The 71,460-nt window shown below is 36.5% G+C and overlaps 8 protein-coding genes and 1 non-coding gene across 13 annotated transcripts; 4 read left to right on the top strand and 5 right to left on the bottom strand.

The window, feature by feature from the left end:
* Positions 1–1,457: 1,457 nt before the first annotated feature.
* Positions 1,458–4,622, top strand: LOC131001243 (zinc finger protein CONSTANS-LIKE 10-like). 2 transcript variants are annotated; one of them, XM_057927572.1, is made up of 6 exons: positions 1,458–1,550; positions 1,672–1,791; positions 2,659–3,222; positions 3,287–3,472; positions 3,779–3,949; positions 4,344–4,622. In XM_057927572.1, the coding sequence occupies exons 2-6, from the start codon at positions 1,750–1,752 to the stop codon at positions 4,443–4,445; spliced, it is 1,065 nt and encodes a 354-aa protein (XP_057783555.1). In that variant the 5' UTR covers positions 1,458–1,550; positions 1,672–1,749; the 3' UTR covers positions 4,446–4,622. The 2 variants fall into 2 exon arrangements, with proteins under 2 accessions (XP_057783555.1, XP_057783556.1); XM_057927573.1 differs by lacking the exons at positions 1,458–1,550; positions 1,672–1,791 and adding an exon at positions 2,410–2,566.
* A 19,961-nt stretch (positions 4,623–24,583) lies between these two features.
* On the bottom strand, positions 24,584–28,760 carry LOC131001242 (uncharacterized). Its single transcript, XM_057927571.1, has 2 exons — positions 28,627–28,760; positions 24,584–26,186 (listed from the first exon to the last, which is right to left on the bottom strand). The coding sequence occupies exon 2, from the start codon at positions 25,726–25,728 to the stop codon at positions 24,724–24,726; it is 1,005 nt and encodes a 334-aa protein (XP_057783554.1). The 5' UTR covers positions 25,729–26,186; positions 28,627–28,760; the 3' UTR covers positions 24,584–24,723.
* A 28-nt stretch (positions 28,761–28,788) lies between these two features.
* LOC131001240 (uncharacterized) lies at positions 28,789–32,775 on the top strand. 4 transcript variants are annotated; one of them, XM_057927568.1, is made up of 3 exons: positions 28,789–29,362; positions 30,442–32,219; positions 32,387–32,775. In XM_057927568.1, exons 2-3 carry the CDS (start codon positions 30,573–30,575, stop codon positions 32,549–32,551), a joined length of 1,812 nt encoding a protein of 603 aa, XP_057783551.1. In that variant the 5' UTR covers positions 28,789–29,362; positions 30,442–30,572; the 3' UTR covers positions 32,552–32,775. The 4 variants fall into 4 exon arrangements, with proteins under 4 accessions (XP_057783551.1, XP_057783550.1, XP_057783553.1 ...); XM_057927567.1 differs by having other exon boundaries at positions 30,413–32,219; XM_057927570.1 differs by having other exon boundaries at positions 28,789–29,530.
* Positions 32,776–37,500: 4,725 nt separating this feature from the next.
* Positions 37,501–41,628, bottom strand: LOC130998104 (uncharacterized). The gene has a single exon (XM_057923539.1). The coding sequence runs from the start codon at positions 41,626–41,628 to the stop codon at positions 37,501–37,503; it is 4,128 nt and encodes a 1,375-aa protein (XP_057779522.1).
* A 2,601-nt stretch (positions 41,629–44,229) lies between these two features.
* Positions 44,230–46,795, top strand: LOC131001239 (uncharacterized). Its single transcript, XM_057927566.1, has 2 exons — positions 44,230–45,033; positions 45,113–46,795. Exons 1-2 carry the CDS (start codon positions 44,230–44,232, stop codon positions 45,695–45,697), a joined length of 1,389 nt encoding a protein of 462 aa, XP_057783549.1. The 3' UTR covers positions 45,698–46,795.
* Positions 46,796–48,459: 1,664 nt separating this feature from the next.
* On the bottom strand, positions 48,460–49,393 carry LOC130998103 (uncharacterized). The gene is made up of 2 exons (XM_057923538.1): positions 49,280–49,393; positions 48,460–49,140 (listed from the first exon to the last, which is right to left on the bottom strand). The coding sequence occupies exons 1-2, from the start codon at positions 49,391–49,393 to the stop codon at positions 48,460–48,462; spliced, it is 795 nt and encodes a 264-aa protein (XP_057779521.1).
* Positions 49,394–49,705: 312 nt separating this feature from the next.
* Positions 49,706–49,779, top strand: TRNAI-AAU (transfer RNA isoleucine (anticodon AAU)). The gene has a single exon. It is a non-coding gene; the product is annotated as a tRNA-Ile (tRNA).
* Positions 49,780–51,071: 1,292 nt separating this feature from the next.
* Positions 51,072–51,710, bottom strand: LOC130998102 (uncharacterized). The gene has a single exon (XM_057923537.1). It carries the CDS (start codon positions 51,708–51,710, stop codon positions 51,072–51,074), a length of 639 nt encoding a protein of 212 aa, XP_057779520.1.
* A 2,222-nt stretch (positions 51,711–53,932) lies between these two features.
* Positions 53,933–54,963, bottom strand: LOC131001238 (transcription factor MYB10-like). Its single transcript, XM_057927565.1, has 3 exons — positions 54,703–54,963; positions 54,482–54,611; positions 53,933–54,391 (listed from the first exon to the last, which is right to left on the bottom strand). The coding sequence occupies exons 1-3, from the start codon at positions 54,830–54,832 to the stop codon at positions 54,001–54,003; spliced, it is 651 nt and encodes a 216-aa protein (XP_057783548.1). The 5' UTR covers positions 54,833–54,963; the 3' UTR covers positions 53,933–54,000.
* Between the last annotated feature and the right edge of the window lie 16,497 nt (positions 54,964–71,460).

Here is a 71,460-nt window from a genome sequence, read left to right as displayed (position 1 = left end):
TTTTAAATAGTTAAATATTTCTAAATTCTAACCCTATGCTTTCATCTTGGTTGATTATAATTAATGGCTTGTTAATTAGGACCTTAATTCAATTGTAATTTTGATTTTTTTTTTATATTACGCTTCTTCTTCTTTTTTTTCACATTCGGATCAGATCGGATTAGGCATCTGAATGCGCTCACCCCTACACTTTTAATTTTCGTGAACAAGCTGTAGTTTTGCATTTTACATCATGCACTTTTATGTTTAGTATTATGCATCCTAAAAACACGTAAATAATTTTAAAAATATGAAAAATTTCTCAACAATCAAATATTTAAAGGAACAATTATACAATTTCGCCCTAAGAACGAGTTAAAAACTTCTAATAAGGCAGAAAATTCCCGGTCATTAGTTTTTTAAGACGTGTGGATGAGATTATGATCCATCTACAAACCATATTTATCATATAGTAAATAAAAATACTATGAATTCGCTATGAAATATTATAAATTCGTTGTGAAAATTGATGAATTCGTCACTTAGATTCAAACTTTAAACTATATATGATTTCATTCAATAGATCCACTATAAATATTTACTTCATATGTCCCAACTTTTAGTATCCAATTGAGATTTGAGAGTGCACACATATTTTAATTAATAAAGTGGTTGAGTATATTAATTGTGAGAGGAATAATTAAGGGCCCCACTTTTTATATGAGTATTAAAATAATTAAAGTGCAGTAAGAGTCTCATCTATTTTTTCTAAAAATAGAAATAGATATAAAAATATGGGACATCTAATAGAAATATGGATACTAAAAGTTAGGGCGGATGAAGTATTTAATTAAAGGTTAAAAATATTTTCTATTTTATATTATATGCTATAAATAAATTCATTTGAATCACTCCATATCATATAATTATACATTTCTAAGGGGACGTTTGCTTAGACGGATTGAAACTTTGGAATATTCAAGACCCTTGATTATTTCTATCATTTAAGCTAATTTTACTTAATTCATATCTCAATGAAATGATGAAATTGAAAAAATCATACTCCTAAGAAAAAAAATACTCAATTATTCATTATCGTAAACATTCCCGTGTAACAATGGAGCGCATAAAATTATGGTGAAGTCATAAATTCTAATCTTACGCCTTAAGTTGCTCAAAGCTCACCCACTCCCGTATATATAATTAATTATGTTATAAATTTTAATTTGTCATTTGTCACCAAATATAGAATTAATAATAATTTATTGTAGTAATAAACTCACATTTAGCTAGTGGCCTATAGAGCTGGTAAATTGTTTTGGTATTTTACATTTAATAGATACGATATGAAATGGAATACTGTGGCAATAGATAAACGCCACGCCACGGCAGAGCATATTGTACGAAAATAAAAGTGGTTAAAACTGTCAATTATGTGGGTGTGGCCCACCAAAAACCTCGGTTTGACCTTCGACGTACGGACATCCTCAACGCTATATAACAAACTCTTATTTCTGGATGTTGTAAGATAACAACGTAATCTACAACCACCACACCCCATGCTTAATTCTGTGAGTTTCGTTTAATTTCTCTCTCTCTCCCTCTCTCTATGTTTTCTCACTCTTAATTATCCTCTTCAAAAAAGGGAACATTATCCGTGAAAGTGACGGGAGAGAGTTTGTGTATATGTAGGAGAAGCGCTACCTGCTGCTGCTCTCTCTATAAAAACATTAATTACTGCTTCTAATTATCCTCAGTCTCACACAAACAATGATGCAAAGCATGGCTCCTCCTCAAGACCACCATCCTGCTGTAATTCCCTCAACCCTCTTTTTCTTTCTATCGATTCATCATCACGACCATAAACTTAAGCGTTTATGTTAGCTTAGGCATGCATATGAATCCAAATCGTACGTGGATGTTAAAAAAAAGGTATAACAAATTGGGAAAGTATCTTCTTCTTTTTTTTAATAATTTATTTATGAGAGATATATATCGTCATCGATGATGTGTGGCCACGGCTTCTTTTCCCAGTAAGTTGGTAATGGTAATTCCTGGTTATGGTTCTTCTCAAAACCATACACAATGGAATATTTAGCCTTTTCAGCTTATACAATAAGTTACCTAATCTTGATTCCTTTATTCAGCTACGCTGAATAAGGAACTTTATTTGATAGGAGCACTTCACATGGTAGCCTAGCATAGCATGTCATTATGGTTCTAAGTTCCCAAAGTTTGCCCAAAAATGGACATTAGTCTTATCTCTGCAATATCAAAATTGCCACATATTTCCTAGTTTAGTATTAGTGGCATTCACATTTCATTCCCACACCCCACATGGAGCACAAATGCACCCACCTTTTTTCTATCTTCTGCAAAAATATCTATATCAGATCACCAACAAGTTCCATCTTGTGTGCCTTCATTTGATGCCATCTAGGTACATAGACTAAACAAATTTCGTCAACAATATAATCTTGCATTTTTTTCAATTTACAAATATTCTATTTAAAAACTCGCTCGCGCGCCTCCTCTTGATTATCTATTAATCCTTCTCCAAAGTATCATTGTGTTACCAATCATGACTGTATGCATGCTTGATCCATCAAAATTCTCTGAAATTAATTTTGTTAAACATGCATGTTTATGTTTCAACTGTTTTAATCTTTTATTTTGCAGGATGAAATTACGAGCCCACTGGGAGCTCAGATTTTCGAGTTTTGCGAGTCGGAATTTTTCCCGGAAGCGCTTCAAAATTCAGAGGTTGGTTCGAGTTCAAATTGCTGCTATGAAGAGCATACTTCGTATCCAACGACTCTCTCCAACATATATAAGGGTGCAGTAGAGAATCCGGCGAGAAACAGCAAGCTGCAGGGCATGGTGTTGGAAGATGACATATCGGCGTCGATCGATTTCACTCTCTCTCACGATCAACAATACACCACCAATCAGGAGGCCTTCCCCAACCCCATGGAGCAGAACCAGTTATTAGGCGAGGTGGCGGCGGAGGGATCGCTCTACGCGCCGCATCTCTACAACCCGGAGGAGTACAATATCCGGCTGAGGAGCGCGGATCCCATGATCGCCTCCTACCTCTCGTCCACGGCGCCGTTTCCGTTGGACAGTCCGTGGCTGGTGCTTGGCGGTGTGGATCAGGAGATGGAATCTCAGGGAGATAACGGCGGCTTTTTATTCCCGGATTCGCTCGCAAGGGCTTTGAATTGCTCCACCGCCGATCTTCAGGTATATATGTTATTCATGTTAATTTATGTGTGCATGTCATAATTAATTTATTAAATGGTTGAAGACACTTAGCACTAGTGAGAGTCAACATATGGTCAACGGTAGTCCTAGTACTACTCTGGCATCTGAGATTTCAAGCTTGGAAGATCCCACGTTTAAAGTGGGCAAAATCTCGGCTGAAGAAAGGAAGCGGAAGATCCATCGATACCTCAAGAAAAGGAATGAAAGGAATTTTAGCAAGAAAATCAAGGTCCTCTCTCTCTCTCTCTTGCATGTCACTACTTTATATTTTCTGTGTCTGTAATCCTCACACGTAGAAAACGCATAGAAATATGAAAGAATTACATCAAGATTGGAAAGAAAAAAGGAACAGATCCTATTTTTTCAAAAAGAGAAATTGGTCAAACAGGAACAGATGCAGATAAGAGATGGATGTTTGTGGATTTAGATTACGACGTATTCAATTTTCAAACCAGGTTGATATTATTAGTGATGTTTTTGAAGCCAAATTAAAGTAAAATCTTCATTAACTTAAGATCGTACATGTAAAATGCAGTATGCTTGCCGGAAAACGCTGGCAGACAGCCGGCCGAGGGTGAGGGGAAGATTCGCAAAAAACGACGAACTCGGAGAGCTTGCAAGAAATTCCGGCAACAACCAAGACGACGACGTAGATGAAGATGTTAACCAGATGTTACGAAACTCCATGCCTGATCACCACCACAAGGTAAGCCCATGAAAACTACTCCCTCCGTCCCCTACCCAAGATGCAACATTTTCCTTTTTGGGCCGTCCCAACCAAGATGCTACATTCTTTATTTGGCAAAAACTAACACTAATTAAATATTTTTTTATTACATTCTCTCTCCTACTTTATCACTTTTTTATTTTCTCTTTCTTACTTTATCACTAATTAACTATTTTCTTATTACATTCTCTCTCCTACTTTATCACTTTATTACTTCTTCTCTCCTACTTTATCACTCCTTAATATATATAACTCCTTAAATCTTGTGCCCAAAAGCAATGTTGCGTCTTAAGTGGGACGGAGGGAGTATATATATTTTTTTTTATGCTAAATTTTCTTTTATCAATATTAATTCAAATCTCTAATTTTTCAGGCTGTGAAAGAAGAAGATGGTATCGACCCCTCAGAGTTATTTTCACACATTAGTGAAGTGAATTCCTTCAAATGCAACTACCCCATCCAATCTTGGATCTAATTTCACTGATTTTGTACCAGATCGATCATTAATTAATCATCCTTAACTAGTACAGCTTAACAAATATTTGTATTTTATGTTTACCTTTGTACGCGTATGTGTGCTCATAGTTATACACGCTGTAGTTCTTGAATGACATTTTAATTTTTGTATATATACTATAAATTAATTTGAGTACTTGTCATGCATGGTTAAAGATTTTGATCAGACATATTATATAGTTTTCTCATTTGCACTATATTGAAGCATCTTCAGTCGGGAGGCATTCGGTTGAGTTGATAACTACATGTTTTAGAGTACGTAATTAAGCTTCCAATTACAACACACACAAATATTAATTCGTCGATCTACTTATCTATTGAAATCTTTGGCAATCCCTATATGCAACAACGTGCAATTTCTCAAGAACTTGATGTTCAAGACTTCAGAAAGAGTATTGAAATATTAGAGAACTTGAATTTTGAGGATTTATACGCAAACATTTGGAATTTTATTATCTCGTTAAATATTCCTCTAGTGTGCGTACGTGCATTTGCATTCTAGTTGTCTTTTTACAATAAGATTTTAAAGCTCCTTGTTAATTAGAGGCAGGAAAATTCAAAATTCAAATGTCAAAAGTTTTCTAGATGATTTCCTAGAAATGTATAAATAACAAATTAAATCTTTTGTGAAAGTTTTTACTCCCGCATAATAGAGTATTATTACTATAATATACCATGACTTTAATTTTTACTATAATACTATGAAAGTTTATTACTATAATACTATGAATTATATTTAATTTTTATTTCAAAAAAATAATTTACCCTAAATTGATGGAATAAACCCTAGTTAATAATCACAAAATTAAATTAAAGCATATAAAGTTGGAATTGAATAAAAAATATATAAGAAAATAAATAAAAATTAAAATGGAACACAATGTGGGACATAAAATGTGGTACACTGAATCTCCTTCCGATTTTGAGTGCCTGCAAAACTAACTCATCACATTCTAAAAAATTATAGGATAGAATTATTTTAATGAAGAAAACAAAACAAAATATAAATTAGAAAATATTTATATAGTTAAATTAACTCTAACATTTAGTCTACGAGCATGTACAATGTGGTTCGCTGGGCAGGCGCAAGCTGCAATGCGATGCCACGAGGAGTGGGGGGCTCGGGATGGGCCTCGTGGAATAGCGCACCGGACGCGGGAGGAGAGAGAGATGACCGCGTGCTCTCACGCCCAATTAAAAATAAATAAAAAATCTGAACTTGCAGAATTAACGGCTCTTTAGATGTATTTTCATTTATTTTATTAATAAAAGAGTCGTTTGGCTCAAACAGTCATCTAAAAAATTCTATAATTTTTTTATTTCTAATTTTCTCCTATAAATACCTCATTCATCCTCATTTATTTTACACCACATTTCACTCATTTCTCTGCATCTTCTCATCTTCAAAAAAATGTCTTATTCTTTTAACTAATCTTCCTCCGATTCAAATGCAGATGAGGTTTCGATCGTCCAAGTTCTGAACGTTCATCCCAGCCTTCATTTCACGCAACTTGTCAATGACCTTATGGAAATAGCGAGTCATGTCATGCCCGGTAGCCCTCCGAAAAAAAAGAGGGAAGAAGAAAGCATACATTCATCGCGATCATGAAGTTGGTGGTGAATAAATTTATTAGGATTACATCGCCCCCGATCCTGTATTTGGTGAAGTATTTTTTCGGCAATGTTTTCGTATGCGCCGATCCTTGTTCTTGCGCATTGTTAGTTCGGTAGAGTCGGATTATTACTTTCAACAACACGAAGACGCTATTGGGATAACCGGCTTCACAAAGATACAAAAATGTACGATTTCAATTCGACAACTTGCAAATGGCGGTGTCGTAGATCAATACGATGAGTATTTGCGTATTGTTGTATCGACGTCCCTGTTGTGCTTGAAGAAATTTTGTTAAGCAATTGTTCGCATCTTCGGTGCAGACCGACTACCTTCGACTGATGCACGAGGCGAAGCATGAGTTCCTCGGAATGCTAGGGAGTAGGGAGCCTCAATTGCGTGGTAAGGAGCTTACACCTGAAGTGATCACGCGGAACTGATGATCATTGATTGGGCGTATTTATACGCATTTATTTGGGGGATTTTGGTGTGGTTTCTATGTTTAATTCGTGTTAAATATCGTCTTTGGATATGAATTATGGTCTTATATAAATGTTTATGGTATTTGATAGGTTTTGGAGAAAAGTATTGATTTAGAGAAGAGTTTTGAAGTCGTGAAGCTGTGTGAAGAGGAAGTTGTGCACGTCTGCCGTGCGGTGTGCCCATTCTGCCTGGGCGTGAATTGATTGCATGGATTGAAGACTAAAGTGCCGAAAAGAAAGACATGCTGAGCCACCATGTTTGATTTGGACTGATTTTAAGTTAGTTAATTAGCTAGTAGTCCACTAGTTTGTTTTTGTGGACTTTATATTATTTTTTTTAGTTGCCTATTTAGACTAGGTTAGTAGGTTTTGATTTTTCCTTAGTTATATATATATTAGCTAGAGATCAATTTGAGGGAGACTTTTGTTTTTGGAGCTCATATCATACATATTCCAGACGGCAACTTTGAAGCAAAATTGTGGAAGCAAATTTGGAGTTCTCAATTCAAGTTTTATTCCTTCATCTTTCCTTTGCAATTAATTATTTATTTTGTTTGATTTATTTTTATTATGAGTTCTAGCTAAATTTCTATATTCCGGCATTGATTAGGGAAGCACTAGCGAAATTATTCTGTGAGATCTAATTGTTCTTATACTTTATTTTTATGCTTGCATCTGCGATTCTTCATGTTTAATGATATTAATTGTTTTAATCCATTAGATAGTTGCAAATATTTATTGGGTTAGAATTAATTATATAGCCAATTGAACCGGCCATCCGTAATTGTGGTTTAGGTTTGATTAGTGGTAAATTGACACATCAGGGTCAAGGGAAAAACAGTCTTAATTCAATAATCCTGCGTCAGAGTTTATTGGTTTTGAATCGGGTTTCTCTAGATATTAATGCTATCGGCTCATTAAACCTATAGAGCGTCTCTTACGGTTGTCAGTCGATTAGGGTAGTAATTAGTGAAGCGTCTTCCTGGTTACCGAATAATTAAGGAGAAATAAGATCACGTCAGAAGCGTCTTCGGTGATTATAACTGGTTTGTTTGCATGATTTAAAGTTATTTTTGCATCGATGATCGGAATAATTGAGCTAGGGTGGACTTAATTGATTGCTGGAATTCTTTTATTAATTGTTGGAATTTTTATTCATATTTTAGTTAATTGGAAAAATTGGTTTATTCGGATTTTATTTATTTAATTTTAAGTTTAGTATTTTCTATATTTTCTTGCCAAAATTTCGTGGTTACTTTGCAGACTTTAATTAGAGAAATTCTCGCCAGTCCCTTGGGAGACGATTTTGCTTACTGCTATCTGCGCAGTGTGGGCATACCGGCTGACTGCCGGATATTTTTGGTGTAAAACGACGCGCCAAATTTTGGCGCCGTTGCCGGGGATTGGTTTTAAGCAGGATTTTACTGATTTCAGTCTGTCTTTTATTTTTAGTTATTTTATTTTTAGTTTATGCCCCGTTCTTCTCGTACAGGCGCATTAGTTTTTGATCCAGAAATCGAGAAGACCGCACGAAAGTTGAAGAAGCAAGCTAAGGAGTGGAAAAAGAAATCTAATTCTGCTCCACCGAGTCTTGAGGATCAAGAAGAAATTGAAGATCAAATGGGTGACCGTAACAATAGGGATGAGGAGAACGATAGAGAGATCGTTGATCCTCGACAAGAACCACCTCAACTGATCAGAGAGTTAGGCCGTCATAGAAGCAATCGCCCTTTGTGCATTGTCCTTCCTGCCATTAATGGCAACGCTGAAATACGGCCTGGTTTCATTCAAGTGCTACCCAAATTCGGAGATTTACCTGGAGAGAGTGCACACAAGCATCTGGCTGAATTTGATCTAGTTTGCTCAACTCTACGCCCTCATGGTTTTACTGAAAATAATTTGAGGCTATTGACTTTTTCTCATACTTTGCAGGGTAGAGCGAGAGATTGGCTTTTTGATCTTCCTCCTGGTTCGATTAGAACTTGGGGAGATTTAGAAGAACAATTCTTGCGAAAATTCTTTCCTGAGTCCAGAGCTGCAAATTTGAGAATGGCCATTAGCAGCATTAAACAGAAGAAGGCGGAGAGTTTAGCCGATTATTGGGAGAGATTCCAACAGTTGTGTCGCAAGTGTCCTGATCATGGATTTTCTGACTACCAATTGCTTACTAACTATTTTTATCGTGGTATGTCTTCTTTTGATAGGAAAATTGTTGACGCTGCTTGTGGTGGAAGCTTGACCAATAAAACTTTGGACGAAGCAAAGCAACTCATCGTTGACATGGTTTCAAATGGCCAACAATATGAGGATGAGGATGATGATCGTTATAGGCCAGTGCAGAAAGTAGAAAATTCCAACATGAACGAGAGAATTGATGCTCTCACCTCTTTAGTTAGAGGACTTGCTGTCTCTAAAACTCAACACGTTCAATGTGGAATTTGCTTTGAAAATAATCATCCTACTGATGCATGTCCATCTCTGCAGGATAATAATACTGAGCAAGCGTGCATGGGATCCGCTGATGAGCAAGAGATGAACGCACAAAGACAAAGGCGAAACGACCCTTTTTCCAACACCTACAATCCAGGGTGGAGAAACCACCCAAATTTTAGGTGGAGACAGCAGGAACCAGGGATGTACGCACCAAATCCGCCGCAGGCTGGACAGTATGCCCATACCGCACGTCCTGCACCGAGTTCTGCACCCAATATGAGCGATATCATGAAGAGCCTCGCCCAGAGCAGTGAAATTGTGAAGAATTTGGTGCAAAGTCAGCAGGCATTCCAGCATGAAACCCAGGCAGCGTTGAGTAATATGGGCACACAGATCACGCAGTTAGCCACTCAGGTGAACAAGCTGCAGGCGAATCAAGGCCGACTTCCTTCTGTCACGGAGATGAATCCCAAGGAAAATGCAAGTGCTGTAACTACAAGAAGTGGGAGAATTCTAGTTGAGCCACAACCTAAGCAGCAGGACAAAGAAGAAAAGCTCGATGAAGCCAAGGACAATGCAATTAGTGAGAAGTCACCAGAATCCACCGAGCCTAGCTTTTCTAAGGTAAGTGGAAAACCTAAGGTTTCAATTCCTCAATCACTGATTGCACCACCTTTTCCTTCTAGGTTAGCTCAGAACAAGAGAATTGAAGAAGAGAAGGATATTCTGGAAATCTTCAAGAAGGTAGAAATAAACTTGCCCTTGCTTGATGCAATTAAGCAAGTTCCCAGGTACGCAAAGTTTTTAAAAGAGTTATGCTCTAAGAAAATGAAGTTTGGGAATGATGCGAGAATTCGAGTGAGTGAGAATGTTTCTGCTGTTCTTCAAAGAAAATTACCCCAAAAATGTCGAGATCCTGGTATGTTCACCATTCCATGCATTATAGGTAATAAGACTGTTGAGAGAGCCATGCTAGATTTAGGAGCATCCATAAATGTCATGCCTTATTCTGTGTATAAGGATTTGCAATTAGGACCTTTGAAAGACACTCGTGTTATCATTCAGTTAGCTGATAGGTCTACTGCATATCCCGAAGGTGTTGTTGAGGATGTCCTTGTCAAGGTCAATGATTTGATTTTTCCTGTGGATTTTTATATTGTTGATATGGATGATTCTGCTAAGCAATCCTTGATTCTTTTAGGGAGACCATTCATGAAAACTGCTAAGGCAAAAATTGATGTGGATAGTGGAATGCTTAGCCTTGAATTTGATGGAGATATTGTCACATTTAATATTTTTGAGGCTATGAAGCATGTTGAGGATCCTGAATCTGTGTTCATGATTGATGTTATTGACCCTTTGGTTGAGGAATTTGTTAAGAATTTCAGGGAGGATGAGCTTGAGCAGGTTATTTTCAGTTCCCTAACTGAAGAGAACACCAAAACTGAGGAGAATGAAGCCATTAGAGAGATCATCATGCAGCTGTACTCAACGGAGGAAATTCCAATTCGGCACCTGTCGAGCAGGATGCCCATACCGACCAGCACAGAACCGATTTTGCCCTCTGTTGTGAAGCCACCGAAGCTGGACTTGAAGGTACTGCCCCAGCATCTGAAATATGTGTTTTTAGGAGAGGATGACACGCTACCAGTGATCATCAACAATGAACTCAGTGCAGAACAAGAGGTAAGGTTGGTAAGTCTTCTTAAGATGCATAAATCTGCCATTGGATGGACTATAGCCGATATCAAAGGTATTAGTCCCTCTACTTGCATGCATAGAATCTTACTTGAGCCTAATAGTAAGCCGTTTAGGGATCCTCAAAGAAAATTGAACCCTGTCATGAAAGAAGTTGTGCTTAAAGAAATTCTTAAATTACTTGATCTAGGGATTATTTATCCGATTTCTGATAGTACATGGGTCAGTCCTGTTCATGTGGTTCCTAAGAAGTCTGGTTTTCAATTGGTTAAGAATGAGAAGAATGAGTTGATTCCCATGAGGTTGCAAACTGGTTGGCGTATGTGCATTGATTTTAGGAAGTTGAATAATGCTACTAGGAAGGATCATTTTCCATTACCTTTCATTGATGAGATGCTTGAGCGATTGGCTGGTAAGGAATTCTTTTGTTTTCTTGATGGCTACTCTGGATATTTTCAAATTTTTGTAGCTCAGGAAGATCAAGAGAAAACCACTTTCACTTGTCCTTTTGGCACTTTTGCATGGCGTCGTATGCCGTTTGGATTATGTAATGCTCCTGGTACTTTTCAGCGTTGTATGATGAGTCTATTTTCTGACATGATTGAGAGTTGCATAGAAATTTTCATGGATGATTTTACTGTGCATGGAGACTCTTTTGACCATTGTTTGACTAATCTTGAACAAGTTTTGCAGAGATGTGTCGACACTAATTTGGTGTTGAACTTTGAGAAATGTCATTTCATGGTGAGAGAGGGGATTGTTCTTGGGCATGTGATTTCTGCAAGAGGAGTAGAAGTTGATAAGGCGAAAATTGATTTGATTGTTAAGTTACCTTATCCTTCTAATGTGAAAGAGATTCGTGCTTTCTTAGGCCATGCAGGTTTTTATAGGCGCTTCATCAAGGACTTCGCAAAGACTGCTCAACCTCTCACTAGGTTGCTTCATCAAGATGTGTCTTTTGTGTTCGATGACAAGTGCAAGGAGGCCTTTGATTTGTTGAAGAGTAGACTCACTTCTGCCCCCATCATTCAGCCACCAATTTGGGGAGAGCCTTTTGAAATCATGTGCGATGCAAGCGACTACGCCGTTGGAGCAGTGCTAGGGCAGAAAGTTGGGAAAGAAAGCCATGTGATTTACTATGCTTCCAAAACTCTCAACCCGGCTCAATGCAATTACACAACCACGGAGAAGGAGCTTTTAGCCATCGTTTTTGCTTGTGAAAAATTTAGATCTTATTTGATTGGCTCTAAAGTTGTTGTTTATTCTGACCATGCAGCTCTTAAGTATTTGCTCTCTAAAAAAGAATCTAAGCCTCGCTTGATCCGTTGGATTCTGCTTTTGCAGGAATTTGACTTGGAGATTAAAGATAAAAAGGGAGCCGAGAACTTGGTAGCTGACCATTTAAGCAGACTGCAGACTGTGTCGGATGGTATGCCCATACCAGACGATTTTCCAGACGAACAGCTGCTGCACATCGACGGTAACACTCCTTGGTATGCTGATTTGGTTAATTTTCTAACTGCTGGAGTTTTTCCTAAGGGAATGGAGACAGCCCGTAAGAATAAGTTGAGGAGCCAAGCAAAATACTTCATATGGGATGATCCTTATTTGTGGAAGACCTGTGCGGATCAAGTGATAAGACGTTGCATCCCTGATGAGGAGATTCATTCCATTTTGAATTTTTGCCATGCTCATGCTTGTGGAGGTCACTTTGGTCCCAAAAGAACGGCACGTAAGATTCTCGATTGTGGTTTTTATTGGGAAACTATTTTTAAGGATTCTTACAATTTCTGCAAAAATTGTGACAAGTGCCAAAGAACAGGTAATATCTCTTCTCGCAATGAAATGCCTCAAGTCCCTATTTTGGTTTGTGAAATCTTTGACATTTGGGGAATGGATTTTATGGGGCCGTTTCCTAGTTCTTTTGGAAATTCTTACATTCTTTTAGCTGTTGATTATGTTTCGAAGTGGGTGGAAGTGAAGGCCACCCGCACTAATGACTCTAAAGTTGTTGCAGGGTTCCTTAAGGCTAATATTTTTAACAGATTTGGAGTGCCCCGTGCCATCATCAGCGATCAAGGAACCCATTTTTGCAACCGCACTTTGGAAGCACTTTTCAAGAAATATGGAGTCCACCATCGAGTTGCCACGGCATATCATCCCCAATCCAACGGTCAAGCTGAAGTTTCTAACCGAGAAATCAAGAGCATCCTTGAGAAAACAGTCAACCCGAGACGAAAGGATTGGAGTTTGAGACTGGACGATGCGGTATGGGCATACCGCACTGCATTCAAGTCACCGATTGGTATGTCTCCGTACAGGCTGATTTTTGGGAAGCAATGTCATCTACCTGTTGAGATAGAGCATAAAGCTTTTTGGGCCGTGAAGGAATTCTGTTTAGATGAGAAAGCCGTTGGCAAAGAGCGAAAATTTCAACTGCAAGAATTAGAGGAGATTCGATTGGAGGCGTATGATCATGCAAGTCGTTACAAGGAACGAACCAAATTTCTACATGACAAATACATTCGAAGGAAATCCTTTGAAGTTGGGCAAAAGGTTCTCTTGTTTAACGCACGCTTAAGGATTATGCCAGGAAAATTGAAATCTCGTTGGTTGGGCCCGTTTGAAGTTGTTAGTGTGAGTCCTCATGGAGCTGTGGAAATCCAAAGCCTCGAAACACGAAAGTGTTTTAAGGTTAATGGACAATTACTCAAGCCATACTATGCTGGAGTCGAGATGGAGTCGTTCAATGCGCTCAGCCTGACGTCTCCAACCATCGTCTAAGGATTTTGAACTTCTTTTCTGTCCAGCCAAGGACGTTAAACAAAGGCGCTCATCGGGAGGCAACCCGATTTTTCTTGCCCTTGTTTTGTTTATTTTCGTTTTTTCTCTCTTAAAAAAAATATTATTAAAAAAAAATATTAAAAAAAAAAAAAAGCTTGGGGTATGTTTTGGTCAATTTCGCAGGTTTGGGGGTTGCCCTCCAGTTTCTGAAAAGTTGGGGGCCAAGGTGCAAATTCTGGAACTAGGTTTTTTGACTAAAGTCAAAATTTCCTCAATTTGGTTTCCCCCAACACCACCCCATCCATTCCGCCGCTGCTGCAGTTTTGAACGCCCGCCCACCTCTGCGTACACCGAGTACGAGTCCTCTGCCGGCGCCTCTACCCTTTCCGGTGGCCCATTCCTCATCGCCGGAAGCTTCAGCCTCCTCATCCACCTTCTTGATTCCAGTTCAGGGAAGTTTCTTTCTTTTTGCTTTTCGTTTTTGAAGCTTTTGATTTCTTTTAGTTGTCTGCTGTTGTTTCTGTTTTGGTCTGTCATACTCTCACACAATGAGGACATTGTGTTGTCCAAGTGTGGGGGGATGTCTTTATTTTGTGTGTTTTTGCTCTGTTGATCTGTTGATTTGGTTTTCGAGTCAGTTTCGAGTCCTTTGGCAATATTATGATGGATGATGTGAAGAGTTGAGATTAGGATATTGGATTTGGTATGATAGGCTGTTGCTCTTGTGATGGAATTATGCATATGTTCGTAGGTATTCTTGTATGAGAAAAGTGTGCAAAATTTGATCAAAATACTTGAAGCCTACTAAATTGTGAGGATTGAGCCCTAATGAGCACACATGACTAGCTCTAATTGTTTCTTTGATGAGTGATTGATTCGAACTTCAATGCCGAATTTCTGGTTTGCCTTGTTGCCATAGTCAAGACTGAGTTTGAGAATTTAATGCATGAAAATGATTAAGGCATTTAGGAATAACCATTGTTTGGCCTGAACATATTATCCGAAACTTCACTATTCCCTTAGTGAGCCCGTTTGTGCCTAATTTGCTCCTTTTTGTTTGATGAAAACTCACATATATTGAGCCTTAGCCTGTTTTAGCCTGCTTTTGTCCCTTGAAAACATGTGAATGCACTAGATTATGACGAGATGAGAAGATGAGTACTCCTATAATTTTAGTGTGTTGAGAGATAGTTCATTGATTCTATGGGATATATATGCTGTTAAAAAAAAAAAAAATTGAAAACAAAAAATAAATAAAAAAAGAAAAAAAAAAGAAAAAAAAAAGAAAAATAGAGTTATATAATAAAATGCATACGTTTAGAGGATTGTGGATATGTTGAGGAGTTACTCTAGAGTTTTATTGATGGAAAATATGGTGTATTACATGTTTTCAGTTATATTTTGAGCATCTTTGATCCCTTTTTCTTGTTTTATCCCACCTGTACGTACCATAGCCCCATTACAACCAAAGTGCAAGACCTTTTGATTTGTGCATTGGTTCCATATTTTGGTGGAGATAGTGACATAACGGCAAGCTATGTTTGAAGGCATAAAGTTGTGAATTGTGTGAATCTATTCTGTCCATATTTGTCTTTTGAGAGAAATTGAGTGAACTTGGTGAGACAGGATTGAATTTGCACAATTTTGACTTGAATGAAGAACATGGCATAATTTTCTGAGCAAGAGCATAGTTAGTGGTTTGTGAATGATTGTATCTTGATCAAGACTTTGAGTATTATCTATCATATTGTTGCCAAAGCTTTGTTTTTGCTGTTTTGAGTCTTCTTTTGTTCATTCCCTGTCGTTTTGTTCTTTTTGGTGCTCGAGGGCGAGCTTTGTTTAAGTGTGGGGGGATTTGATTGGGCGTATTTATACGCATTTATTTGGGGGATTTTGGTGTGGTTTCTATGTTTAATTCGTGTTAAATATCGTCTTTGGATATGAATTATGGTCTTATATAAATGTTTATGGTATTTGATAGGTTTTGGAGAAAAGTATTGATTTAGAGAAGAGTTTTGAAGTCGTGAAGCTGTGTGAAGAGGAAGTTGTGCACGTCTGCCGTGCGGTGTGCCCATTCTGCCTGGGCGTGAATTGATTGCATGGATTGAAGACTAAAGTGCCGAAAAGAAAGACATGCTGAGCCACCATGTTTGATTTGGACTGATTTTAAGTTAGTTAATTAGCTAGTAGTCCACTAGTTTGTTTTTGTGGACTTTATATTATTTTTTTTAGTTGCCTATTTAGACTAGGTTAGTAGGTTTTGATTTTTCCTTAGTTATATATATATTAGCTAGAGATCAATTTGAGGGAGACTTTTGTTTTTGGAGCTCATATCATACATATTCCAGACGGCAACTTTGAAGCAAAATTGTGGAAGCAAATTTGGAGTTCTCAATTCAAGTTTTATTCCTTCATCTTTCCTTTGCAATTAATTATTTATTTTGTTTGATTTATTTTTATTATGAGTTCTAGCTAAATTTCTATATTCCGGCATTGATTAGGGAAGCACTAGCGAAATTATTCTGTGAGATCTAATTGTTCTTATACTTTATTTTTATGCTTGCATCTGCGATTCTTCATGTTTAATGATATTAATTGTTTTAATCCATTAGATAGTTGCAAATATTTATTGGGTTAGAATTAATTATATAGCCAATTGAACCGGCCATCCGTAATTGTGGTTTAGGTTTGATTAGTGGTAAATTGACACATCAGGGTCAAGGGAAAAACAGTCTTAATTCAATAATCCTGCGTCAGAGTTTATTGGTTTTGAATCGGGTTTCTCTAGATATTAATGCTATCGGCTCATTAAACCTATAGAGCGTCTCTTACGGTTGTCAGTCGATTAGGGTAGTAATTAGTGAAGCGTCTTCCTGGTTACCGAATAATTAAGGAGAAATAAGATCACGTCAGAAGCGTCTTCGGTGATTATAACTGGTTTGTTTGCATGATTTAAAGTTATTTTTGCATCGATGATCGGAATAATTGAGCTAGGGTGGACTTAATTGATTGCTGGAATTCTTTTATTAATTGTTGGAATTTTTATTCATATTTTAGTTAATTGGAAAAATTGGTTTATTCGGATTTTATTTATTTAATTTTAAGTTTAGTATTTTCTATATTTTCTTGCCAAAATTTCGTGGTTACTTTGCAGACTTTAATTAGAGAAATTCTCGCCAGTCCCTTGGGAGACGATTTTGCTTACTGCTATCTGCGCAGTGTGGGCATACCGGCTGACTGCCGGATATTTTTGGTGTAAAACGACGCGCCAATCATCCTCAAGGCGGTTATATCCCAAGATCTGTGGATCTGACATACCTTTTTGGGGTCCCCGCCTCAAACAATGATAATATGCTCAACTGATCGTCGTTGTTTAATGATGTTCTTCCGGAAAGTGCTCTGCCGATGCACTTTGAGGCCAATGACACTCACTTCACTATGGGCTACTACTTAACTGACAACATCTATCCAGATTGACCAGCATTCATTAAGAGTCATTCATTCCCTTCGGACGAGAAGAAGAGGATGTCCAAATTGATGCAAGAAGTTGCAAGGAAGGACATTGAATGATCTTTTGCCGTTCTTCAAGCTTGTTGCGATATTATTATAGGGTTGACTCATCTATAAAAGAATGAACAACTCAGCGATATCATGTTTCTGTGCATTATTTTGTACAATATGATAATCGAAGATGAAGGAGAATGTGCGACAGAATGGTAAGACGAGGGGAATGGCGAAGCGTTAAGTAGCACTTCTCAACCTCGTATTCATAGAGGAGATCTGCCAGAATCTCGTGTGTATTTGGCTCAATACTCCACCATTCGCGATAAACGAATGCACGTCCGCTTCCAAGATGAGTTAATCGAGCACATTTTGGGCACGATTTGGTCATATGGCACCGTAGTTCAAATAATGTAATTTTTAAATTTATTGTAATATTTTTTTCAATTATTGTAATTTTTTAAATTAATGTAAGGTTGAAATTTTATAATAAAGTAAATTTTTTTGTTAAACTTTAATATTTATTTTAATTTTACAAATTAATTTAAATTTAAAAAATAGAAAGCTCGATTTAACAGCCCCCATTGTGGAATAGGGGCTCTTTAGAAATGAAAACAGTTAAAGGACACTTGGGTGTACATGCTCTAAGTGGAAACTTAAAAAATACATTTATTTATAATACTAAAGGAATTATGTGCTTTTGTTATGAAATTTGCAAACTATTACACATAAATGCAAATCTATCTAATACTCATCAAAATAGTGACTATACAAATTTGCAAAATAATCATAAGAAAAAAATAAGAATTAATTTGCAAAACAAAACAAAAAAGTGCCAAAATTTGGTATGATGGTAAGCGCAGGAGCTTCTAATATGCACAGTGGATCTTAGATCTGATAACACTCATTTTTTTTATGGTTTTTAATGTTCACATGATGTCAATTTTATAGGAAATTGAGTGTTAGATAGTTATTTTGTGCTTATATTCCTTTATCTTGTGAAATATGATACTTGCTCGAACTTTGATGAAATTTACAGAAATATTGATGCCGAATATAGAAGAAAGGTCTAAAATAAAAGTTTTAGATCATCTTGATACGAGTTCGTGAGCGCAAACAGAACGTAAATCGAAGTTTAGACGAGTGAGATATTGCTAAAACAAGAAAGTCATGCGCAGTAGTGAATAGTGGCCGACTGGAATTTCTGAATTTTCGGGATTTTTTGGAATTTCTTAATTGTATCAGTATTTTCGAGTTCTGTACTGTATTTTTCCCATTTGTCTTTAGATAGGTCTTTTTCTTGACCTATGAGTCACATCTCTTTACTTTCTTCACCTATTTTCTCCCTCTTTTCTTATTTTTCAGTTTCATATTTAGAATTCTATAGTTTAGGTTTATTTTTCCTGCAAGACTCAAGCTGTCATTCAACATTCATTTCGGGTTTTATATAATTCAATTTTTGTTGGGAACTTAGTGAAATATCCTTGCCCTAGTTTTGATGATACCAAAATCGTTAAGGTTTCTTTGTAATAGACTAGAACTTTTCGAACTCAAGTGTTAGAGTTCTTTTTCTAGTCTAGTTGATGTTCTGAAGACTGAAGACAGAACGCCGGAGGACTGAAGACTGAAGAACTCGACTGATGTTGCGAATAAAGGCTGAGTCAAGCACTGATGTTTGACTGATTGCGTTTCTGAACTAAAGGATCAGTTACGAACTGATTCATTAATGCAGGCCACGTGGATTCAGCTGATTGATACTAAAGTCAAATATCAATTAAACATTCTTCCTCAGACTGAACCTCCAAAGTTAAAAGGAAGTCTCACACTCCCAGAGTACAGCCGCATTAAATGCAGAGATTTGAAGGAGCATCTTTTCTCTGCAGAGCATTCCTTTTTGGTGACTACATTTTCAAAGATATCCTATCTCCTGCTCCTTAGTAGCCGTTCTCACCAAACAAGGAACCTCGAAGATTGAAGCCTCAACAAAATTTGAAATACACTCCAACGGATCTATTTAAGACCACTCCTATAAATAGAGCTCGATGATCACTTCAATCTTCACCGATTCAAATACATAAGCTGAAACGCTGCCAAATTCGTTACTCAGCAAATCAAAGCCTTCCAAAGTTTAAATCGAAGAAGAGAATCACAAAGCCAAAATCAGTCCACTACTGATTACATATATTCTCTTAGAATCTTAGGCATATATTTTATATCCAAAGCCTAAGTAACTGATTACAAAGAACCTGTTCTTTGTAATCTAGTTGGCAAGTTTTCGAACCTCTTTTCAACCGACCGAATTGAGTGTTTGAGCCGAGAGGAGTTCAGACCAGTGCTCTGACTCCGTGAGATCTTAGCAGTCGCAGGGTAGACATAGGTTTTGTCTCAGCAAAGCTAAGAGTGAGAAATCCAACCCAGTGTGTTGGTACTGAAGAGATCTTTGGTTGTTTCGGTTTGCTGTGCACCTGTAAGCACAAGCCCAGAGTGTTTGTCTGTGTGATCAACTAATAAATCTTCGGATAGTCAGTAAGATTCATAATATTCCTCTATTTTACAAACCTAACTGAAGCATAACGCATATTAGTTAAAGTCTAGGACCTAACTGATAACTCTTTACTAAAGAGAGAATCAGTATCAGTCACCAACCGAAGTTTTATTGAACTCTTTTATTGTCAAAGGTTGTGTTGGTTTGTCTTAAGTTTTAAAATAGCCTATAGGTGTATTCCCCCCCCCCCATACACCTATTCGAGACCTTCCAGGACCTAACAGTTTTTATTATTGCTTTTATGTTTATTATGCTTTTGATTTATTTTGTGATGTATGACTAGTTTTTTTATCTGAACCTAGGGTTTGTAGAGTTGATTGAATATGCGTATTTAATTTATTGATATCAATTTGCCTTCCAGCTTGTGATTTATGATTCATGGTGTTTGATCTCTTGTGAATTACCTAATTAATAATTTGCATGTGTAGCTTTTTAGTTTGAGTCTTGAATGTGATAATTGTTCAGCCGATTCAGAAATGCATGATATAGTTTTGCCTTGAGACTTGAATGTGATAGGTAGGCTATAAGAAGTTATTCTTTGTTTGCTATTTGGAGTTAATTTATTCTCTTGTGACTTGAATGATATGGAGAATTTATTAATCTACTTTCATAGTTGTTCCTTAGAGAAGATTATGAATAGCTTAGTGATCTTTCATTGGGGATGGATTAAAATTGGTAGTTGAATCAATAGGTTGAATGCATGTGTTTGATTAATGATAGTACATTCTAGGGTCAGAGTCTTTTATTATTTAGGTTATTCTCTTCTTTTATTTGCTTTGTTTTGAGTTTAGTTTTATATATTTCATCCATCTTTTTTTATGTTTGCCTGAATATTGTCAGAGTTTTTATTAGGATTACTTAAAGTGATTTCGCTTATCAATCTCTATTAATACGATATTCGGTTGCTATTTATATTACGTTTACACCGTATTAGTTACGGTATTTTTATTGCTATAACAATAGTGATCAAGATCCCGTGCTTAATGAGTAGAAAACAACTAGCTAGAGTCAGTTGAATATTAGTCAAAGTTGATAACAAAAATGTTTTTATATCTTTTGGTGAAAACTTAAAAAATCCATTTTTATTAAATTTTTACAAAAAATGCTCATTCTTATAGGCATATGCATCCCATGCTTAAATTTAAGTAAATAAAATAAAATATTATTAAATGTTGATGATTTTGCTTATTTTTTATGCAATGATTGCACATATTTTACACAAACACAATTATATAATAAATGTGTAAAAAAAGATATGGTGGCTAAATTATTGTATATGGTATAGAGAAAGTGAATACATGCACAAGTTAGTTATTTGTTCAACTGTCAGTCAGTCAGTAGGATCGGTAATTGTACTCACAGTTAGAATATGCTTTTTTGGATGTTATTTAATTTAAGATTAGTTAAATTCATCTGCATCAAATCAAATGACTCATTGTCACCTACTGTTCATAACACAATACTCTGCAAAATAAACCGCAAATTCTTGTGTGCTCCATAACACTAACACTTGTACTCCCTCCGTCCCAGGCCAATAGGCCCAATTGCTTTCGGCACGGAGATTAAGGAAGTCACTTTTTGGTAGGTAAATGGTGTGGTCCACCAACAATTAATGTTTTAAGTGTTCTCTTATTTTCCTTAATCACATTTGTTCAATTAATCAAACTGAGAAATGCTTCACAGAACCCTAAATCAAAATGCTTCACAGAAACTGAGAATCGAAATCAAACTTTCGGCAACAATCAAATGCTTCACAGAAACTGAGAAATCAAACTTTCAATTAATCGAATATGCAACAATCGAAATTCAGCAACAATCAAAATGCTTCAATTAATCGAATCTGCAAATGAAGAAAACTAAATCAAGAACTGAGAAATCAAACTTTCAGAAACTTTCTACCAAATCAAAAACCCTAAATCAAGAGCTTAGAGGCGGCGGTGGAGACGGAGAACGGCGGCGGTGGGGGCTCCGAACCGTCCACCGACAAAGGAGAGGCGGCGGCGGCACAGCAGGGGCTGTAGTCTTGAGGCGGCGACGGATCTGTGTGGCCGGAGCTATGGAGAGTCAGTGGCGCCGCTCGTTGTTGAGAGAGAGAGAAGGGGGAGGGGGCGGCGGTGATGGAAATGGCGAAAGGGAAGCGAGATCTGAGGGGGATGCCGGTAGGCTCCGTCTGCTGCTGCTGTTCGCCGGTCCGCCGGATTCTAGAGGGGAGGGGAAGTCGAAGAGAGAGAGAGAGAGAGTGTCGCCGGAGCTCTGGTGTCGGCGGCGACGCTCTGGCCGTTGAAGAGGGGAGGGGAAGTCGAAGAGAGAGAGAGAGAGAAGGTGTCGCCGGAGCTCTGGTGTCGGCGGCGACGCTCTGGCCGTTGAAGAGGGGAGGGGAAGTCGAAGAGAGAGAGAGAGAGAGAGAGAGAGAGAGAGTGTGGGGAGAAATGAAATTAAAGTGAGAAATGAATATTAGAGTGAGAAATTAAAGGGTATATCTTTCCTTAATTAAAAATTAAGAAGATCCTAATTATTTCCAATTTAAGACTGAGCCTATTAGGCTGGGACGTCCCAAAATGGAAAACGAGCCTATTGGGCTGGGACGGAGGGAGTATTAAATAACACTAACACTATCTTGAAATGACACTAACACTATTTTATTTTACAAATGACACTATCATATTATAGTGTTAATGTCATTTCGCGACAGTGTTATTTATATAACATGATATTGTCATTTGTAAAATAGAATAGTGTTAGTGTTAGTGTCATTTGTAAAACAAAATAGTGTTAGTGTCATTTAATGCAATAGTGTCATTTGTAAAATAAAATAGTGTTAGTGTCATTTCAAAATAGTGTTAGTGTCATGGAGCACGGTGCTCCATGGAGCACACAAGAATGCCTCAAAATAAACAAAAGGTTGTAACTGATGTATTCCCCATACATCAACACGCACTCATTTAGGACCAACAAAAAATATATTTAAAAACAATTATTAATTTTCACTATTTTGTATGACTACTACAAAATCCACATCATTCAAATAAAGTGGACCTTTTTTTTTCATGAGACCCATAATTGTATTCAAATTAAATACATCATCATTTTTCACTGGCCTCACGTTTTTTCCTATTTAAATTAGGGATATTTGTGGCTTTGTGTACAAAATTAATTAAAAAATATTTCATTTTATGAAAGTGACTTATAAAAGATATTTTCTTTATCTCAAAAGGACTACTTTTAAGTTTTAACCTTCTTCCCATTTGAATGATACCGGCCCGTGGTAATTTATACGGATTCATTCTTAGCTGTATACGTCCTCTAGAATGCTCATCATGGCTCGGAGTCTTTATATGATGATTTATGGGAGGCGTTCACTTATGTCAGACAGTATATTGTGGTGGATTTTCTTCATATGGGTCGCGATGCAAACAGAGTAGCGTATGAGCTTGCTCAGTTTTCTTTTTCTGTTTATGATGCTGTTATTTGAAAGGTCGATTTTCCTAATTGACTTCTTTACATTGTTCTTTCGGATTCGTCGTAATAATATTCCGCCCGTTTGTTTTCCAAAAAAAAAAAAAAAAAAAACCTTCCTCCCATTTGAATATAATTGCTGGTTCAATTATATTCTAAAAAAAAAAGAATATAACTGCTGGTTCATTTTTTCCAATTGGGTAGTTGGTGTGACGGCTCCCGCAAAATTCAAATATGCCTATGTCGTTATCGATCAAAGTCCTTTTTTCCTTTTCTTTTTTTCAAATATAAAATTAAATAATTCGACCTATTAAATTTGAAACGGTTAGGTATACGAATCACGAATAATGACAAGATTGGCCACTATTAGTGACCGGTGAATGAAGTAGTATTAAATTAATCTTATATGGTAGCTGCTCAAGTTTGTTTGAAATCGTATTCAACTTTCAAATTGTATTTTAATATATGTAACCACCAAGTGAATTAAGAGAGTTTTTTATTAAAGCTTAATTATTTTATAGAGTTTATAAGCTTTAATAATTTATGAAGATGTTTTAAAAAATTATAATAATATTAATATTTTACAAGTTTATAAATGATTAAAGTATTTGAATAATTGAGATTATAAATTCGAGAGAGTTCTGTAAATTAAAAAAAGTTAAAGAAATATGAAATTGGAAGATTATACCAACAAAGATAACAAAATACAGTAAGATAATTTTTGTAAAATAATTGTTGAATTTTTTGCCCCTTTTTTTCCGACCATTTTAAATGATTACTTTTTTTAACAACAAATGACATTTTTGTTAATGACAAATAATATTTCCTAAATGACACTTTTTATAAAAATAAATGATGCTTTTAATATAGAGTAAATGATACTTCGTAAATGATATTTATATAAAATCAAATGATACTTGGTACAAAAATAAATAATATATTAAGAGAGAATCAAACCGAACTGTCTGCCGTGTACATAGTTGAGAAGAATTTGTGATAATAATGCTTCTTTTTATGACAATAAAGACAATACAATCAAGATTAATTGGTTTAATGTATTAGAAGAGAAAGTTTTTATGTGATCATCTCCTTAAATGATGTACTGATCTAGTTTAGATAATTCACAGGATCTCAAATTTTCTACAATCATTTAGTTATATATTTATATAGTTAATTGAGCCAAATTTTGGATTTTATACTTTTAGTCTTTGGACCTATTATACCTATTAAATTATGGATATTAATAATTGTTCTTAAATAAATTATTGTCACAATAAGATTGAGAGACATACATGCCCTACTATATATAAGTATTTTTTGAGAGGTGCCCTACTATATGTTACTTGTCCTTTTATGACGAGAATCTTTTTTGTCCAGTTTTAAGTATTACTTAGTATTCAAGTATGAATATGTAAAGTGATAGCTTTTTCTTATGTACCTCGATTTGACTTCGTCAAACCACTAAATTAATTTTATTTACCACTTATTGTAAAGTGATAGCTTTTTCTGACTAATTGTGAAATGAATTGATTTGGATTTTGTTTACGCCCTTCTTGAATGTCGAAAGAAATAAGTGTGCCTTTAAATAAACAACAAAAAGAGAGTTATAGATTAATTAAATTGTATTTTTATAAAAGAACGAAAAAAGGAGAAAACAAAAGCGAGAGAACTAAACGCTTGAGAGCACAGAAACGCAAACTAAGGGCCGGGCCTCGTTAAAACCCTCCTACAGAAAACCCCATGGGAAAAACCGTAAGAGGGAAAAAGAGTACCCGTCTAGAAAAGCAAAAAAGAAGAGCGGAAGAGAAAGTTTCAGGAACTCCGGCCTAACCATCGTCCCTAAACCATTCCGGCTCAGAAAAAAGGAACAAAAACAAAACAGATGACAAAGCCAGAAGGCCGGTGAGACGCCGTCGCCAACTGACCACCGAAAAAGACACACAGAAAGAGCAAAAGGCCGGTGATACGCCGTCGCCCTATGCTCTATCATCGAACCGTGAGGGGTATGACCGGTTATACTCCGTTGCCATAAACCATCCCACAGCTCTAAGACCAAAAAATTAGGGAACCGAGGAGAGTCAGCGAGGAGGTTCCAGTTGAGGCCGGTGAGATGCCGTCGCCTAAACCGAGAACGCCGAAAAATCCTCGTCCAGAAATCATGCCGGAAGGTTGTTTGATCGGTAAGATGTCGTCGCCGCCAACCTATCCTCTGCCTACCCGCCATCAACAAACAGCGAGACCCAACCGGAGAGCCCCAACGAGCATGCAAAGTAGTGCGGCCGGTTATATGCCGTCGCCGCAACACTTCTTTATGCCCTACATCTCCCCGTAAGCTCTCCAGCACCTCCACAGCATGTTGTCCAGCCCAGACGGGAGCTCTCCCAACACAGCAACGGAGAACCCCAGACACTCCGTAAGCTCTCGAGCACTTCCACAGACGCTGCCCAGCCCAGACGGCTCTCCCAAAGCAGCAACAGCAAGACCACCAAGTATTTGACAAAAAGCCCGGAATACACCCAAGGCGGAGGCCGTTTAAATGCCAAGAACAACTCTGAATTCGAACAGAACCCATGAAGTCGTGTGAGTTCAGAAAAAGGCACCATCCAACAGCCCAGCTCCTACTCCAATCTATATAGGCGAGCCCGCCTATTGTATGTCGAAAGTCCCCATCCAGAAAATCACTATTTTTGCCGTACATAGCTATGCACCGAAAGATCCCTAATGACGGCATCGTAAATCAGCGGAATACTGTGAGTCCAACGTCCCTCGGGGGTGTGTGGACTAGCCATAATGTCCGCAGGAGCATTCCCTTCTCTAAAGATATGAGTTATTCTAAAATCCATATGATCAAGGAAAGAAAGAGCTCGTCTCCACAAAAGCCTGGAACCTCCAAGGAACTTTGCTAGATTTAGTCATAAGAGCGTTAACAACGTAAGCCGAATCCGCTTCAAACCAGATCTTCAACCAGCCACAATGATGGGCAAACTCTATAGCCGTAATAATACCTAAAAGCTCCGCCTCAAACGCATACCCCGTACCTCCTTCCACATGGAAACAGCCCTTTACAAACCCTCGCCAATCTCTGAAAACTCCCCCTGCACAAATACGACCAGGCGCCCCAACCGCCGAACCATCCGTGTTTGCTTTGATCCAAGCAAACGCCGGCGGTGACCAATAAACCGAGGTGAACTAAAAAGAGAGTTATAGATAAATAGGAAGAATAAGAGACAAATGAAAAGTATAATAGCTGTTTGGCTAGTTTGAATTCTATTGCTGATCAAACTAAATTTGCGTTTGCACATCATTGTGTTTCCTGCTATTCTAGATTTTTAATTTGTCAGAATTTGTGAACGTTTCTTCAAATTAATGTTAGCTTTTTCTTCTCATAAAAAAAAAATGTTTGGCTAGTTAGTAACGAAACATATTGTGCTTGAGTTTTTTTGACTTTGGTGGAGAAAGAGCGGTGAATTTGAACCCTGAACCTCACTGGTCGTAGACAAGAGTTCATATTGTGCTTGAATTGTACTTATTTAATGGAGTAATTATTTAAAGAAAAAGCAACAACTTAATTATAGTATTTGATTTTCATGATGTTTTTGTACTTATCCTCCTTTCCTGTTTCTTTGTCATGTTCTTGCACAACTTAGCTGCTATAAGTTAGCATCCTGTCAATCAAAAAATTTAATGAAGACTTTTTAGGGACAATATCAATATTGCGCGCAGGTCTTTTATTGATATTCTTGAAAATTTAGAACATTTTTAAAATTATATAAATAGTTTAGGATTTAATTTGATAATTACCCTAAATTATTAACTGTTCACTTATTTGTATTCAAGAAATATAAAGTTGTTAAATGGATATTAATGTCGCATTCAAAATATTTAGTCCACGTAATCAAAAGGTAGGTATGAGTATATTTCAAGACAACTGGTGTAAGTTATTCTTAAACAGGAAGGAGTAATTATGAATTAAAGAACCAAGCATAAGCAAAAACCTTCAATACACGTACACACGTATAACATAACATTTTGTATGTATTCAGCAAATAAGAGCAATATTTGGCGGATACGATACGCTTTTTTCTTGTGTAAAAGGCTAACTTTATGAACTTCACTACGATCTTTGAAATGATTTTCTTAAAATGGACATTCTTACAAAAATAAAAATTAGGCCGCTAAATATTAAAAGGCTTAGTTGTCGGACTTGGCTACCTCTAAATAATTTACAGTTAATAAATTAAACTTAAATAAAAACATAATTTTTTGTGTGCGGACCGTTCATATAATTTAGTAAAACACGTGCTCTATTAGAATATGTGAGTGGCTAATAAAATATATGAATGATCTGTATCGTATGAACATCTGCATGAAAGACCTTCTCTTAGAAAAACTATAAAATAATTATAATTTATAGTTAAAATTTAATTAAACCTTATTTAAGATAATTAAAAGTTGAGTTATTAAAGTTTTTTTTTCTTGTAATAGGTTATTGGTTCAAGTTTTACCGACATCTTATAAGTTGTATTTTTATTTGTTTAATTAATCGAACTGGTTTATACTAGTTTTAGTGTAATTTCAATAGCTTGATTTCATTGTAATATATATTTAATTTTTTGATATAATATATATATCTTGTATTTAAAAGAAAAAAGAGAGATGTTTGGCAAATAGATGTTAGAATTCATTAATTGGATGCTAGACTAGATAATTTGGGTTGTAATTTCTATTGTGAACCATTAAATGCACTTCACACCACATTTTCATGCCTGAATTTGTCCTAATTCTTCAATTAAAAACAATACTAATATTTATAATAACGGTCAATTATTACTTTTTTTTTACGTGGAGGAGTTGGGGAGGGGGAGCAGTGGGGTTTGAACCCGAGACCTCACTGTTCACAGACAGGAGGTCGCACCGCTTGGTGTCCCCTTGGAGACAATAACGATCAATTATTACTTGTCACTTAAAAGTAAACATATCTGTTGTTTTTGGCCTAAATAACATTTAAATCAAATATGGTGCAAATTTGTAGGTAGCCACACTTCGATACATACAAATACACTGCACACGTCCTAATTACATTTTTAATTATTTATGTTAATTCCCTCAAAAAAAAATTATTTATGTTAATAAATTTTAATTGATGATTAATAGAACATAAGTGGAAACTGATGAATTCTAATTTATGATTAATAAATTATAAATTGAAAATTAATGAACTCTAACTGAACACAAACTCTTACCTTTTGTAGATATTTATTAGAAAAACTGCGACCACCAAACTTAATCGCCATTACAATATTAAAGTCACCACATGGCTATTCTCGACCAACAAAAATCAAGTAATCAAGTTCTGTGTACTGTTGCTGGAGTATGTGTAATTTGTATATAATAAATCAAATTAGATTATATAGATCTCACATATTCAACTTCCCTTCGCTTATTTAGAAATTTAATTGTTTCAAAATCATTCGACCATATAAATATAAATTAATTGTTTCAAAAATATAAATTAGAATTAATTTTACGTTTACGTGACATAAATTGTGGACCATATCCACCCAATTGCATTACAGAAATCACACACCAACAAATTTCCAAATACAAACATGAGTGCAATAAATATCACCTCTCATCAACTGCCGTTTTGAAAGTTTTGACGCCACAGCTGAAACTCGGCGCCTCAAAAAAATAAATGTGGATGGCCCCTGCTACTTCAGCCAGCACAATCACCATTTAAATTTCAAAAAAATGATATCGATCTCCAAATGTTTTTTTAATTGCGAAGTAGATAGACATCACATGTATTAGAAGCCAGAAAAGGGTCCACCATTTCTTTCTTTTTGGGCTCTCGTTTGTTTTTTCATGGCCGTGTCGGTTTCCGTGTTCGCGTATGCACTCACCTTTTGCTCCCTAGTGGGCGTATGACTTCTGCCCTCATCGTGCGTACCAGCTCACACCCCCCCCCCCTCTCTCTCCTATCTTTCTCTCTCTAGAAGCAGCGTATACTAAGTGTGCCATTTCCGTTTCCGAAGCATTAAAAAATTAGAGGCGTATCGGTATGTCCGCGGAGAAGGGGGTCAGAGGATTGGTTGGGCCATGAAATTTCACGAATTAGACACGTGTGGATCCCACCATACGATATTTTATCTTTTCTTTTTCTCCCAAAGACTTGCGCCGTTTGTGGACAATTACTTATTCAGTTGAAGTTTCTGTGTGATTTAATTTCAAAGCATACGTCTAGACATTTGTGTATTTGTGGAGAACTAGGAACTGTGGATTGTCGAGACAGTTATTTCTTGTTGTGGGTCGAAAAGATTTTTGGAGTGCTGGAGCTTCTTATTCTTCTTCATTGTGAAAGTTTGGTAAAGTTTCTTCCTTTACAGATTAAGTAGGAGTATTATTTATTTTTTCTGCTTTCTGGAATATTCCACTTTGTGCATAAATTTTGGTAGTTTTGTACTTTCTGGGCATTGCTTGGAAATGATAACTTGTTTCTTGATGGATTTTGCTCTTCTTGAAAAGGGATTCGGGTGAGTTTGGTCCAAGTTTGGAATGATTTTGCTTTAAAAGATTCAATTCAATTCTTTAAGTGAAGATAATAGTTTATATTTGGAGGTATGTAATTTGTCGAGTTGCTTCGCTACAAAGTTTAGGAGTATATATGGATTTATGTGCTTTTAGGATGGTGGTTCTAATTTAATTTTTTATTTTGTTATGGTTATTAGTCATATTCAAAATAGCTTGATTGGCATTTTGTTAGATTGAATGGGTTGGTATATAATTCTACTATAGCAGGTCTAATTTTTTTCATATATTTACTTCAAATATTCATGTTTCAGTCTTACCAATTTTTGAATGTCAAGAGCCTCGGTAAGTAGGATTCAGTGAAGGCTCTGTGTTGACTGATATGTGGGTATAGTTTCTTCTGTGATTTTGTTATTCAGACTAGATCAGCTGGTATTTTTATTCGATGATATGAATGAAGGATTTCTTGTAGTTGTGAATAATTATTTTATACAGTTATTGTAGTTAATGTGGTAACGGATCTCCTCCTTGTGAAGATCTTAACTGTGATCTCTCGATTCTCTCCTTTGGTAATTTCTTTTGTTTGTTCAACACCTCTGCTATAATGAGTTTGCTCATTAGGGAAGTGGAAAGTTCTTCAATTTGAGTTTGTTTACTATATTCTGATTAAGTCAAAAGTGCCCTTTTTTAGCGATTCTGTCCTTATTGAGGTAGATGATCATATGCCTGATATTTCACATGATAAGTTTTTAGTTGGGCGTTATAAATTTGCTGCCTTCCAACTTATCTTTGGAATAAACCGTTGTTTGTCCTTTAGATTTTGTGGGTTGTCCAATTTGTTTGTGGTTCCATTCTTGATTATTCCTCCTTTTCTGGATATCTCTCAGATCAGATTTTCCTATACGTCATTCTCCAGATTGCTTGGAGTAAGAATTGCATTGGAAAAACATAAGGCTAAGTTTCCTACCATAGTTGATGAACATAGCAGAAGTTGAAAGTGTCAAGGTACTCGTATTCTGCCATTAATGTATTGTGTTTCCTTGGAGTATGGAATGCCCAAGTACGAACTTGGGGAAAGACAGTGGTGAGGAAGAAAATGAAGTACTGTGTGCTATTGAATGTCTAAAATCCAATCGAGAAACTGTCGTTCCGAAAAGATGCAGAAAAAACATAGCGCCTGGGAAGACACAGATACTCAGTATTAGGAGGTCGAGAGCTAGTGCAACTTGCAGGGAGTTGTTCCTGCAGAACATTCACGCCTCACGAAATAATATCCCTAAGCATATTATCACCTTTGATGAAAAGTATGCTATTCGTTGCCTTCAGTTGATACGTAACTTCGCAGTAAGGGCAGCTGCTAGGAATTTCAGCTCAAAAGTTGATATTTTTCCTGATCATACTAGTCATTTAGCATATATCGAGGATAGAAGTTCGAGTAATATGGCGATTGAATATCCATTGGTAGGTGGAACTGAGGTCATCGTGAACTCAACTGGTGACTGGACCATTGGCACCGTCTCTGGTAGCCAGACTATGATCAACATCTTGAAGAGCCCCTTACTTCAACAATTTGGCTCCTTAGATGCCAATTTTGTGAAAACAAATTTTCTTGGCCGGAGCGAACACTTTGATTTTGCAGGCTCTGTAAAAGCAACCGATAATGTAGCTCCTAACGTAGAGAAGGAGGTAAAATTTCTTGATCATAGATATGCATCTGCACCTCTGCATAGAAGGGAAGCTTCTGTATCGAGCACAAGCTCCAGTTTCTCTGATCAGTCATCTTCTTCGGGGAGTGGTATCTCGTTCCAAGGAATGCTACAGTGTACATGGAAGGACGGATTGCCGCACCATGTTTTCACTGTGGATGACAAGAGGGAGATCTATGCAGCTGATTTATCGAAGGTTGAGCGTTCGGATGACAAAGGTCTGGATTACTTGTACACATTCCACTCGCGAAGAAATGGCAAGAAAGAGCGTGATATCCACGATCTTGAGTCGCAAAGTATTGCCAAGATGCGAGTGTCTTCTTCAATCAGATTTTCTTCCAATGATACGGAAGTTAGGGAGACTCAGTTCATTCTATCTATTGACAGTGACAACCGCACAGGGGAGATGCAAAGCTCAACTCAAGCCCACAAGAAGAACAAGAGATTGACAAAGAAAATGGTGGATGTTTTCAGGCCGAGTCAATCGTACAAGCAGAGATCCTCTTCTAAGGCAGGCGCCATTCTTGAAGACACTCCATTGGAACCATCTGAAGATGTTCATGATAGTTTCCTCGACGTTGGTGATAGGTGTGCAGAATATAAATACTCACCGAATCTTGAGTTGGCTGCCATTGTTGTGAAAGATATCTACCAGCACCCTAAAGAGGCTGAGGCTGGAGGATGGGGATTGAAGTTTCTTAAAAAACCGGGAAACAAAGAATCTCTGGATGCCACGACACGTCCCAAACACTCTAGAAACACGGGCGAATGCTCAACAAGCATGGACATATTGATCCCTGCAGGTATTCATGGTGGACCAAGAACAAGAGTGGGTGGCCCTTCGAGCATTATTGAGAGGTGGAAATCCGGTGGCCACTGCGACTGTGGGGGCTGGGATGTTGGTTGTCCACTAACAATTTTCAACACTGGATCGGGAAGCACAGATTGCTCATCCCAGGAGTGCAAGTCGTTTGATCTCTTTATGCAGGTTCGCGTACATTCCCTTCTCTCTGCTGTTATCCCAAGCCATGTCAAGAATTTCTACTTAGCACATCCTTTCATTATATGTTTTGTGCTTTTACAGCTTCATACATGTTTCCATTTACTTAGTAAAGCATCAAGGTGATAACAGTTTAGCCATCTGCAAATTGACAGGGTTCAAAACAAAATATACCAATCATGAAAATGGTGAATATTCACAAGGGGTTGTATTATATCCATTTCCAGTCAAGTCTGTCGACTTTGCAGTCCTTCGCAATTGCTGCTGCGTTGATTCATCCGCGTAGTCCTGTTATTCGATCCAAAGTGTATAGGGCTTGAGGCGAGCTGATGAGGAATTAGTGTGTATAAAAACTGCTACCATTAGCAAGTAAAACGTTACAGCATACGTACATGTTACGATAGTTGTTTTGATTTGAGGTGTTGCAGAGTTAGATTATTATTGCACTTGTAACCACATATTTTATGGTGTCAGGCTCAGGGTTTTTAATCCCCTATAGTCTGCATATGAATATCATATATAGTAATATAGTTATTCAAACCTCTATCTCAGCGTTACAGCTATCGGTTCATGTACCAATACTTCTCTCTCTCTCAGATACATGGATTCTTAATATAAATAAATTATACTCTATGCTTTATACAACTCCCTCTTCAACAAATATAAAACGTTACAGCCCATTCTTCGCACTCCTTCAGTATCCTTTATACTTTTATTTATACTAGTGTATTACCCGTCGAAATTCGACGGGTACATATTTTCTTGTAATTTATATATTTTATGTTATTTTTATGATAATTATATAAAAATAATTTTTTATGTAAATTATTTATATAATTAATTAAATTAAATTAAATTAAATTAGTAATACATTTTAAATTATATTAATGTCAACAACTTTTAGCAATTAAATTATTAATTTTGTTGAGATCATAAAAATACCCATTAGTTTTCATATGAAATTTTATAAAAAGTTGACGCGTAAGAAAAAAAAAAGAGTAGAAATACATATAAATTTGACATAGGTATCATATAATTCCGAACTTCTAAAAGCATAACTAATTATGAAAATAATCTCGCCTGATATTTAAAAGATCATAACTGATTTATCGAACATCGTATCATTTGGAGTTTTAAGACCAACCAAGTTGTGGGCATCAGCTCGTCGCAAACTTGACAGATCACCTCTAACTTCTGAGCATCATCTTGTCTGAAACTTGAAAGAGAATCATCTCGTCTAAAACTTGAAAGAGGGTCATCTCGTCTGGAGTTTTGAGCATCATCTCATCTAGAGTTTGAGAGAGCATCATCAAATATGAAATTATATTCAACCATGACTCCAATTGTCAACTATCTAACAAACATAACTCTAACAATTTAGATATTTTATTTATATATGTAATTTTATTAGTTCAAACTCTAGAGAGAAAGGAAAGAGAAGAGTTCTTAAAGCAGTAAAAGAGAGAGCGTGTGCTTTATTTCATCATCGTAGGTATTTATAGGCATTACAGTCGGGGTAAAGTATTAAATTCGTCTGGTCATCTATTCCGCATGCTCGTCATTAAACTAATTAAGGCTATTATTAGATTATAACTTGTCAGGTCGTTGTCCCCTAATTACAGAGCTGGATTCTGTCCTCATCATCCCGCTCTGTCTAGTAGCTCTGGATTTCCTTCCTTGGGGCAGACCTCTACTCTTTGGCTCCGCTCTGCTAAGTAACTCCGCCTTCTGGCGAATTGTCTCTAGCGTGTGGCTCCGCGCTCTGGCTCCAATAGCTTAGCTCTGACTCTGGATCTGGCGATTTGGCTCTGGCTCTGACTCTAATGACTTAGCTCTGACTCTGGATCTGGCGACTTGGCTCTGGCTCTGACTTTAATGACTTAGCTCTGGAATCTCTGCTCTGACATCTCTGCTCTGGCAACTTGGCTCTGGCCCTCTGCTCTGGTTAGCTCTGGCTCTGTCAGCTCTGCTCTGGCAACTCTGCTCTGGTTAGCACTGGCTCTGGCATCTCTACTTTGGCTAGCTCTGCTCTGGTATCTCTGCTCTAGCAACGTGGCTCTGACCCTCTGCTTTGGAAGCTCTGCTCTGGAAGCTCTGCTATGACAACTCTGCTCTTTAAGCTTTACTCTAGCAACTCAAAATGGTATTATATGGACCCAATCAACTGTAATTTACATATTCCGTCGAAAGGCTTATAACATATCTTTCACAAGTCAGATACAAATTTTATTCAAATACGAAGCACTAAAATTACACAGCAAAACGTTTGCTTTGCTCCCTAAACACAGCAAAAAAAGAACAAAAGTACTTTGTGTTGGCTGAAAAAAACACGATGAAGCGTAAATCATTATTAACTAAGGAATTTATAGCTAAAAATCTAGGTATGCAATTATAGAATTTAACTAAGGAATTATCGACTTTAGAGAGAGAAAATGATTGAGAGAAGAGAGAGACAGTGAAGGGGGAGACGACGCCGACCGGATTCAGGGACGATGGCGATGGGGTGAGGAAGAGGCAGGCGTGAGGAAGAGGGAGGCGTGACTTTTGTTTTAAAAGTGAGAATGAGAATATATAGATTGGATTCTCAAATGCCACGTTGGAGATTGAGATTGAAAAGAAAGAATTTGAGGCCTGCCACGTAGGCTAAGGTCTAATCGTATTATAGAATTTATTATTATTATTATTATTATTATTATTATTATTATTATTATTATTATAATGGACGAACAGAAACAAATAAAGTTTGCAGAAATGAAAAATATATTTTTCTTCCCTATATAAATAAAATGTATGAATTTATTTTATAAAAAATAAAAATAAAATTTTAATTATTTTGATAGACATAAAATAAGATTTTGTTTTAAATTAATCAGTTTATAGAATTTGTGTCTTATTATGCAAACATGTAAATCAATGACCGGACCCGTTTATAATTTACATATATGTGCATGTCTCAATTCAAACTTAATTTAAAATTAATTTTATTGTAAATTATTAAGAATATAAATATTATATATATATATATATATATATATATACACACACAATATAATATATTGCAACATATACATATAATATGTACGCTATTGAGAAATATAAAATTAATAACAAATATACATCTAATCACTAACATTCAATTAATATAATTTATCGTATATAGATTATAATTTTTTTCTTATCAGACATATAAATCTAATTTTTATCTAGAAAAAATAAATAATAAAATTTATTAATTTAGATTATATGTAATGTTAATATTATTATATATATACATTTATTATTAGTTATATTTATTATGATTAATGAATCTTTATATAGAATGTAATAGTTAATTAATTAATAAATGATGAAGATTATATATGGAAAATTTTGAAATGGTGAGATTTTAGATATGCCACATAGGCTAAGGCTTAATCCTATTATATAATAGATTATTATTATTATTATTATTATTATTATTATTATTATTATTATTATTATTATTATTATTATTATTATTATTATTATTATTATTATTATTATTATTATTATTATTATTATTATTATTATTATTATTATTATAATGGAGGAACAGAAACAAATAAAGTTTGCAGAAATGAAAAATATATTTTTCTTCCCTATATAAATAAAATGTATGGATTTATTTTATAAAAAATAAAAATAAAATTTTAATTATTTTGATAGACATAAAATAAGATTTTGTTTTAAATTAATCAGTTTATAGAATTTGTGCCTTATTATGCAAACATGTAAATCAATGACCGGACCCGTTTATAATTTACATATATGTGCATGTCTCAATTCAAACTTAATTTAAAATTAATTTTATTGAAAATTATTAAGAATATAAATATTATATATATATATATATACACACACACAATATAATATATTGCAACATATACATATAATATGTACGCTATTGAGAAATATAAAATTAATAACAAATATACATCTAATCACTAACATTCAATTAAAATAATTTATCGTATATAGATTATAATTTTTTTCTTATCAGACATATAAATCTAATTTTTATCTAGAAAAAATAAATAATAAAATTTATTAATTTAGATTATATGTAATGTTAATATTATTATATATATACATTTATTATTAGTTATATTTATTATGATTAATGAATCTTTATATAGAATGTAATAGTTAATTAATTATTAAAATGCGATTTTATTAAAGAGGAAAAGAAAAACCTAAAAAGAACCCTTGAAAGCACAGGAAGCAGACTAAGGGCCGAGCCTCATTAAAACCTTTCTACAGAAAACCCAAAGGGAAAAACCATAGAAAGGAAAAAGAGTACCCGTCTAAAAAAACGAAAAGAAGGGGGGAGAGAGCGGAGGGGTAAGTTTCCGGAACTCCGGCCTAACCATCGTCCCCAAACCAACCCGGCTCTCACCCCGCAAAAAAGACCGAACATGGGCAACTGGCCGGTGAGACGCCGTCGCCAAGTAGCCCAGAAAGGAAAGCTATACGGCCGGTTAGACGCCGTCGCCGTTAGCTCGAGCAAAGAAGACAAACAAAAGTAAGCAACACGGCCGGTTAGATGCCGTCGCCGTGAGCTTACCACAGAACCAAGATCAGAGCTAAAATGATAAAACATCGGCCGGTTATACTCCGTCGCCGAGATTACCACCCAAGCAAAAACCGAAGAAATAAAACGAATAGTTTCGGCCGGAGTGATGTCGTCACCGGAAACTAAAACGCTGTGAAAATTCCGATTGTGCGATCTGCCCAACAAGTAACGACCACGCCAAAAGCAATACCAAAAACCAAAGTCGCAGCGCAGCTCATCAACGCAGCCCTTCCAAACGCCCACGATCGCCATCCAAACAACAGCTTCCAGCTAATCACACCAAAACCAAAGCTCACGTCGAAGGAAAACACAATGCAGATCACCGCCGCAAACTTCACACCGCAGAAACGACTCCAGACCACCCCCGAGCAAAAAACAATGGCCATCCAAGCTCGAGTGCCATCTGTTCGACGAAAGACCATGACCATCAAACAACAGCCAAAACCGCCCAGAAAGTGACGAAGACAAACAACCTCCGAGCACCAACTGTTCGACGAAATACCAGAACCAAGCACGCCTCCTCTAATAACACCGCGAGGAGCCTGACTATCCTCCAACCAAACAGCCCACCCCGTGCACGACAACAAAAGGACAAGATCCTTATTCACCAAACCCCAAAAACTCGACATATCACCACACCGAAAAAACATCGCAGCCACGCTGCCACCCCCTATCATACTAACGGGAAATACGAACATAAGAGTGCATAGCCATATCTTGCCGAACGACATCTTTTATCTCTTCAATCTCATGAGGCCACCAGCCCTCGTCACGCGAAGGGTTCGCCATTAAATCCGCAGCCTTGTTTCCTTCCCGAAAAATATGTGTGATGTGAAGCTGAAACAAAGACAGGGAACTCAGAGTGTCGTCCCAGGAAGCTTTGAATCTCCAAGGCACATCCTTAGACCTTTCACGTAGCAGACCAACTACATAGGTGGAGTCAGACTCAATCCAAAGCATCGTCCAGTGTCTCATTCGAGCAAAACGAATGGCCATAATAACAGCCAATAATTCCGCTTCAAAAGCATAACCCATGCTGTACTTGTAATGGAAACATCCTCGAACCCATCCCCAGTGATCGCGGAAAACTCCTCCATATCCAATAGCACCCGGCGCCCCCATAGCTGAGCCATCCGTATTGACTTTCATCCAAGGCGCCGTAGGCGGCCACCAGCTGACCGTGATATAATTCGGCGGAGGTGCAGCTCTACCTTTAATACCAATATTCCTTAAAACAGTATAATCCGCCCAACTATTGTCCATGTGACCAAGCTTCTTAAAATTCATTTCCATCTCCAGGAAAGACACTCTCACCACGTGAAGAATGCGCTTCGGACAAAAATTAAAATTGTCAAAGACACACATGTTACGTTGACTCCAAATAGCCCAAATCATGGCAATAATCCCACCTTTCCAGAAATTATTAATTTGAGAACTCAGCTTCCTACTCCAAGCAAGAACCAAAAAACTATGAATATCAGCCGAGTTTAAGGCCTCCAGAAAGTTAAACCACTTTAAGAACTCGGTCCAGACAGGTCTCACAAGCGCACAATCCCAGAAAATGTGTGCCGACGTCTCAGAATCTCTATGGCAGATAGGACACCTGTTCGGAGTGATCATTCCGTGTCTAATGAGCCTATCAATAGTCGACATTCTATCATGTAACAAACGCCAGCACACCAACGATCTACGAACCGGAATGAAGGGCTCCCAAATCCACTTTCCCCAAGAGACCGTAGGAAACTTATGCCCATGATGGGAAAAAGCAAGAGTAGCCGTCACTTTCCCTTGTAACGAAGGCTTCCAAAATCTCGTGTCCGAGTCTCCAATAGGTAATAATAGAATGTCGCAAACCACCATCGGATAGGAATTCACAAACGCTTGAGTAAAATGCCAAACTCCATCAAAGAAATAATCCGCAACAGTTTGAGTAAGAGCCTCCTTCAAAAAGAACGGCACACCACATTTTTCTGCAATTCTGTACCCAAGCCAGTCATCTAACCAAAAGAGAGTAGAGTCACCTTTACCAATGTAGCTGAAAGAGTCCCAGATAAGCTCGCTCGTTTCCTCACGAAGCCCATTCCAAACCGAGGAGGGAGCCACTGCTTTCACTTTGCAACAAGGAGTGAGATACCTACGTTTCATAATATCAAAGCCAAAGCTATTCCCTTCAATAACCTTCCAAGCCATCTTCATAAGAAAACTCTTATTCATAGTCACGAAGGAGCGGATTCCCAAACCACCTTCAGCCTTAACAGCACAAACTCTATTCCAATTAACAGAGCAAGAAGGTTGCTTATTAACATCACCATTCCAAAGGAAATTTCTGCATTTAGCATCTAAATCTTTCAGCAGAGAACGGGGCCATCTGAAAACCATCATGGAGTGGGTGAGAGAGCTACTAATGACCGAATTGATTAAACAAAGTCTACCCGCCATGGAAAGCTGTAAACCTTTCCAGCGAGCAAATTTATTAATGATACGATCATGAATCGCTTGGAGGTGCGAAGCCTTGGGTTTGCCACGAAAAATCGGAACACCCAGATAAGTGAAAGGCAAATTCCCAGTAGTAAGAGCCAAGATCCGAGTCACCTGCCTCTTAGTTCTCGCAATAACACGGTCCGAGAAAACGATCTGGGATTTTGAAGGACTGAAAATTTGACCAGAAATATCACCATAGTAATTCAAGATCTTCAGCAAAGTTCTAGCATTAGCTTTGGTGGCCTTGCAGAAGATCAGGATGTCATCCGCATAGAAAAGATGCGTAGGAAAATTCACCCCTCTACTGAATTGCATAGGCACAAGATGCCCAGATCGGACGCAATTATGGATAAGTCTACTAAGAGCGTCTTCAGCAATTCCAAACAGAATGGGAGACAACGGATCCCCTTGTCTAACACCTCTAGTGCAACCAAAGAAACCCCAGAGATCCCCATTATAGAGGATAGAAAGCCGAGCCGAAGACAAAATAACCTCAATCCACCTAATGAACCGATGATTGTAGCCACAAACTCTTAGCACATTCAAGAGGAAACCCCATCTCAACGTGTCAAACGCTTTGGAAATATCCACTTTACACGCCATGTTTTGGCCATTGCAAGAACGTCTCAAACAATTGATGCCCTCCGAGCCAAGCATAATACAATCGTGGATCGACCTTCCACTAATGAACCCAAATTGGTTATTCGAGACATGTTGAGCAGCCACAACACCCAGCCGAGTCGCCAAGACTTTTGAAATTATCTTAAAAAAGAAATTCAAGAGAACAATAGGCCTTAAATCAGTAACCGAAGCTACAACCTCTTTTTTGGGGATCAAAATGAGAGTACTAGCATTGCACCCAAGCGGAAGATAAGCGCAGGAAAAGAAAGTGATAACAGCTCGCCAAACATCTTTCTTAATAATATCCCAGCAGTGTTGGAAAAACTTTCCAGAGAAACCATCAGGCCCCGGGGAACTGTTAGGATCCATTTGAAAGACAGCCGCAGTGATCTCTTCTTCATTCGGAATGGCAGACAACATATTATTATTCTGTTCTGAAATAACATGATCCAGAATCGCTTCAACCTCCACGATATCTGACTGGGGATCATTCTCGGTGAAGAGGTTGGTGAAAAAATCCACAATGTGATTCCCAATTCTATTCTGATCGACACACGTATTCCCATCAATCATAAGATGCGAAATGATGTGAGGTTTCTTTTTATATCTGAGCATACTGTGGAAAAACGCAGTATTCCTATCCCCATCTTGCAGCCAAGAAGAACGGCTTTTCTGTTGCAGCAGAGAATTCTTCCGGGAGAGCTCCGAATTAATGCAAGCTTGCGCCCCAATTTCTTTATCAAACAGATCTTCAGTATAGCCCTCGGCAGCAATTTTCTCCTGAATCTCCAAAAGGTCCTGCTGCTTCTCCATAAGCATAGTATCAACATTGCCGAACGTGCTTCTGTTCCAGCTACGAATCTCCGTTCTCAATATTTTCAGCTTAGCCATAACGGCAAAAATCGGACAGGAGCTATCTATCGTTCTAGACCACGAAGCCTTAACCAACTCCAAGAAGTCCGGATGTAACGTCCACATATTCAAAAACCGGAAGAACCTCCTGTTGTTCATATGATTAGAATGGCAGCTCAACACAATAGGAGAATGGTCCGAAGTGTTCCTAGGCAGGACGTGAGTGAAGGCCGCGCTCCAGAAATTAGCAAAGCTATCAGAAAAAAAAGCTCTATCCAGCTTAGATTCCACATGGGAGGGCATAAACCGCCGACCCGACCACGTATATTTCAGACCAATAGTGGGCGATTCAATGCAACCCAAAGCGTTAATGAAATCGCTAAATTCCTCACAAGAAGTAACATTGGGCCTGCAGTTACTTCTTCTTTCATGCGCCCCCTTAACGGCATTAAAATCTCCCATCACCACATAGCAGCTCACAGCATGATCCAGAATGTCAATCCAGAGAGCTCGTCTCAGCAAATACGTAGAAGCCCCATGCACAACAGCCACCCGAAACATCTTGTTCTGCCAAGCACAATCAATAATAACCACTTGATCCGAAGCAAAAACCAAAGAAGTGCGAGCATCAGGCTGAGAAAAAATCCATATGTTAGAACACATATTAATACGCGAGTTTTGAAAACAAGGCACCAAATTAAGAGACTTCCAGAAACTGCTGGGAATATTCTGAAACGCTGTCTTGGGTTCAATGATACCCAGCAACAAAGGAGAGAAAGAGCGACAGTGCTCCTTTAAGACAAGTTTAGATTCATCCGTGAAGCCTCGGATGTTCCAAACCAGCAGATTCATAAAAAAGATTAGTTGTTTGTGGTTAGGGATTCCTCCCTCTCCACTTCTTCTGCCCAGGATTTCGCCGCAATCTTTGTCATCATTTTGGCACTCGACGATCCATCATTAGTAATCACAAAATCCCGGGGTGTTCCTCCCGCCTCCCAAGCTTTATAGAGTTGATCTTTTATTAGCTCCATCGATTCAGCATTAGGCTCGGCTCTCATGTGAGGTGGTCGTCTGAGACGACTTTTAATGTTCTCCGCATTCGGATCCAACTTACGATCAATTCTCGTTTGCCCCGGAGGTCTGCCTCTCTTCTTTGCAGTTTGCAAAGGTTCCTTATGTTCCTTGCTACTTCTCTCTGCACTCATATTCTGCTCCACATCTACATTCTGCAAAATAACATCTTTCACCAGCAAATGTTTCTCGCTATTCTGAAACTTCTCCGCCGCTTCCTTCGTTCCAATTTTCTGCGTTTCAGCCGGAGTCTTCATCTCCTTTTCCGTATCCTTGGGAGTATCAGTCTGAATCACCTGTTGGTCATCTAACAAACCAGAATCTTTAGGATCCTGCTCCATCTCTATATGCTCCACATCCTCGTCCTCCGGATCCAATTCATCAGCAGTGTTCTCAGGCCCTACCTGCTGTAACTCATTCTCCTTAACAGATTTGGTGATATCTTCAAGAATATTCGGCTCTGAAGGATTCTGAGTATTCAACACACTAAATCTGTTGTCCGATGTCCTCTCTTTCGCCTTATCCGGTCTAGGTTGCCATGTCGACTTCGTCTTTCCATACTGTGAAACCTCATCCCCATTGGGTTTTCTTTTTTCTGCGGCAGCAACTTCCACGTTCCCCTCGTTGGAATTCTCCCTTTGCTCAATCGCTTTTCTAACTATACGTTTGTTGCATTTATCCAGAGAATGGCCCGTGATTTTACACTTGGTGCAAAAGTGCGGCAATTGTTCATATCCAATCTCGACATAAAAGGATTGATCCGGACAATCAACGTGAATCAAGTCTGGTAGAGGGAGGGCCAGATCAACCTCCACTAAAACCCTAGCAAAGTGTCCGACATCTCCATCCGCTGTAACTCCATCCACTTTGATAGGCACTCCCACAGAATTACCAATACTGGATATGATCTCTTTAGTCCAATATTCAACTGGCAAATAGTAGATTCGCATCCAAACTTGACAAATCGAAGATATTTCTTTGTACGGATCGAAATTCCTGACCCAATCACGTAGTCGAAGCGTTCCCGAGGTCAAGTTCCAAGAACTCTTACGTTTAGCAATAGTCTTGTCTTCTGCGGAAGTGAATTTCAGAGTGTAAAAGCCTTTACTCATAGGTATAAGTTTCCAATCCGACTTCATCTGCCATAACGCTTGTAGTTCGTTTTTAAGATCCGAAGCCAACCTAGGCTTTTCTCCTTTGCGTAAGAGAACTCTCCCAATTAGCGCATGTTGGAATTGCTTGATGCTATCTTGATACATTGATTCCGGAATCTTGATGGAAATAACTCTGTTGTTGACAACCGGTTGAATAATGGCGCAGCGATGAACAAGAACATCCGGTTTTCTTAGGGACGGCGGTCTTATGATGTTGGCGTAGGAGATTTTCTGAGGGGCGTCTTGACCTTTCTGCTGTTCGCTGTCTCTTTCTGGAATACCCTTCGGTGAAAGATTCTCCCGAGACGTCGAAGAATCAGCATCCTTTTGGAGACTCATCGCAGCAGTATTCAAAACCCTAGATGAGTTTGTGATGTCCGATCGCCGAGAAGCAGTATGACTCTGTGATTGCGGAGAGAAGTTGTTTGAAACCACGGGAAGATTCAGACGAGAGTTATCCGAGGTTGGCGGCAAGGCCGCCGGAAGGCTATTCACCGGCGAAGTCATTGGACGAAACTAGGGTTTCGAAAACTTGAGAGAGAAGTCATCCGCTCCTTCATGTAATAGTTAATTAATTAATAAATGATGAAGATTATATATGGAAAATTTTGAAATGGTGAGATTTTAGATATGCCACATAGGCTAAGGCTTAATCCTATTATATAATAGATTTTATTTGTTGAATAAATTATATTCTTTCGTGTATAATAATTATATTTTCATGAAATTATATACTCCCTCCGTCCCGTTAATCAAGTCCCCTTTCTTTTGGGCACGGGTATTTAGGAGAGTTAAAGTGGATGTAAAAGTAAATGACCCCACATGTTTAGTGTAATATTTAATGTTATTTATACACTAACTAATTTCTTTAACTAATTGCCTTTAAAAAATAAATTAAAATCTGGAATAATTTTAAAACTTATTTATTCATTAATTAAGTTGATTAATTACTTGACTTTATACTGCCGAAAATGAGAAATTGTGGCAGTACACCAATTTAACCAAAAAGGCGCCTGTACACCAATTTAACTTGATTAATTAAATGAGTTTACTCTTTAAAAGAGGCGCCAACAAATAGAGAGCAGTACACCAATTTAACCAAAAACAATTGCATTGATTACTGTTCATCCCAAAAAAAAGGCGGCAGAGTGTTTACAAATACAATTGCTGCTTCATTTATTGCATTACATTCTTCCTTGCAATAAATGAGCCAAAAAAAAAAAAGAGAATGAGGAGGAAGGATTTGACAACACAAGAAAGAACTTCAATTCTTCAAACCTTGCTTTTAGAGTGCAAGAATGGGAAGCCACCAAGAGGCAAGATGAAAGCTATGGAGGAGAAGTTCCATGTCTGCCGGAAGACCATTTCTCGCATTTGGGCTGAAGCAAAACATCAACAACAGCAAGGTCAGTGCATAAGTTCACAGAGTAAGAAGATATGTAGGCCAAGGAGAAGAAGGGTGCACATAGACCTAGAACTAATTGCAAGTATAGAGTTAACAAAGCGATCAACAATTAGAAGGCTAGCAAAAGGCATAAACTGCAGCAAGAGTACTGTTGGGCGTTGGGTAGATCAAGGGCTGATCAAAGCACACACTAATGCAATAAAACCTGACCTTACAGCAGCAAATAAGCTGTTAAGGATGAGGTTTTGCCTCGAGGCAATGGAGTATGACCGGCAGCAAGATGTATTGAGGTTCAAGACCATGCATAACACTATACATATTGATGAGAAATGGTTTTACATAACCAAAAGTTCTCAAAGGTGGTACTTAACTCCAGCAGAGGCTGAGCCACATAGAGCTTGCAAAAGCAAAAAGTTCATCCAAAAGGTGATGTTTTCGTGCGCAGTGTGCAGGCCATTGTTTGCTCAAGATGGTAGTGTGTTGTTTGATGGGAAGATAGGCATCTTCCCATATACAGAGATGGTGGCAGCCAAGAGATCAAGTAAAAACAGAGTGGCAGGAACTCTAGAGCAAAAGTCAATAGAGAGCATCACAAAGGATGTTGTTAGAGAGGGGTTCATCAAGCAGGTAATACTCTTAGTATGCAATCCAGTTCAGTTTATTTACTTGAAATATGTACTGATGTATGAATGATAAAATGTGGCAGCTTGTACCTGCCATCAAGGCCAAGTGGCCCTCCTTTTACAGCAAGGATATCTTTATACAACAAGATAATGCAAGACCACACATTAGAAATGATGACTTAGAGTTTAGAGAGGTTGCATCAAGTGATGGTTTCAATATCAACATAATTCATCAACCTCCAAACTCACCCGACACCAATATCAATGACCTTGGTTGGTTTAGGGCAATTCAAAGCCTACAACAGGAGACTGCATGCTTCAATGTGGATGATTTAGTAAAAGCAGTGGTATCTTCTTTTGAAGAACTAGACCCTATGACTTTGAATTGTGTTTTTTTAAGCTTACAAGGTTGTATGCTAGAGACTTTGAAGGTGAAGGGGCAGAATTGCTACAAATTACCCCATATGAAGAAAGGCTCGTTGATTAGACAAGATAGGCTGCCACTATGTTTGGATGTTCCACAACAACTTGTGAGTGAAAGCATAGCACATTTGGAAGAAAAAGGTGAAGTTGAAGGCATTGAAGAACTTAAACAGAGATTGGGAATTCATGAAGCAACATTAGATGGCATTGAATCACAGTTCAATGCCCTAATGTTACTTGACTAATGACAAGGTACTCAAGTCTCTTTTTTTGTGGTTTTGTAAATGTGTACAGCAACCTATAGTAGGGCTGGCAGTGTGTTTTTTTGTTTTTGGAAATATGTACACACACATGGTAAATGATTTAGTAATGGTGAATGCTTTAGTTCGCCCTCTTGCCTAGCTACCATCACTACATATGAAGTAGTGGGCAACAAAACAAGTTGCAGAACCATTGAAAGCATGATTTAGTGAGCAACAACAGCAACCACCACCCAAGAACAGTTTGAACCATCAACCACAGAGCAACAACAGAAACCACCACCCAAGAACAGAACAGCAAGTGGCAATCAGCCCACATACAGAGCAAGAAGTGGCAATCAGCCCACATACAGAGCAACAACATCCACCACCACCCAAAAACAGAACATCAAGTGGCAATCAGCCCACATACATAGAAACAACAGCCGAAGCCACCAAATACAGATCACACAATAGCCATCAACACCAATACAAAGCTACAACAGCCATACCCAACATCTCATAGCAATAAAGAAATCATAGATGGCCTTAATTAAATTTGTATGTGCATTATTTCATCATTTCAGCATTGACAACACCAACACAGCCCTAGTACTCTTGCATGCAATCAATTAACCCAGAGACAACAGTCACATAACAAAGGCAAAATGGAAGATCTCACCCGAAACATCATTGGGTAAAAAATGGCGAGCAGTTTAAGGTGGGCGTTGGATGCAGTGTGCCAAGACTGAATTGGTTCAACTGATTTCATCGCCAATTCATCCGAACTCGCCTCCAATTCCTCCAATTCCTCGAAGCTAGGGTTTGCCTCGCTCAGAAAATCATTTCCCCAAGATTCATAACAAAAGAGGTCAAGATCTCCCTCAATTTCAGACGATGTAGTACCACACAAAGGTATTGAGTGAGAAACGTACGATTTCATCCTTGCGGGGCAAGGGCGTCGAAAGATCGGAGGTCGGAAAGGAGGGGGCGAGCGCCGATCTGCCGCGTCGTCTCTAATCTCTTCGCAATCTGACTCGCCGACACCACTCTCCTCGGGTGACGGCGGCGACGTCTCCGACATGGAGAAAGGGAAGTACACCGGCGGCGGATCACCCCAGGAAAGGCAAGAATCTTCGGAGTCCGGAACCACCTCTCCGCTCAGATATTCCTTCCAACCGAAGGGAGGCTTCATCACGGCGGATTTCAGAACGGAAGGCACGGCGGCTGTAAGAACGGAGAGGCACAGAGGAAGACGAAGGCCAAAATCTAGGGTTTTCCCCTTGTAGGAGGGCGGCGCAGTCAGAGAGACGAGAGGAAAGAGAGAGTGGCAGATTTAGGCGAGAATTGGGATGGGGTAGTTTTTAGGGTTTTCATTTAAGTTTAAAGGGAAATTATTAACACTTAATTAACTCAACTAATCATCCCCTAATTCATGCCAAAAAAGGAAAGGGGACTTGTTACATGGGACGCCCCAAAAAGGAATACGGGACTTGAATATTGGGACGGAGGGAGTATGATTTTGTTTTGTTCTTCATACTTTGAATAGTTTTTAAATGTTTATGAAATTTCTGATATTCTTATGACTTTTAATAAATAGTTTTCAATGTAAGTTTCTCGTATTTTTTTTCCAGATTGATTTACTTACAATCTATATCTATACTATACTAGTATAAAAAGTATATTGAGTACAAAATATATTGTCTATTATATTCCTATTACATAATTTATTTTAAGGTTAATTTTGTAAATTATATATATTTATAATAATATGTTAATTCATTATACATTAAAATACTCTGTAAATATATAATTAATTAGATTACGTTATACTATATACCTGAAATTATTTGATTGGGTTTATAAATATCTCTCTCTAATAGAAATCACCGACTGTGAATAAAAAATAAAGTTCTATTGACGCCTAAATATATAAACTTTGGGCTCATTGATTTTTTCCACAAATTGTGAAAGTTGTCACAAGCTAGGTTTTTTATTTGATAAGAGAGATGAAGAAGGAGAAGCGGGTGACATGGATGAAGTTCAGTTAAGTATGTATCTATTGGGCTTAAATGCCGAAAGCCCGTCTAAGAGGGTCAACCTTGTGAGTGTTATAATTGGATTGGGCCAATTTGTGATGTTTCTGTCCAGTATACTGTTAAAATTCTATGTAGGGTGATTCTATTATTTGTCGAATGCCACTAATATTTTGGGTGATCTGAACTGGAAACTTGATGAAATGTTGCCAAAAATCCTCACAAGTAACAATAGCACATCATTCAACACTCCTCAAAAGATGATTTCAGTACTCTCAAAGACTTGTGGTTCTAATCAAATTGAAATGATAAATTAATTATAATGAATTTAACTTGGGGCTATAAAATATAGGGTAAAAGAGTAAATTTTTAATTATTTATTATTATTATTTTAGATTAAGGACTATAAAGAGTAAAATGGGGGCTATGAATAGAATCACCCTTCTATGTATCTTCCCTCAAATATATGATTGGTTTTACTTAAGTTGCTCTTATCTGGCATCAGACTCTGTTAAATGTACATTTCTGCAATCGAAAAAGTAGGCCAATTGAGACAAAACGTTAATTGAGAAGTCAAATGTAATATGTCGCTCCATATTAGGTTATTACGGTACTGCATAAATAAGTATGATAGACAAACCAAAAATAATAGTCTTATGATGACAAACTGAAGTATAAGACCAAACAGAAAGGTTGAATCGGCCAAAACCATGAACCAAAAATTGCTTCTTCCTAGATATCCATATCCCCACCACCTTCTTTGACTTGATCATTTTTGGGCTTGTGCATCAACAACTCTGCTTTTGTTGATGAGATTTTCTGCTGCAGCAAACAAACTTGTCTTTCATACTCTTCCAAATCCTTCTCCAATGCATCAAATCTAGCTGCGCGCTGGCAATCTTGGAAGCTCTGAGATATATTCTCCACCCTCTCAAGAATCCATCCCACACTTATCTTGCGCGCCTCTAAAAGGCGGAGTTCAGAGGTGATGCCTTGAAGCTCTGCACGCGTGAGATCAACGCACTCCAGCCTTTGGTAGACATGGCAGAGCCGTTCCAGGAAGATGGAGAGATGGTAAGGGGACTTGACATCTGTGTCCTTTGTGATGTTGCCATATTTGTCGAAGATAGCTCTGAGCAGAGGGGCTGATTCTGTCTTCACCCAGTGCCCGTCTACGTATTCAAAGGCGCCATTGATAGGTGATGATCCGGGAATTTCTGAAATGACTTCCACGCTCGTTTCCTTGGCTTTCTCATGATGGTGCAGCTCGTCGTCTTCATCGAGAGTTATGATTAATATTGGTTTCGAGTTGTCCGGAGTCTTAATGCTAGGGCTTCCGAATGGTTTCTTGGAGAAAGGAGGCGAAGTGAGGACTACTCCTCTAGAACACAATGGAGGAGAAAATGGATAGTCCTACACACAAATGTAACAAGAAAATGCATATATACTATTACTAGCATGATTTATTAAACAGTAATATTGTTAAGAGAATGTCAGTCACATGATCTTCAAATAAATAAATAAAATGAGTGGGGCATCACATTCTTTAAACCTGAGAAGATTGGTGGTGGACAGTGTTATTGTTATGAGATTGAGGATGATAGTTTTTGGCTGCAGCTTTTCCATTTTCACATTCTCTTCTTCTCTTTCTTCCTCGCCCTGCCATGGCAAATTATTTCCCAATCTGAAAATTGTTGTTTTTTGGTGATTTTAGGGCCGCTTTTATCTCTCTACTGTTGCAGTAATATGCTAGCTTATTATCACACAGCAACACACACACAGCATGAAAGAATGAAGTACAACCGCACAGGTACGGTTAATCATGCAGGCTATATTAATGTGAATATCGCTTCCAATAAAGGGATAAAAAGTCTGGATCGTCCTACAACTTATGCTTGAGAATTGAGATTCAAAATTTTGACGTTGGGTGTTAAGAATTTTATCTTAAAATTAATGTTTAAAAATTTAAAAAATAATTGGCCTATTAGCTCAGTTGGTTAGAGCGTCATGCTAATAACGCGAAGGTCGCAGGTTCGAAACCTGCATGGGCCATTTTTATTTTTATTTTGAATTTAAGGTATATAAAACTAAAAATATATATCGAAAAAGTTAACACATTTTTATTATAATACAACTGGCCTTTTATTTTATTTTTTATTCTATTTAGAAGCTAAGGTATACAAAACCTAAAATATATATTGAAATTGTCAATTTTCATTAAATAATACTAATAATTAATTATTAAAAATGTGTCAACCGACCACTTTGATCTAATTTACACATTATTTTCAATTTTTGTATATATAAAAAAATCACCACAAATAACAGTTAATACCCGATCAAATAAAATTCTAGTACTTGTTAGCACACACTGAGTGTTCGCGGAGGTGTCCAAGCCGAGGAGATACAAAGCGGGACACCAAGTTTAATATACAGGTGTGTTTGCTTTTTATCCCTCTAAATAGAGGGATAATATAATGAGATATAAACTTATCACTTAAAGTGGGGACCACATCTTAAGTGGTCCAAGCTAGTGAGTATAAGTCACTATTATATAAACATAAATAAATAGGCTATGTATCACATATTCACTAAATTGTATATAAATGTTATCATACATTGAAATGCACATGTTTGAAAATTATAAATTATTAACTTTGGGATCTAAAATTTTTATCTAAAAATTAACAATTTATTAATATATTGATAAATTAATAATTTATTAATATATTGATAAATTAATAATTTATTAATTTATTGATAAATTATTAACCTTTTAATTTATTAATTTATAATATATACAAGACCTATATATTTGTAAAGGGGTTCACTAAAACATTGTAATTTTATTAATTTATTATTTTATTAAAATTGGTGATTTTTTGAATTGATCCAAGTTAGTACATAAGAAATTTATTAATTTTTTATTGAGTATTATTTTAATTTTTTTTATTGTAATTGTAAAGTCAAATAGATATTTTATCTATATTTTTGTTTTATCAAATAAAATAACATTAATTATATGTACAACATACACTCTTAGTGCTAGTGTAATTAACCGCGGAATTAAACAATTGGATAAAGAGAAGGAAAATTTGGGGAAAACTTTAAATTTAACAAGTCTTGATACTTTTTGTATCTCTCTGCCAATACTAGGGATTCCACACTCCTGCTCCAATGGAATACATGCAGTTGATTAATGGCAAGAAAACAAACTTTTTCGTTGAGCAATTTTCAAAGTCCACGATAAAGATATCCAAATTGACAACAGCAAAGTTTAGTAGATTTTGATAAATACACGGCAGTTGATTTGTTGATGGAAAAGCAATAGCCACTACCATTAGCTAGGTATCGTATAAGAAGCAAAAAGCCTTATGCCAGTCCGGCTTCTTCCTTGATCTGGTGGATCGTCTCACGGCCTCACTGCGATTTGCTTCTGTTTGATCATTTCTAGCCTTGTGCATCTCTAGTAGTTGTGCTCTGATTGATGAGATTTTCCGCTGTAGTGAACAAACTTGTCTTCCATACGCTTCCAAATCCTTCTCCATGAATTCAATGGATTTATACTCCAGTCTCTCAACAATCCATCTCACTTTCAGCTTGCGCCTCTCAAATAGGCGGAGCTCAGAGAGCATGCCTTGGATCTCTGCACGCGTGAGATCGGCCTGCTCTACCCTTTCATACACATGGCAGATCCGCTCCAGGAAGATGGACACAAGCTTGGAGGATTTGACATTGTTGCCCCTACTTATGTCGCCGTATTTGTTGAAGACAGCTCTGAGCAGAGGGGCAAACTGAGTTTTCACCCTGTGCCCATCCACATATTCAAAATCGTGATTGAAACAAGATTCGACTTCCTCATTTTCTGAAATAATTTCCACGCTCGGATCATTAGTAGAAGATTGTTTGTGTTGAATGCTGTAATGAGTTTCTTCTGCAGCTTCTCCATTTTCACATTCTGCTCTCCTCTTTCCTCCTGCCATTGATAGTTTCAATTTCTTCAGATTTTTCTGACTCTGAAACTTGTTGGTGATTAAGTTATAGTAATATGGATGCTTCAGTTCCCTTCTAGAAGATTTTGTCACACACAACGCAGAAAGCATGAATGGACAGTTCTACAAAATAAAAAATGAGGTGTCGAATGCTTAGCGGTAAACCAATGTACCAAATTTGATGCGGGCCGGGTACTCATGTATTTTAATTATTAAATACAATACATTAATTATTATTTATGCATTTTCGGTTAAATTGTTTTAGATTTTAATTTTGAAGCAACATATTATTCTCGCTAAAATCATATAGTAAAAAGAAATTTTATCTATATGGATAAAATTGTGAAAATAGTAATCTTTTTTGACCAAAATACCACCCTTATAACATGTAATAGTGTTACACACTTTTTTCGATTTACACGATTTTACAAAATCGTGTAATTGTCGCGATTATTACACAATTTTGTAAAATCGTATAATAATACTCCATATTTCCCATTAATCTTGTCATGTTTTCCTTTTTGGGTTGTCCCATTTAGAGGTGTAATCGAACCGAGCCAAATCGAATAATGGTGTGTTTAAATTTGATTTGTTTAGAATCGAATCGAATCCCGAACTTTGTTTGTCGAATACTTTGAGACTCATGAACTTAATCGAGCCTACACGAACTTTCTAAATTTATATTTATGTTCAAAATAGCTTATTCATTCAAGATAATAAATATATAATTATTTTCTTATAACAAACATAGTTTATTGAAGATTTAATACAATATAAGTTGTAGCTACTAATAATTTATATTTTCAAGGTGAATAACTTAACAAACGTGTTCACGAGCTAACGAGCCGAATACTACCAAGCTCAAATTTCATTTATTTATTTATTGAATTTCTCAAAAGAAACTTGAATGAACTTTTTTCGAGCCGAGCTCTGAATAGTTTGCGAGCGGCTTGATTTGTTTATAGCCCTAGTCCTATTGATCTTGTCCTATTTCTATATTTAGTAATGATTTTACACTACAAACAACATGGCCCCACACATTTACACGTTTTTACTACACTAATTATACTCTCCTTAATAACCGTGCCAAAAAGAAATGAGACAAGCATAATTGGACGGAGGAAGTATATTTTATACTATTACACACTTTTTACAAAAGTGTATAATAGTCACGCGCGATTTTGGAGTTGACGCTTAGAGGCGGAAACGACGTGGAGGTTTGAGGCAACAACGGAATCAAAGTGGTGACGGCGCTGATTGAGGCAACGAGGCATACATGGGGGAGGGAGTAGCGGCGGCATAGAAGTGGAGAGGGGGAGGGGGAGAGGCGTAGGGTTTGCCTTTTTTTTTAATTATTTTTTTAAAATAAAATATTTAAAATACATTGGTATATTTAAAAAAAATTAGTATTTCTACTTCTTTGTCTTCATGTACATTATTTCTTTTTACTAAGTGAGAGAATGAATTGATACTTATTAACTATTTAGTTAATTTCTAATTAAATTTCATAATACAATTGATTTTAAATTAGTAATATTCCCTCCGTTCACATGTGAGCCACACTTTTTGGACCCACACTTAAATTCAATATCAACACTTATTTTATACAATGTTGAGATCATTTCTTCACTATATAGAATTTACCAAATTTTGAATTAAAACTTGTGTTATATCAGGTCATTGTTTTCGTGGACGAATGGAGTAAAATTTATACCAAGAACACATATACTGTATTTTTTAAAAATTATTATTGATATTATATTAATAATTAATTGTTATTTTAACAATCACCAGTTAATTTGTATATTGAGAATAAATAACATATCTTAGAGTATTTTTGCGTTGTTGATTAGCCCGGATATTTGCAAATTAGCCCAGCCCAACTTACTTTTAAAACGATTAAAATTAAAATTTGGGCCTAGTAGGCCCACTATAAAAGATACTAGTATTTGTGCAAAGTAAGGCGTAATTAATATTACCCTTTTCTCTAGACTTGTCTAATAAGTTTTGTCAATATTTTTTAAATTCATCTTTCTATATGAACAATCTTTTCATGAAATAGCACTACTTGAGTTTGCTCAGATTGAATAGAGATATCCAACGATGGTTGTCTGAAATTGTCTATGTTGATTTGGTATGATAATGAAAGTTTGTTTAAAAAAACAAAACATTTTCTTTTTTAATTTCATACTAAAAGATATTTGTGGTTTGAGTTAGTATAGCACAAAAATAATCTTGAAATATCATCGTCGACATATATATTGATATTATACAATTAAAACTATGTGAAAAGGTAAATTGCATCTTCTTGGTCCATGAATGCCGAAAAGCTGTGATGATGAGTGTAAGAAGTGTCGACCAGAAATGGGTGAGTCCAAAAACTGTCGAGAAATCCATCCAACAAACGAGTACCACTCCCCCTCTCATTGAATTCCACCTGTATTGGGCTCTCGCCCTTTTCTGCTTCACCACCACTCTCTTCTGAATCCCACACCACACCGCGCGATGATTCCAGAATCACCTTCTCACAACCTTTGCTTTCAGATGGAGATGGAGATGGAGATGCCGGAGCTGCTGGAACCTTTTTGCTGCGTTTCTTCAGATGTGTGTGCCAGAAGTTCTTTATTTCATTGTCAGTTCTTCCCGGAATTATTGCCGCCATGGCTGACCACCTGTAGTTGTACCAAATTAATTAGGTTGTTATTAAGCATTGGATTGAAATATATATATATTTTGAGGAATCAAAATGCATATATGTATACTTGTTGCCAAGCTCATCGTGTAGTTTAGCGATCAGATTTTCTTCTTCGATGGTGAAACCCCCTCGTTTTAGACCAGGTTTAAGATAGTTTACCCATCGCAGTCTGCAACTCTTGCCACATCTAGCTAGACCTGTAATTACCACGTATTAAATTAAATCTATAAGAAATGAATCTCATTATCAGACAAGAAGCAATCCAAGAAATTAATTAAATAAACAAACCAGCAAACTTGGGCAGCAATCTCCAGTTCCAGTGGCCATATCTGAGAATGTAAGATCTTAGCTTGTTGTCTTCTTCTTCACTCCACGCTCCTTTCTTCACTCCATTCTTGTCAACACTGGGTTTTCTCATTGTTTCCCTTTCTAGCTATCCCAAATCCCAGATGAAACAGTATAATGCATCTCACTCTCTTACTCTATATATGCTGTGTACACGAAAGCAGGAACACAGACACATGAATGTGAACTTAAGGAACAAAAGACAGGAAAATTAATGATTCAGCCTATATGTACAATAATATGTTGCCTTGTTATTCACGTGCCTAAAAACTATATATGAAAAATTAATAAACAGGAACACAGAAGGTTCTCTTTTCAATATCATTGAATTTCAAAAACACTCGCTTCCACCTGTTAGAACCGGGTACACGATCGAGATATTACAAAATATTTATTTTGAGAAATTACGACTCAAAATAATTGAAAATATTACAAAGTAAATAATTTGAGAAATTACAACTCAAATAATTTGATACAACTGAAATACACTGTATAAATAAATTATACGTATAAACAAAGTCGAGTCGAGATGAATCTCTTTCCGCAAGAAGATTATCGCCCCGGTAGTGCTCTTCGGTTTGGCGTATCTTCCCCAAAGGTAAAACGACTTCGTCTCGTCGGATGTAGCACCACAATCCGGCGAGCTCCGACGAACTAAATATGATCAAGAACTGAGCACAAGTGTTTGCAGAGAGTGTGAGTGTAAATGGCAGAATGCAGAAATTTGTTGATGTTGTTCGTTTGTTCTGCATGCTCTCCACAAGTCTATTTATAGACATGTGGTAAGTATGAATTCAATACCTTGAATTCTACTCCGACGGCTGGAAGCCGTAAAGGTTGAAGAGTTGGCCGGTGGGCGCAGTCATTGAAGAAACTTAGTTGCAAAATTGAAGACGCCATGCAGAAGTCGAAGCTGGCGTGCTTCTGATACTGCTACTGCTTCTTCTGCTGAAACTGTCAACTGTTGCTGTTATGGGCTGGGCTTAGGAAAACAATCAGTTGGGCCAAGAAAATAATTCTGTTGGGCCAAAAATTAAAAGCCCAATGGAGTTGGTCCAAAAAATAGTTTGGGCCCCAAACACCACCCCAAAGCACCAATTGCCAAGATCCAAGTCCTTGGCCGCGGCCCGTACCCGACCCGCCCGTCCGGCGGCGGCGGCGACGACGTCGTCGTCCGTCCGATCGATCGATCGTCGGCGGCGCGCGTGTGTGTGCGCGCGCGAGGCTAGTACTTAGATCAAGCCCACTAGCAAGCCCACAAGTCAATTTATTAACTCCATGTGCTTTGCTATTCTTATACATGAAAAACATCTCTATGTTTTCCAATGTGGGATAACATAACAAATGTTATTTTTTTCCTCTTCAACATCCAAACTTTGACATACAATATCTCACTCATCGGAAATCGGTTTTGAGACTTCAAGTATATCACGTTGATCTACTCGAGATGTAGATTAACATACAATCATTATTTTAATTAAATAATAAATATTTAATTAAATAATAATTTCCAGATATGGCATTAAAACCATATTTCCAACAATCCCCCACATGAGTGAGAAAACAGTATGCGAAAGTATGCAAACACTTAGCTCAGTCCTCTTAAGATACAACATTGCATTTGGAGAGGTAGCTTGTGGCTTTGAACCTGCCATAGTCAATATTATCGAGTATACCGGCGGCCTAGTGGATTGTGTTCCTTGAACTAGTCCTCCTTGGTGTATACTAAGTCAACAATATTGACACAATATTGCTTCAATCCTTATTCGTTCTCACGTTTGTGTCCATTACAGGCCTTGGAACACCTCTTTGGATTCATAAGTGTTTCAATCGAAGCGGCCCCACTTCACACTTACATAGGTGACTCTTAACTCAAGTATCCTGCTATACTTGTCCTCTTCGAGGAGTTCTAGAGTCATTAAAAGTCAAAGACTTAACCTCACCACGTGCAGGTTTCCGAACACTCACTGTTCTACAAGGAATAGGCAATTCGAGTGTTCAACACACGGATTTTCATAGCTTAGTTGTCCCATTGAACCAAGTTCTTGGGATCCTCCAGTCATCATGGTTGGGTTGCCACTATGATTATCCTTAATTTGTGGACTTCAAACCCATTCCCCCTAACAGTTTATACATCTGATCTCGATGGATACTTTTTGTCAAAGGATCCGCTATGTTATCAATTGATCTTATATAATCAATTGAGATAACTCCACTAGTGATCAAATGTCTCACGGTATTATGACGTCGACGAATATGTCTCGACTTACCGTTATACAAATGGTTTTGTGCTCGTCCGATAGCAGCTTGACTATCACAATGAATTATTACGGACGACACAGGTTTCGACCAACATGGAATATCCTCGAGGAAATTTTTAAGCCACTCGGCTTCTTCACCAGCTTTATCCAAAGCTATGAATTCTGATTCCATGGTCGATCTAGCAATACATGTTTGCTTCTTGGATTTCCAAGACACAGCACCACCCCCCACAGTGAATACATAACCGCTCGTTGAAAATGAGTCTTTGGCATCAGATATCCAATTTGCATCACAGTACCCTTCAAGTACAGAGGGTTCCCTAGTATAATGAATCGCATAGTTTTGAGTATATTTCAAATATCTCAAAACCCTTTCAAGAGCTTTCCAATGTTCATTACTAGGGTTAGCTGTAAAGCTGCCCAACTTGTTGACCGAGCATGCTATATCGGGACGAGTGCAATTTGTTAGATACAACAAGCTCCCAATAATCTTCGCATATTCTATCGCGTCAACTGGTTCTCCCTTGTGTACACTCAAATGCACACTAGGTTCCCATGGTGTCTTAGCTATTGGCTTGTCAAAAGCGTTGAATTTCTTTAACACTTTCTCAACGTAGTGAGATTGTGTTATAGCAATACCATCAGGTCTTCTTAGAATTTTAATTCCAAGGATAACATCAGCTAAGCCCATATCTTTCATGCTAAAATTTTTACTTAGCATGCCTTTGGTTTCTTGAATCACTCGGGAATTACTTCCCATGATGAGCATGTCATCTACATAAAGACAAACAATAACATATCCATTATTAGAATTCTTAATGTAGACACATTTATCGCACTCATTGATTCTGAATCCATTTGACAACATTACACTGTCAAATTTTAAATGCCATTGAAGCGGTGCTTGCTTCAACCCATATAAAGACCTTTGAAGTTTGCATACTTTGTGCTCTTGCCCAGGTACTACAAACCCTTCAGGTTGCTTCATATATATTTCATCTTCCAACTCGCCATACAAGAACGCAGTTTTCACATCCATTTGGTGAATCTCGAGATTGTGCAAGGCAGCAATAGCGAGAAGCATCCGAATAGATGTTAGTCTGGTCACAGGTGAATAGGTATCGAAGAAATCGTACCCTTCTTTCTGCCTGAAACCTTGAACGACAAGTCGGGCTTTGTACTTATCTATAGTACCATCAGATTTGTACTTCTTCTTTAGGATCCATTTGCATCCTAAAGCTTTACTTCCAGGTGGTAGATCCACTAATACCCAAGTATGATTCTGCATAATGGAATCAATCTCAATATCGATGGCTTCTTTCCAGAGAGCTGCATCTGAGCCAGACATAGCTTCTTTAATCGTCACCGGTTCGACATCTAGCATCAAGACAACATAATCCGGTCCATAGACATTAGCTTTTCTAACTCGTTCCCCACGTCTCGGTTCTACATCCATAGGTTTAGACCTTGGTCTTTTCCTATTAGGTGGTACATGATTAGAACCCGTGGCATCATCTACTTGAGTAGAATTACTAGCTACTTCCATAGGTTTAGAACCTGTAGCATCACCATCAACTCCATCATTAGTTCGATGTACCTTTATCCTTGTTAGGATAGATATTTTCAAAGAATATAGCATTCCTTGATTCTATCGTTGTCCCAACATGTATATCAGGTATCTCCGATCTGTGCACTATAAAACGATAGGCACTGCTATTAAGTGCATGACCAATGAAGATACAATCCACCGTTTTAGGTCCTATTGTAACTTGCTTTGGTAAAGGCATTTCTACCTTGGCTAAACACCCCCACACTTTGAGGTATTTATACGAAGGTTTCCTTCCTTTCCATAGCTCATAGGGAGTTACATCTTTCCCTTTGAGTGGAATCTTGTTCAAGATATAGTTGGCCGTTAAGACAGCTTCCCCCCACATGTTCTGGGGTAATCCTGAACTAATCAACAAGGCATTCATCATCTCCTTAAGAGTTCGATTCTTGCGTTCAGCAACGCCGTTAGATTGTGGTGAATAAGGAGCCGTCGTTTGATGGATTATACCACTTTCGTTGCATAATTCAGCAAACGGAGCTACATATTCTCCACCTCTATCACTTCGAACCATCTTAATTCGACATCCAAGTTGATTTTCGGCTTCATTTTTGAAGTTTCTAAAAGCTTCAATAGCCTCATCTTTACTTTTCAATAAGTAAAGGTAACAATACTTTGTGCAATCGTCTATAAAGGTGATAAAGTACTTCTTGCCACCTCTAGTTTGCACGAACTTTAAATCACAAACATCGGTGTGAATAAGTTCCAATGGTTGAGTGCTCCTTTCTACCGATTTAAACGGTAACTTAGCCATTTTGGCTTCAACACAAACTTCACATTTTACTTGTGAGTTGTATTCATCAACTTTTAGTAAATTCATTTTTACTAATCTCTTTATAGCATTTAGATTAACATGTCCAAGTCTACAATGCCATAAATCTGAACACTCAATCAAGTAAGCAGAAGAGGTTGATGCATCTTTATTGATTTTAGCCTTGGCAGGCTTACAAGCTCTTACACCAAGTTTGAAAAGTCCTTCGGAGGCATAGCCTTTCCCTAGGAACTTTCCCCACTTGCGTATTACAACATAGTCAGATTTGAAAAATAATTCAAAATCCTTATTCGTAAGCCTAAAGCCCGAAATTAAATTCTTTCGGACAGTTGGAACGTGTAATACGTCTTTCAATGTGATCTCCACGCCCGACGTGAGTTGAAGAATCACATCTCCCATGCCAAGGACTTGGGATGTCCGCTCGCTAGCCTCCATTATCGTTTTGTTTTCCACTTCTTTGTAGTTGTGGAACAACTCACGATTTATGCATATATGGACGGTAGCGCCGGTGTCCACGAACCAAGCGTTCGGGTTGTCCACATGATTCACCTCGGAGATCATGGCAGCAAAGTCATCGTGGTTCCAATCGTCGAAGTCCTTCTCGACGTTGTTCACGTTGCTCTTTGCCTTCTTCCGCTTTGGCTTGCGGCAATCTTAGCCATGTGACCTTTTTTGTCACAATTATAACATACACCATCAAACTTTGATGGTTGACTACCGCTTTGCTTCCTTTTACCCTTATTATTAGGGTTAGGGCGACCACGTTTGTTGTAGGGACCGCCTTTCTCGGCGAGATTGGCCTTTGCCTCCATCGGAGCTTTTCCCATTTGATCACGACTTCTCACGTGATCCTCCATTTGAAGCTTGGATAACAATATCGGCACGGACATCTCCGAGCGCTCATGCTTCAAAAGGTTTTGAAATTTCCTCCAACTAGGAGGTAATTTCTCTATGATGATTGCAACGAGCAATGCATCCGCCAAGGGCATCCCTTCGGCTTGAACCTCATGTGAAAGATTTTGGAACTCTTCCACTTGGTCCATCAATGGTCGGGAGTCAACCATTTTATATTCCAACCATTTGGCAACGACATACTTGGTAGTATTCGCCTTGTCCACTTGATACTTTAGATCAAGGGCCTCCCACAATTGTTTCGCGGTTTCATGAACCTTGAAAACACGGTAGAGCCGTTCGTCCAGAGACATGAGAACGGTGTTACGGCACAAGTAGTCGCCGCGACACCAGTTCAAATATCCGGCACGAATTTCTTGGCTTGTCTCCCCTTCCCCTTCACTCGGGGTTGGAGGTTTATCCTCCATTAAGAATCCGGCAAACCCCACGGTTGTGAGGTAGAATAGCATCTTCTCTTGCCAATATTTGAAGTTCTTGCCTGAGAACGTTGATGGTTTCTCGGCAAGACCAATAGTTCTAGATGTTGACGATGAAGCCCCCGTTGATGCAAACGAGGAAAATTTTGACGACGTGGTTGAACCGATGGTTGCAGAGGTGGTGGAGCCATCCATATTGACGTCGGTGTGAGCCATTTCTCGAACGTGTATCAACGGCAGAGAAATAATCTTCTTGCGATTGTTAGAACCGGGTACACGATCGAGATATTACAAAATATTTATTTTGAGAAATTACGACTCAAAATAATTGAAAATATTACAAAGTAAATAATTTGAGAAATTACAACTCAAATAATTTGATACAACTGAAATACACTGTATAAATAAATTATACGTATAAACAAAGTCGAGTCGAGATGAATCTCTTTCCGCAAGAAGATTATCGCCCGGGTAGTGCTCTTCGGTTTGGCGTATCTTCCCCAAAGGTAAAACGACTTCGTCTCGTCGGATGTAACACCACAATCCGGCGAGCTCCGACGAACTAAATAGGATCAAGAACTGAGCACAAGTGTTTGCAGAGAGTGTGAGTGTAAATGGCAGAATGCAGAAATTTGTTGATGTTGTTCGTTTGTTCTGCATGCTCTCCACAAGTCTATTTATAGACATGTGGTAAGTATGAATTCAATACCTTGAATTCTACTCCGACGGTTGGAAGCCGTAAAGGTTGAAGAGTTGGCCGGTGGGCGCAGTCATTGAAGAAACTTAGTTGCAAAATTGAAGACGCCATGCAGAAGTCGAAGCTGGCGTGCTTTTGGTCCAAAAAATAGTTTGGGCCCCAAACACCACCCCAAAGCACCAATTGCCAAGATCCAAGTCCTTGGCCGCCGCCCGCCCGCCCGTCCGGCGGCGGCGACGTCGTCCGTCCGATCGATCGTCGGCGGCGCGCGCGTGTGTGTGCGCGCGAGGCTAGTACTTAGATCAAGCCCACTAGCAAGCCCACAAGTCAATTTATTAACTCCATGTGCTTTGCTATTCTTATACATGAAAAACATCTCTATGTTTTCCAATGTGGGATAACATAACAAATGTTATTTTTTTCCTCTTCAACATCCAAACTTTGACATACAATATCTCACTCATCGGAAATCGGTTTTGAGACTTCAAGTATATCACGTTGATCTACTCGAGATGTAGATTAACATACAATCATTATTTTAATTAAATAATAAATATTTAATTAAATAATAATTTCCAGATATGGCATTAAAACCATATTTCCAACACCACCATCATTATTTTTTGGATTATACGTAGTCATAGAGATGTATTGTATTTATATTTGCATGTGTGACGTAATTCATGATATTTTCTTTATATATTTGTTTTGAATAAAACTTCGATTTAAATAATGAATTTTAGGTTATGGCTATGCATTTGCAAACGGGACGATGTTTGTTTGACAAATATTCTTTCAGCCTCTTAATTAAGAGAATATACATGCAATAATCCTTCTCAAAACGGGGATGTGAGATCCAGTATCTCACAATTTTATGTGTGTCATTGTATCTCATGCTTATATTTATTATTTAAAAAATATTTTTATAAAAATAAAATTTATTATAATACTATGAATTATATTTAACTTTTATTTTAAAAAATTAAATTTTTTAAAAAATATATACCATGACTTTGAATTTATCAATCTATTATATTAGCTAATAAAAGTGAAATATTTAAATGATAAAAAATAGCTATATACACTAGATTGATGAAATAAACCCTAGTTAATAATCACAAAATTAAACTAAAGCATAAAAAAATTAGAATTGAAGAAAAAATATATAACAAAACAAACAAAATTAAAAGTGGCACACAAAGTGAGACATAAAGTGTGGTACATTGAATGATCATTCCCTCAAAACGATATATAAATATACTATAAACAGAATTCTTTGTAAATTTAATTAAGGTGTGAAAGGTTATAAAATCATGAATCAATATAATCTTCTTCTCCTTAATTGCATTAAAAACTAACTTAAATATATGTAAATTTCAAAATATTATAATTAAACAATCATGTTAATTTTTTGGGGAAAAAATATTATCTACTTATTTTTCCATCAACAATGGAAAACAACATTAAAAAAAGTATAATGTTCACCATTAGAGATAGATGAGAAAGGAAAAAAAATTACTTTTTGATATTTTGAACGATAAGAACTTATTCATTTCAGATTTATTTTAATAAATTTTATATCAAATTAAAAATTTTGTCATTATCTTTAATTTAACATTCATATTGGAATTTTTTTTTCATGAATCGAAATCCAAATAAAATATTACTTTCGCCAATAATTAAATTTTGTTGAATAATATAAGTTCACATATTAAAATAATTAATTAATAAATTTAATTTTTCTTATGTTGTTTATATTTATTAATTCTATGATTCAATATTTAACTTTACGATATTTTAGCAAATGTAAAATCTATACAAAAACATATTTATAAAAATAAAATAATGCCATTTGAATCTCATATTGATTTACAAAAAAAAATTTAGTTCATAACTTAAACAAAAATATATATTTTATGTAATTTTTATTAAACAAATTTTTAATCCCAAATCTTTTTTCATAAAACTTTACAAATTAAAAATGTAAATTCATAGCTTAGTTCCAGCCCTTTAAGCTCCAAATGAGATAATACTTAGCACTTAGCTCCGGTCTTTCAAGCTCCAAATGAGTGATTCTTAGAACTCAATTCCGGTCTATCTATGGATAAGATGATGCTCACGGGTCATTTATGGTCTTTCAAGGTCTACATGAGATGATGCTTACAAGTCAGTAACGGTCTTACGAGCTCAGGGGCGGATCTAGAATTTGCTGATAAGGGTGGCTGACCTTGAAGGTAATAAGTGGGGGTTCGGGGGCGGTAGCCCCCGGGCAAAATTTTTGGGCAGTCTGTACAGTTCATTTTTATATTCAAGTAGAATTTTAATAGACTTAGGATTAGAATTCGATCACCTACTATAATAAATAATTATTCTCTTTCTATTGATTCAATAATATATACACTGAAAGCATATAAAAAGCTACAGCTATATGTTTTTAGAAAAATTAATCTAGCTTCTACAAGAATAAACTTATTTTTATTAGTATATTAAAATGTATTTTTATCTTTTTATAAGAGCTAGACTGGGCTAAGACTGAACTATAGATTAAATATATTAAATATATATAAGACAAAATTTTGGGCTTGCATTGGGCTGGAGCCCAGTGTAGCCACCATGTAGATCCGCCCATGTACGAGCTCCAGATGAGATGTTGCTCACAAGTCAGTTCTTATCTTTCAAGTTGCAGATGAGATGATATTCATAAGTCAAATCTCATATTACAAGCTTCAGATAAGATGATGATTAAAAGTTCGACGTGCAAAAGTCAAATATGATATTTCGAGCTACATACAAGATAATGCTCAAAAGTCTTGTAAGGTTCGTATGAGAAAATGTTCACATATAAGATATGTCTTAAATTTTACCTATCAATTTTTTAAAAAATATATTATATTCCTATAACATTAGTAAATCTTTCCTATATACGATTAACAAGAAATACGATGTATCAATCTTTAATTAATCATATCCTATGTCAAATATACATTCTTCTTCTTTTTTCTAAAATCTCCAACCTCACATCAATTTTTTATGAAATTTCATCAAATAAAAATTTATATATATAAAAAAATGATCTATTTTAGCTCTCAACAAAAAATTAACATATAACTGAAGAAAATTGTTGAATTATAGTTTGAATTGTACCATTAATTTATTTTTGTCAAATAAAATTAATTAAAAAATCATTTATATAAATACTATTTCATACTCTATGATTATAAATAATGCACAGTAATAATTAATTAATTAATTAATTATGATGTAAAGTGATTTTCCGTCGAATTTCGACGAATTACACACTAATAAAAATTAAGGCAAATAAGTTAAGTACGACTCTGATATGACTGAATTAGCTACTGAAATAAATAAATAAACTACTCCCTCCGTCCCGTGAAACTTGAGCAGTATTCTTTTTCGGGTTGTCCCGCGAATCTTGAGCACTTTCTTTATATGACAAAGGTTTTTTCCATATTTATCAAAAAAAAAAAGTTTTTCCCTTTATTCACATTTTCACTTTTTCACCTACCACACTTAACACACAAAATACTACTCCCTCCGTCCCAATATAAATGTCTCACTTTTCATAATGGGACGTCCCAATATAAATGTCTCATTTCTTTTTTGACAATGTATTTTCTTTCTCTATTCTTAATATTTAAATAATTTCCACCAACTCACTTTATCTACTTTCTATATATTTCTTAATTTTCTTTTCCAAAAGTTATGGAACATTTATATTGGGACAAAGGAAGTAACTCCTTAAGATTCGTGTCGAAAAAAAATTTGCTCAAGCTTCACGGGACGGGGAGCATGAACTAATTAGCTAGAAAACAGATAATTACATCTCTAAAGTTAGAAAATACAATTATGCCCCTCTTGATTGTCCACTATGTAACGTATGAATCTTAACTTCCATGTGTTGCATAAGTTGAATTTTGCTTGTCTATTCACACATTTTAGTCATCAATTAATCGAGTCAAGTATGGGTGTCCAAAGTGTAGATTACACCCCGCGCGCAACACGTTCAACGTACCTTGTGAGTTGTGATAGTATCAATTCTGAATTTGAGCAACATGCGATGCGACTTACCACTTACCAGATGCATTAAATAATTCAATGATGCAATGTAATTCAATTAATAAGATATTTCTACATTAATCATTAAATTAAATTAATTAATGTACCTTCCGCATGCGCAGTGAATATAAATAAAAATTGTGTTTTGTTTAAGAAATAAAAAAAATAAAAAAAAATTACAAACTTCTCGTATTTTCTAGAAATACACCCCCCATATCACATAATAATTGGTTGTATATTTATTAAGAATATTATATATTAATAGATATTTTACTATATCATCCATATTTTAGAAAAAGAATTATTCACTTTTTTATTATGTAGAGTAAAATTTAATAATCTATAACTTGAATGAGACTACTGAAAATGTACATATATACTCCTTTTTTTATACACTTTTAAGAAAAAAATTATAATGATCAATTAATTGGATGAGAGTTTGAGAAAGTACGTGTACATATTTACAAATAATGAAAAATAAAATAATATATATTAACATAGCATATGTATTTTATATGAAAAGAAAGAAATAGCTAAGTATAAAATTAAAATAACAATTGTATTTTGAAATAATATATTGATATTAGTAAATATTTTACCGAGAAAGTACATGTACATAACTGTACAAAATTAATATTTCTTAAAATAAATTATACATATATAATATATTATTATTTTATGATAATTAGATAACATGATATTAATAATTTTTTATATAAAATAAATAAAACCACATAATTTGATAATTTTAAAAATTTGTTACTATTTCTAATTTCAAGTAAAATATCATTACTTTATGAAGGAAAACATAATTGTTTACAATATAAATTACTTAATACATTACAACTTTAAGTTATCATAACTTGTTCATTTTAATCTATCTTTTACATGTTATATATCAAAATAAAGGTTATTTTGATTTAGTACACAATTACTTAAAAATAGAAAATCGGGTTCTATCTATAAAATGAGAAAAGAAAAACGGCTTAAAAATAGAAAATTGTGTTATATATATTGAACCAATTTCAACATACTTAAAAATCGTGTATATACTTAAAAATATACACTCCTTTCACGTGTAAAAATATAAAATCGTGTATATATTGGAACCAATTTGACGGTTTTGCAATATTTCGATGGGATTTACAGTTTTTTTCTGTTTGAAAAAACGTGTGTCAACATGATTTAGTTTTTAGTTATTCAAATTTTCCAATTCCAAAATTATCCTTCAAATTAAATTTATTGACATTTACTTTGCTTTTTATATATATAAAGATAAAGATGTGATTGTATATATAATATAAATAGTGGCATTGTATGCATATTAACAAGGGATAATTGCGTGAAAATACACAAACTTTGCCAAAAATTCATATTTGACGTGAAGTTAGGATTTTACATTTTAATACATCAACTTTCGTTGTTGTCCAAATTTGACACGACTTAATTCTTAAAAATTCAAAAAACAACCCCTTTTTGTAAATAATTATACAAAGACCCACTTATATTATTATTTGGGACATTTAAACCAAAACAAGATATTTTCTTATGATGTTTTCTTTTAATCTTTGATCCGCGCCTAAAATGGTTTAAAAGAAAACATCATAAGGAAATATCTCGTTTTGGTTTAAATGTCCCAAATTATAACATAAGTGTGTCTTTGTATAATTATTTACAAAAAGGGGTTATTTTTTGAATTTTTAAGAATTAAGTCGTGTCAAATTTGGACAACAACGAAAGTTGGTGTATTAAAATGTAAAATCCTAACTTCACGTCAAATATGGATTTTTGGCAAAGTTTGTGTATTTAGGTGCAATTTTCCCTATTAACAAATATGTTAATTGTGCATATAATATAAATAGTGACATTGTATCATATTAACAAATTTAACAAGGGTCTGATTCGTTTCTTTCTTTGCTTTGTTGCTTTTTTTTTATATTTGTTTATAAAGTATATAACTAAATAAAAAAGTTTAAAGATCGCGCAACGGAAGACTCGAACCCAAAATCTCAGGTTTTGAACATTGACATCCTACCGCAGGCCAACACACGCACACACGTTTATTTTTTTAGTATGGATCGGGGTGGATGATGGCGTGGTTGACCGCTCTTTTGTGGCTTGGTTCGTTTCTTTGGACCTTCGCTACAATGTTGTGTTTTTCCTTTTTCGTTGTAATTGACAAGTACTCTTTTCCCTCTTGCAAATTTTTTTCCACTGAATTTTCGTGGAAAAGGTTTTAACGAAGCTCAACCCTTGTAGGCGTCGTTGTCTTTTATCTTTTTTAATAAAATCGTAATTTAAAAATAATATTAACAAATTTTGAATGTGAAATAAATAGGACTAAATAATATGGAAAATCGAAATGTCATAAATAAAAAAATTACGATGGAAAGAATAACAAAACGTTAAAAAGATGTTTAAGCGTGTCAGTAGTCTCAACTTTCAAAAACATTAATATATATATATATATATATATATATATATATATATCATAACTTCATTTTAAATTAACTTATACCTTTCCTGTATCAAATTAAAGATTATTTCATGACCTTTCATCAAGATGTATATTTCATATTTTATCCAAAATATAATTTAATGAAAATGCAAAAGATGTGCTTTATCTATAAAATGAGAAATATAAAGGAAGAAAAATAATTGTAAGGGTTAATTACGCCAAAACTCATGAACTATACCCCAATTTTCAACTTTTCCATGAATTATTATTATTATTATTATTATTATTATTATTATTATTATTATTATTATTATTATTATTATTATTATTATTAATCAGCAATTCCACCAATTTAAGGGGTTGAACAATTTTTTCCACATATTTGAACTTCGGTGAAGTACCAAGCTGACATAGCTCTCATGTGGCAGTATCGAGCCTACTTGGATTGAAAAATTGACACATGGAAAAAAAATAATAAATCCATGATTTTCCCTCTCTCATCCTCCAGGTCTGGTGGATCGCCGCTGGAATAAGATGACTCCTCCTCAAAATCCACCGCCTTCGCCTTCCTCTTTAGCGACGGCAAGGCGCCGCCGCCTGCCTCGATCTTAGACACGAAAACTCGCCCCTCTCTCGCTTTGATTGACAACAACAAGTCGTCGTCAGAGTCCTAGTTCCTGACCGTCCCAAAACCCTACCACCCTTAACGTCTGCTGATTCAGTCGAATTCCTACGCGGATGTCGCCGGCGGTGAGAGACGGGGTTGCGAAGGGGTCGATAAGAAAGAAAGGGGCACGAACCACTGCCATTGCAGTACTCGTTGCCCCCAATTTCAGCAGACGTCTTGGTCGCGGAAGAGATGGACGAAATAGCGGCAGGCGGCGACAACATGTGCAACTCCGATTCACGCAGCAGCAGACGACGGCAACAAGTGTAGCTCCGATTCGCGGCAGCGACGACAATTCTAGGAGAGAGAGAAAAAAAAAAACACAGGACAAAACGGCGTCGTTTTATCCCACCTAAACGACATCATTTTATTAATCGTCCGATAATTCCACGTCATTTTTCCATTAACTTAAAAGGTGTCATGTCAGCTTTCAATTTGGGGAATTATGAAAATTGTAGAAAATTTGTTCAACCCCTTAAATTGGTGGAATTGCTGATATATATATATATATATATATATATATATATATATATATATATATATATATATAAAGTTCATGGAAAAGTTGGAAATTGGGGCAATGTTACCCTTATATAGTTCATGAGTTTTGACGTAATTAACCCTAATTGTAACATTAAACTTTGGGCAATTTATTTTTTCGGTTGATATTTTCGACAGTATTATTACAGTAGATGATGCATTTTATTTCAATTTCAATTTTATCCTTCAAATTGAATTTATTTTCACACACATGCCTTTTAATATATATAATTATATTTATATTGGTGGTTTGAATTATTAATGTGGAAATAATAAATCAAGAAGACAAGAAAATAGTTGATTTTTTTATGATAGTAAATAGTTAAGCTCATATATTAATTTACTCCCTCCGTCCACTAATTCATGACCTAAGTAGCAAAACACGGGTTTTAAGAAAAAGTGTATTTTTATTAGTTGAGTGGAGAAAGAGACCCACAACTAATGTATTATTTATTAGTTGAATGGAGAAAAAGTGTATTGTTTTGGGACCCACCAATTAAATATAAATAAAAACTTACTAAAAATGGACAGGCCTTGAGTTGGTGGACGTCCCAAAAAGGAAAGAAGGCCTTGAATTAGTGGACGGAGGGAGTATTATTTATAATATACTTTGAACCACAAAAGTCTGTAGAACGCAACATAAACTGTGAAAATCCAACAACATCAAAAAATTCAAAATCCGATCATTGTAAACAAAAATATATAGACGTTTAGAAACCTATTTACTTATTATATAATAATATAATACTTCCTTTGTCTCCAAAATAATTTCCTAGAATGGAGAAGCGTGAGTTTTAATACGACAATGTGAAAAGTAAAAGTAAATAGAATATTGAGAGATGTGAAAATGTGAAAAGTACAGGTAAATGAGTATTATTAGTAAATGAGTATTATTAGTGGTGAAATATAATTAAAAATGATTTTTTTTTTGAACGGGTTAAAAAGAAAACTTATGAAGTTGTCTAGAGAGAGCTAGGTAGGTGGAATATTACATATAGATATTTTTGCTTGCATGTGAATTAATTATAAATAGCTCTGTTTAATGGTCCTCTACAAATATATACGGCTAAAGGGACAATACAATAATAATGGGTAACGTCACGTGAATGAATACTGTCCTTTTGTCCATAAACCAAAGAAGTTTTTTTTTTTTTTTTTTCAAGAACATAAACCAAAGAAGTTGATATTAGAGTTCACATTATATATACAAGGCTAGAGATGTCTTTTTCCAGATCAAAATAAAACATAAAAAATCATACTATAATAGTGATACGACTATTATAGTGATATGACTAGGGATGACAGTGGATTTTGGACTCAGTCCATATCCGTGGATCCAAATTTTATTTTACGGATCTGGATCTCAATTTTTTGGATCCACGGATTTGAATCCGATCTGGATCTCATTTTCTAAAACGGATCTGAATTTGAATCTTGAAATTTGAGATCCGAATCCGACCCAGATCCAACCCGTGGATCCGATTTTATTTCAAATATATTATTTACTTTTTATATTTATTTTATTAATAGTATTAGATATATTAAAAATTAAAAATAATAGAAAAATTAGAATAACTTTGAAAATTGAAACCCTAGTTTCCAATTCTAATTCTCCTCTATGCTCTAACCTCTTTCGGTTCCTCTCTCAATCTCCCTCACTCACCCGCCGCCTCAGTCACTCTCCCTCACTCCCTCGCCCGGCCGCCGCCTCACCAGTTCGCCCGCCCGCCACCGGCGAAGGCGGGGGACAGCAGCAGCTGCAGCACACGCGGCACACGCCCATCCTCCCGCCGCCCCTCTTTCACTTCTCGGACCACTCCAGCTCTAGCTCGCCGGCCACCTTCTCGCACCTCTCGGAGCACTCCAGTTCGGCCGCCACCTTCAGACCTTCTCCAGTTCGCCGGTGCGACTCTGCGTGCTGACCATTTCCATCTCCGGCCGCCGCCTGCGTCCGGTCGCCGCCAGACTCCACCGTCGCCGTCGTTCAGCCATGTCAATGTCTACCACAGGATTCTCTAAATCAAATGTTAGAAATTACAAAAACGTTCATTTTGATTTGATTCTGAAATTGAAATTTTGTCTTAGGTTAGTTTTTGATTTTGTCAAAAGTTGATTATGATTAGTAGATAAGTTGATTTTGTCAATGTTGGTGACTGGTGAGTCACGTTTTGTCAATGTTGATTATTAGATAAGTTGATTTGATTATGATTATTAGATAGCTTATTCCTTTTTAAAACTTTTGTTAGATTCGGCATAATGCTTAGGATGTCGATGATGTTGAAAGTAGCTGTGCCA

This window comes from Salvia miltiorrhiza, chromosome 8 (genome assembly GCF_028751815.1).
Source record: "Salvia miltiorrhiza cultivar Shanhuang (shh) chromosome 8, IMPLAD_Smil_shh, whole genome shotgun sequence".
NCBI lineage: Eukaryota > Viridiplantae > Streptophyta > Magnoliopsida > Lamiales > Lamiaceae > Salvia > Salvia miltiorrhiza.
The sequence above is the reverse complement of the archived record's forward strand: the minus strand, read 5'-3'. Positions and strand labels throughout refer to the sequence as shown.

Coding starts and splice junctions, on each gene's coding strand:
- LOC130998103 (XM_057923538.1), bottom strand. CDS start 49,393: ATGGCAGGGCGAGGAAGAAAGAGAAGAAGAGAATGTGAAAATGGAAAA. Junction 49,141..49,279: donor TCCACCACCAATCTTCTCAG/GTTTAAAGAATG, acceptor ATTTGTGTGTAG/GACTATCCATTTTCTCCTCC.
- LOC130998104 (XM_057923539.1), bottom strand. CDS start 41,628: ATGAATCTGCTGGTTTGGAACATCCGAGGCTTCACGGATGAATCTAAA.
- LOC131001240 (XM_057927568.1), top strand. CDS start 30,573: ATGGAATGCCCAAGTACGAACTTGGGGAAAGACAGTGGTGAGGAAGAA. Junction 32,220..32,386: donor CGTTTGATCTCTTTATGCAG/GTTCGCGTACAT, acceptor GCAAATTGACAG/GGTTCAAAACAAAATATACC.
- LOC130998102 (XM_057923537.1), bottom strand. CDS start 51,710: ATGGCAGGAGGAAAGAGGAGAGCAGAATGTGAAAATGGAGAAGCTGCA.
- LOC131001239 (XM_057927566.1), top strand. CDS start 44,230: ATGAGGAGGAAGGATTTGACAACACAAGAAAGAACTTCAATTCTTCAA. Junction 45,034..45,112: donor GAGAGGGGTTCATCAAGCAG/GTAATACTCTTA, acceptor AAAATGTGGCAG/CTTGTACCTGCCATCAAGGC.
- LOC131001242 (XM_057927571.1), bottom strand. CDS start 25,728: ATGCCGTCATTAGGGATCTTTCGGTGCATAGCTATGTACGGCAAAAAT.
- LOC131001238 (XM_057927565.1), bottom strand. CDS start 54,832: ATGAGAAAACCCAGTGTTGACAAGAATGGAGTGAAGAAAGGAGCGTGG. Junction 54,612..54,702: donor ATTGCTGCCCAAGTTTGCTG/GTTTGTTTATTT, acceptor TGGTAATTACAG/GTCTAGCTAGATGTGGCAAG. Junction 54,392..54,481: donor CACGATGAGCTTGGCAACAA/GTATACATATAT, acceptor GTACAACTACAG/GTGGTCAGCCATGGCGGCAA.
- LOC131001243 (XM_057927572.1), top strand. CDS start 1,750: ATGATGCAAAGCATGGCTCCTCCTCAAGACCACCATCCTGCT. Junction 3,223..3,286: donor GCTCCACCGCCGATCTTCAG/GTATATATGTTA, acceptor AAATGGTTGAAG/ACACTTAGCACTAGTGAGAG. Junction 3,473..3,778: donor ATTTTAGCAAGAAAATCAAG/GTCCTCTCTCTC, acceptor TGTAAAATGCAG/TATGCTTGCCGGAAAACGCT.